Source organism: Pollachius pollachius (assembly GCF_949987615.1).
Source record: "Pollachius pollachius genome assembly, chromosome: 11".
NCBI lineage: Eukaryota > Metazoa > Chordata > Actinopteri > Gadiformes > Gadidae > Pollachius > Pollachius pollachius.
Window position 1 is genome coordinate 7,011,067 of NC_136944.1, and position 72,089 is coordinate 7,083,155.

General features: G+C 44.9%; 2 protein-coding genes across 5 annotated transcripts; one reads left to right on the forward strand and one right to left on the reverse strand.

The window, feature by feature from the left end:
• Window positions 1-1,447: 1,447 nt before the first annotated feature.
• On the reverse strand, window positions 1,448-14,466 carry aldh16a1 (aldehyde dehydrogenase 16 family, member A1). The gene is made up of 17 exons (XM_079746558.1): window positions 14,125-14,466; window positions 11,795-11,894; window positions 11,008-11,134; window positions 10,629-10,786; window positions 10,024-10,101; window positions 9,577-9,764; window positions 9,202-9,360; window positions 8,341-8,499; window positions 7,694-7,850; window positions 7,116-7,191; window positions 6,603-6,708; window positions 5,717-5,835; window positions 5,399-5,569; window positions 3,780-3,984; window positions 3,482-3,667; window positions 2,895-3,020; window positions 1,448-1,948 (listed from the first exon to the last, which is right to left on the reverse strand). The coding sequence occupies exons 1-17, from the start codon at window positions 14,209-14,211 to the stop codon at window positions 1,778-1,780; spliced, it is 2,373 nt and encodes a 790-aa protein (XP_079602684.1). The 5' UTR covers window positions 14,212-14,466; the 3' UTR covers window positions 1,448-1,777.
• Window positions 14,467-14,554: 88 nt separating this feature from the next.
• Window positions 14,555-33,809, forward strand: LOC307083002 (histone acetyltransferase KAT7-like). 4 transcript variants are annotated; one of them, XM_079746774.1, is made up of 16 exons: window positions 14,555-14,725; window positions 15,988-16,123; window positions 17,044-17,274; window positions 18,110-18,400; window positions 20,884-20,966; window positions 21,501-21,590; window positions 21,918-22,028; window positions 22,186-22,284; window positions 24,750-24,860; window positions 25,434-25,628; window positions 26,384-26,473; window positions 27,858-27,998; window positions 28,259-28,352; window positions 28,672-28,818; window positions 29,721-29,827; window positions 30,405-33,809. In XM_079746774.1, exons 1-16 carry the CDS (start codon window positions 14,711-14,713, stop codon window positions 30,501-30,503), a joined length of 2,040 nt encoding a protein of 679 aa, XP_079602900.1. In that variant the 5' UTR covers window positions 14,555-14,710; the 3' UTR covers window positions 30,504-33,809. The 4 variants fall into 4 exon arrangements, with proteins under 4 accessions (XP_079602900.1, XP_079602901.1, XP_079602902.1 ...); XM_079746775.1 differs by having other exon boundaries at window positions 21,504-21,590; XM_079746776.1 differs by lacking the exon at window positions 21,918-22,028.
• Window positions 33,810-72,089: the final 38,280 nt, after the last annotated feature.

Genomic DNA, 72,089 nt, shown 5'->3' on the forward strand with positions numbered 1-72,089 from the left:
TATGGTGAGACACTTCCCCTAGTTATTTTGAGCTTGGTCACCAAAGTGAGAATAGCGTCTGGGAGTCTTGTGTTTAGGTGTAAATGCAGAGTCATGGTCTGCTGACGATTTTTGCTTTGTCATGGCTGTGACTCTGCACTTTTGTGGCACAAAGGCCATCCTGTTGGATCTTGTCGGTGTGACTGTGTGCGTGTCGAGGTAAAGAGTAAGAACAAATATAAGTCAAAGTACAGTATCTTACAAAACAAAGGCAACTAGTCTAATTTCATATCTTAATCCGCTCTTTATTAGCTATTATTATTATTATTAAAAGAATGTGACGCAGCACATTTTATAACATTTGATCTTTAATAACAAACATTTTATAAAGGCATGGCTTTCACACATTTTGAAACTCTTTAAGTGCTTTCCGGGAATGTTACTGCCATCAAATTATGAATGTAGTTCGCTGGCTGAAGATTACAGTATCACATTGTTCAGTGCCAAGAATTATTACCTGGAAAGAAATCAACGCTTATATAAGCTGAAATACAAGGCAGAAATGGCTGGAATATACAGGTTTAAATCAGATTTTTTAGATGGATTCATACTTTCTCTCGTACTGCGAATACTACCAAAGCAAGTACTTTCACTGGAAATTATACAGTAGAAGTCCTGCTTGAATACAAGAGGTAGAACGTTAACCACCAAGATTGTAGCAAAGCCTTTTCACATATTAAAATTATATTATTCTATCAAACACTATCAGAGGTAACACTTTGGGTTGCACTGAAAACGTTAACGAAAGACGACTTATGCATTTCTGTGATATATCATAATGCATATGCAAATATGTATATTTTTATCATTTTCTACATTTGACAGAACATGAGAAATGGAACTGATGTACCAAATGCTAGAGGAACGATCCCACTGTATTTTTAGAAACATCGTCGAACACCACCTCACGTCTTTGATTTCCCTCTCTGGAAGCACTTGCCATCTGATCGGGACAAAAGCAGAAGGGGTGTTGGAATTGGACTATTTTACAAAGACAATGACAGTGGATTGCTATGGCTTCAGGACAGAGCCCGTTATGAAACCTCCAAAATCCTGCTCCCTCACCTGAACCCTTCCTTCCTTCGCTCCTTCCTTCCTACTGGGATCTCCCCCTGGCCTAACCTTTCCTACCTGGCGGCCACACTATTCTCCTCCCCCAAATGTTCCTACTGCTACTCCTGGAGGTCCACCCTAGGTGGTGGTGTTTCTGGAGGTCCACCCTAGGTGGTGGTGTTGCTGGAGGTCCACCCTAGGTGGTGGTGTTGCTGGAGGTCCACCCTAGGTGGTGGTGTTGCTGGAGGTCCAACCCTTGGTGGTGGTGTTTCTTTGAGGTCCAACCCTAGGTGGTGGTGTTGCTGGAGGTCCAACCCTTGGTGGTGGTGTTTCTGGAGGTCCACCCTAGGTGGTGGTGTTGCTGGAGGTCCGACCCTTGGTGGTGGTGTTTCTTTGAGGTCCAACCCTAGGTGGTGGTGTTGCTGGAGGTCCAACCTTGGTGGTGGTGTTGCTGGAGGTCCACCCTTGGTGGTGTTGGTGGGAATCCGAATTAGGTGATGGTGTTGGTGGGGGTTTCAGCCGAGGTGGTGGTGGTGATGGTGATGAAGATGATTATGATCCAGCCTAGTTGGTGGTGGTGATGGTGATGAAGATGATTATGATCCAGCCTAGTTGGTGGTGGTGGTGGTGGTGGTGGTGGTGATAAAGAAGATGACGGTGGTCCAGCCAGGGTGGGTGGTGGAGCCTAGGCGGTGGGGATCCAAACGCTCCTCCACTGGGAGGACTGGTTCCAGGTCTCCTCCAGGAAGGAGGTGCTGGTGGGGGCCCAGCAGGCCTCCTCCTCCGCGGGCCCCCCGCTGTGAAGCCACAGGGTCTTGAAGGGCCCGGTGCAGGTGTGCTGCAGGTACTGGCAGCCCTACGGAACCAGAGAGGAACCAGAGAGGAACCAGAGAGGGGACAGAGAGGAACCAGAGAGGAGACAGAGAGGAACCAGAGAGAAACCAGACAGGGGACAGAGAGGAACCAGAGAGGAACCAGAGAGGGGACAGAGAGGAACCAGAGAGGAACCAGAGAGGAACCAGAGAGGAACCAGAGAGGAACCAGAGAGGGGACAGAGAGGAACCAGAGAGGAACCAGAGAGGGGACAGAGAGGAACCAGAGCGGAACCAGAGAGGAACCAGAGAGGGGACAGAGAGGAACCAGAGAGGAACCAGAGAGGGGACAGAGAGGAACCAGAGAGGGGACAGAGAGGGGACAGAGAGGAACCAGATAGGAACCAGAGAGGGGACAGAGAGGAACCAGAGAGGAACCAGAGAGGAACCAGAGAGGAACCAGAGAGGAACCAGAGAGGGGACAGAGAGGCGACAGAGAGGAACCAGAGAGGAACCAGAGAGGGGACAGAGAGGAACCAGAGAGGAACCAGAGAGGAACCAGAGAGGGGACAGAGAGGAACCAGAGAGGAACCAGAGAGGAACCAGAGAGGGGACAGAGAGGAACCAGAGAGGAACCAGAGAGGAAGCAGAGAGGAACCAGAGAGGAACCAGAGAGGAACCAGAGAGCGGACAGAGAGGAAGCAGAGAGGAACCAGAGAGGGGACAGAGAGGAACCAGAGAGGGGACAGAGAGTTCAGGACTGAAACATGTTCTTATCAATGCTAATAAGACATCTGAATTGAACAAAAGATGCGTACCCTTCGCTGAATAGAAGCTAATATAATATAAACAACCGTCTATCAATCCTAGTCTGTGACTTGAAATTACATTTAATAAAATCCATTAGGTCAGTTATGGGAACATGAATCCATCACGAATAATAAGGCTGTGATGTATCATGCTTGTATCAAACCAAGCTTCAGTCTGTACCTCAGGGCTGCCCCAGTACCAGATGGCCTTGATGACATTGTGATTGGCCAGAGCCGCAGTCAGCTGATCGCGGGCTCCGGGAATGATGTTGACCAGGCCTGCTGGTAGGTCGGAGGCCTGCAGCACCTGAGGGCGACGGGGAGGAAGAACTGGTGAACACAGACTGAAGGAGAGGAGGAGAGCAGGAAATGGAGAGGGGAAGAGAGAGCGTGAAACGTACCAAACATAGCCGAACCAGGAACGCTACGACTTAGTTTTGAATCTGCACATTTTTTTAACTCAACAGTAGTTTGTAACCAGTGCTGATAAGTGCAATAGACGTTTCAAAGATACACTAAATCCAACCTACTGCAACCAGTAGGTTCCAACAGTATATAATACTAACATACATTATACACCATTAGTACTGACCTCACAATTCATTATATACTGTTAGTACTGACCTCACCATACATGACATACTGTAGCTTGCTATTTTGCTACAGCCTCACAAGGAAACACAAATAGTTTTTGCCCTTCCGTTGTGCTCATAGTCATAACCATTAACCTATTCCCAACGCCCCAAAATCATTTTCTTAAATATCTACCTCGATGAAAGTCAAGGCTGGGACTGGGTACCGCTGACTGGGCACCATGACAACGGCGTTGCCCATGGCGACGGCCGCCCCGAGCAGCGTCACCAGGGAGAGGAGGGGCTTGTTGTCAGGGAGGACGACCCCGACCACACCCAGCGCTTGGGGAAGGGAGAGGGCGGAGCCTGCCTGGGGGACAGCCTGGAAGGAGAACATCAACAAACGTGTTTACAACTAAATAAAAACAAACGCAAAGAACAGTTTGTTGTAAAAGGCTCCTTTTCAGAGATCAACACGATGACGTGAGTCTTACCGGAGCACCACCCTGGGTTTGGCTGCAGCGTGCAGCCCAATCAGTGAGCCGGTCCACACTTAGCTCCACCTCCAGGTCTGCCTTGTCCAATGAGAGGCCGGTCTGGGCTCTGATGGCTGCGGCCAGCTCCGGCCTCTTTGCCTCTAGCTCCTTTGCCAGGGAGTAGAGGGACTGAGCGCGTGCAGAAGGCCCCTTCTTCATCCAGCTATATGATGGGGAGAGAGGGGGGAAACATACAGACCGGTTACAAGGCAACGCCACAGCAGATCCCTCGAACCAGAGGGCATAACAGACAACCGAAAGGCAACCGTCAAGATGGCAAGGTTTGCTTTGCCGTTAAATCCCCCCAAAAATGTTTTAGATATCATTACATGGGGTTCTTTCCCTTTGATAAAAAGCAGACAGGTATGGATCTAAGACAGATATTTCTTTAGGTTGGATTTGAGTCGTAATATTATGATTTGTATGCACGTTGATTTTCTTCAGTGGTTACATCATGCTTTTATATCAGACGCGTATTGGCTATAATAGCCTATAATGGTCATTGTTGTCATTCATTGTTAGGAATAACATAAGGGTCGAGTGATGTTTCCCCATTAGTGAGAACAGTTTTTTTTCTGTAATCAGTGTATAAGTTTATGTGACGCAACCTGACAAATCTTGCCAAATACCATCCCCTCCCATTAAGATTTTTATCATTAATTTAAAGAAAGCGGTCATTTAAGTATTTTAGTAACTCAGTTAACTAAAGCAAGGCTTCTACCCTTTCTTAGAATTACAAAGGGGCCAATTCAATCATTTATTTATGCAGTCAAATTATAGTCTTCCAGTCTGTGATATTAGAACGACACCAAAAACATAAGCTATGTTACACAAATAAGCAAAATAATGACAAACAAACCCATTCATCTCTGGAGATAGCAATTCATCATCAGCCTGAATCAGACAGGATGCAGTTCAATGCTGTTTATACACTGATTACACTGCTTTAGTCACTGATGTGACCTCAGAGGTTTATGGCAACAAAAAACTGTTTATTGCCCCCTTGCTCCTTGCACAGACAACACTCAGACAGATGCTATGTTTCCATACTTTCACGGCCATCTCCTGAACGTCAATCAAATATCTAATATAAACAGATTACTTTCAAATGACTTTCTATTAGGGTACGGTTCATATAATATCTAATGTGGTTAATGTTGCAATAGTATGTTTGTTTATGAGGGCATTGGACGGACAACAGCCGTACCTTTGCCTCCTGGTTAAAGTGTGTGTTGTGTAATTGACTCGACGTCTGCCAGTTGGCTTCTGTCCACCTTGTAGAACCTGTGTTTACGAGGGCTAATAAGAGTGGGCCGATTGTCTATCGCATTGTGCAGTAAAACCACTTGATCCCGAGTGTAGACAGCGAGTCTGTTGGCATGAAGCATGTGTTTATGGAGGGGGGGTCGGATGTGATAAAAAAAAATACTTTGCGCTAGTTGCAAGTTTGGGCTGTTTCTCATGTTTAGATCCTCAAGGAAAAATAACACTCACTGGACCGCGCGTGTGTGTGTGTGTGTGTGTGTGTGTGTGTGTGTGTCTGTGTGAGTGTGTGTGTTTACATATTTGAGTCTCACCCAGGCTGTACTTTGCCGGCGGCCTCCACCGCGTTGCGGACGTCCTTCCTGCCTCCGTCCGGGCAGTAGGCCAGCACGCTGGCGCCATCTGGTGTCTGCACCGCAACACTGCCTCCAGACTCGGACTTGCACGACTTGCCCGCGACAAACTGCCGGTAGAACTTCGGGGCACTAAGGGAGGAGAAATGAATGAATCCATGAATAAAAGAAAGGAAGAGAGAAAGAAAACAGTTATGGATTCAGCAGATAATCTAACTGAGGAGACTATACAGGGGAAGTAACACACACACACACACACACACACACACACACACACACCTCTCCGTGGGAATGATGGCGGGCGACGCAGCAGATCCAAACTTTTCGTAGTCCAGGGCCGGAGTGGCGCGGGAGAGAGAGGGGGAGAAGGGGGAGGGCTGGAGGAACTGGTACAGACCCTAGACGAGGGGGCAGGAGGAGAAATGTAACGGACAATGTGAAACGACATGAAGAACGCAACTCATTTTCGTAATGCACCGTATTTTCAGGTAGAAAAGGTCAGTTTGTGGAACCAGAGAATAATGTTAATCTTATTTAATCTTCGTTTTATTAATTTTATAATCTAAAATCTAGTGGAAAACCATCTTAAATCTTTGTGAACGGGGTGTTTCACTTTCTTCTGCTTTACATTAGTTTCTCAGAGTGATTATGTTGCTAGAGGCAAGGATCTAGCCTGGCTGTTGCCAGACCAAGCTCTATCGTAAACTGCACGTTGGTCTGGGGAGGCTGCTGTCATTTTCTTCAGCACAAGAGGCGTGATCAACGGGCCTAGTTCAAACGACTCTGCACGCAATTGGATAGTCCTTCAACCAATCAGACCAATGATCAAAAAGTCTTCCCTGTCGTCATTGTGTTAAAAAACAGCCAATAGCGCGCCAGGGGGAAAAGCCGCCTTGGTGATTGGCTCCAGTAAAAGCAGATCGGAAACAGAAAGAAATGCATTGCTCGTCTCGAGTGCCTGCTGCAGAGCGAGTTCTAATCGCAGGCAGAACGGGCTGGAGGCACCCGGTCTGCAAGGATCTGTAGTCGCGTGGCTATCAACAGCAAACGCAAACTGGAAAGTAGTGTCTGTAAAATCTTCATCCACTTGCGCAAATGAGCTTCTCTTTTCTGTACCGCTCTGCTGTGTACTATTGTTGCGCAGTTCACCCCATCCCCTTCTCACCTGCTGGCCCCCGTCCGTACAGGTGCCGCTGTCCTTGTGTCCACTGGAGGGCAGCGACGGGTCACACACAGAGTGGGAGTTGACCCACACCGAGCCCACGGAGAGGCTGGGGTCAGGACAGAGAGGGAGACAGATGAAGACACAGACAGAGAGACAGACACAGATCCAGAGACAGAGACAGAGACAGGGAGGTCTCTCTTTCCAATGTTTGATCAGTACTAAATCATTGCGAAAGCTACCCTGGAAAACACATCTTGTCATCTGATCGTTATTGTTCATCTGCTTTTTTACCTGCAGCGTTTCTATTTCTGTCATTTGCTTCCCTGAAACCTGAATTTGTCTCACAGGATTAACACCAGGACAGCATGAAGTTACTTGTTTTACACCCAGAAAGCGTCATCTCATCTTGTCATAGATCTTATCCATCTATATCTTATGACACGCTGTGCCTCAGACAGACAGGCACTAAGGATAGGCAGATGGAGAGAGAGAAGTGAGAGCCTGTGGGAGCACCTCTTGGCAGCCTCCAGAGCCAGGGTGAGGTCTTCTGTCCAGATGGAGGCTGCATGGCCGTGAGGACTGTGGTTCGCTGGAGAAACAGAGGAAACCACAGAGAACGTTTCAGGAAACACCCTGTTTCAGCTAGTCCCGCCCACTGTCAAAAAGCAAAGGAGGCTTCTAGCGCACTACTGGTTGACATTAGGGACAATATTGTTCAGTACTCTCTACAAATCAGATATCAGGGGGTACAGCCAGATCACATCTGACAAATTATACCACCAGGTGTGACTGTGATTAGCCGTTACAAGCCGTTTTGAAAATCTGCCTCTTCTGACATCACAAGTGGGCGTGTCCACCTAGATGTGCGCTGGATAGATCGGTCTACCAGCCCACCCAGTGGACTGTAGCAAACGTCGCTCATCTATCCGTCATACATCATAGGTGGACACGCCCACTGGTGATGTCAGAAGAGGCCGGTTTTTAAAACGGCTTGTAGCGGCCAATCACACTCATATGTCACCTCTAAGCCCTCCACTCTGAGCTCAACATGATCCCTGCTCCTGAAAAGGTGTTCTTCACCGCGGCGTTACCCAGGGTCACTCCTTCCGCGTGGCTCCTGAAGGCCATGAGGGGCAGCAGGGGCCAGGGCGGGGGGCTGGTCAGGCAGGGCGAGGAGGGGGCCACCCCACACAGCACGGTGGCCGGGTACTGGAGGCCCGAGGCCGGGGGCCCGCACGACTGGATCAGCTGCACAGGGGGCCCACCATCAACGGTCAACAAATGTGCATTCATTTAACGCTGCGTCATGCATCAATCCGCCGACCTCTTCTTCCACACAGTTCTGACACCATCGTTAAGTCGGCCCTGCAGCTCATTTTCTAAAGAAGCCATGGTTACTGGGGCTAGCTATTAAAAATGACGTTAATCATGCAGTTTATATATGTTATGACCTTACCAATTACATTGTCTTATTAAAAAAAGATATAAAACTGCAGTAATCCAGCAGACCACTAGGGGTGGGTAGCATCAGTTAATATTATGGCAAAGCAGCATTACATTAGGATTATGGGACCCCACTAAAACAACGCTATAAATAAGTCTATAGTTGTGCGTGTGCAGGATAAAGTGGAAATCAATCTCAGGAGAAGCTGCCCAATGCCAAAATAGTGTATCGTTGGTTGAAAGCCAGTTTCTACTTATTATTTCACTGCTATAAACGTGCAGCGGGCGGACTGACCGTGGCCCCCTGCTGCTCGGCCCCCTGTACTGCGGCCTCCACCAGGGCGCGTTCGGCCTCGCCGGCCAGGGACACACACTTCAGCCCGGCCAGCCGCAGCCTCAGACGGGCCAGCACGCCGTCCAGCACGCTCTCCTGCACGCACAGCACCCACTGGACCTGGGAGCACGGAGAAACACCCGGGGAGACAATCAGAAAACTAACGAATGCATGGGGAGCTTGTGTCGTGTTTATTGTACGGAGAGAGCATGAGACTCTTATGATGAGGATCATCACTCATGCAGGCTCTCTGCACTGGCTTGCCTGTCGCTTTGAGCCACGGTTTCATGAGGTTTGGAGGCCCAACATGGCTATGCAAGGCGTTTATCTCCAGGTACTGAAATGTGTTTGAGTTCTGGAACGCGACGCAAATGGGAAAACACTGCAAGGATTTATTTTCCTACGTCTGCAGTGCAGTGCCCTGAATAGGCCAAACAAATACAAGACGCACAAAATGATTTAAAATGCTGTGTAAATGGTATTCACACCACCATATCAAATTGTAATTCAATGGTCGGCTTAGCTCAAGAAGCAGAGCGGGTTGCTAGTTCGGTCCCCGGCTCCTCCTAGCGGAGAGTGGAGGTCGACACGCAAGTGTGAATGTGTGTATGAATGGTTGTAAGTCGCTGTGGATAAAAGCGTCTGCTAAATGCCCTAAATGTAAATGTAAAGTCCAACCCACATTCTATGAATAATAATGCTTGGTTATGCACTCATCTATAAATAATTCCAATCGATTACTAAACTGATATAACATATCTGCAGTGTTGGCATCAGGTGCGTAAACGGGTGCTTGTCATGTTACCCCCTGGGGGTTCCCACCTCCTTCCTCTTCTTGAACGCGGCCTCGATCGCCCCGTCCACCGCGCTGTCGATGTCGGCCGACTCGAACACGATGAAGGGGCAGGTGGCGCCGACGGCGGGCGAGACGGAGACCGCCACGCCCAGGCCTGCCGTGGCCTTACAGAGCGCCGCTCCGTCCTGGGGACAGAGGAGGGTCCGAGGAGGAGACCGGCGGAGATAACTGAATAACTAACTCTTAAAGGGTCAGCAGGCACCGAACAAGCACCGATCACATTGCACGTTTCTGGTCTCCTGCCAGTGCCAAAATTATAAACTGCAATTTTGCCAGTTGCCTGAGTTATCACTCTGGACAAGCACGCACACACACACACACACACACACAGGCACACGCACCTGCTTGTTGCCGCAGTAGGTCACAGAGTTGACGGTAGGGTTTTGGGCCACAATGGCCCCCAGGGACACAGGGTCCCCAGGCAAAATGTTCAAGACCCCGGCAGGAAGTCCCGCCTCTGTAAAAAGCTGGGCCAATAGGAGAGCTGAAGGGGCGGTGATACGGCCAGGCACAACAATCACAGAGTTTCCTGAAAAGCAACAGAGGTTAATTGTGTAGCAACTACTGTATTCTCATTGTTTTATATAAAGCAGGCGCCACGGAATATCAATGGGATTTACATTCTGTTCACACAAAGGATCGCAAATCATTATTCATGATGTCCCACACATGTTAATGGGGCACTGTGATAATAACCAGGGAAATTAAAAGATACGAGTAAGAAGTAGTTTGTCTGTTAATTATAAAATATTAACTAGCTAGCGTGTGCACACGCGTGTGTGTTTTACCCATGGCTAGCGCTGGCAGGACTTTGAGCATCAGGGAATAGAGGGGGCAGTCATCTGAGGCCACCACTTCCACCACACCTAGACGAAACACAATGTTTACACATAAAAAAAAAAATGAACACAACAGACACAGAACCCGGGCTTGTCCACAACAACCTGCGAGCAAGCACACAAACACAACTTTCTAAGCATGCACTTGTTTGTTCCAAGCAGATATACAAGATAAGAGGATAAGACAAATAGATCTTCCTCTTTCCGGTACAGATCCCCTCCATCACTCTCACAACACCCACAAATAAACATGAAGCTACTGAAGCGGTAAATGGACTGCATTTATATAGCACTTTTATCCAACGCACTTTACAATATTGCTTGACATTCACCCATTCATGCACACATTCCCACACCGACCACCCAAGGCGACAGCCAGCTCGCCAGGACCAGTTAGGGTGAGGCGTCTCGCTAGGGACACCTCGACACCCCGCTAGAAGGAGGAGCCGGGGAGCGAACTAGCAACCTTGCGATTACCAGCCAACCCGCTCTCCCTCCTGAGCTACTTCCGCCCCGGCGGCTGGCGTTCACACAGCCCCTGCCCCGTCCCTCACCGCGCGGGCTCCAGTGGGACAGGCGTACGTCGCGGAGCTGGGCCCAGCCGGAGTAGTACTGGGCCAGCCGCACCAGGGAGGCCGGGGGGCAGGAGGCCCTGGACAGGTCGCTCAGCTCCGCCACACACGGGCCGTGCTGACCCAGGGCGCCCGCCCATCTGGGGAACGCGGGAACGGACGCGCACACAGACAGACAGACACAGACACACAGAGACACAGACATCATTCATTGTTACATTGCCCCAGAACTAGTCCCCAGAACTACACGGTACGAAGGCGACTATTGACATTGCGCAGAGAAATGGTTCCCCGGTGGTTCTGGTGAATGGTTAAAGGGTGTCGCCCCGGGGCCCTGGTGCCAGGGGACCGCGGTGTTTACTTTAGCAGCACTTTGGCCCTCCGGGCGCAGGACAGCTCGCTCCAGGACCGCAGGCCGCTGGCCGAGGAACTCAGGGCCTCTGAGACGTCCTCCTTCCCAGCACACACCACACTGATCACACGTTCACCTGTGCACACCACGTACGCACGCACGCACACAAACACGCACACGCACACACACACACACACACACACACACACACACCAAGTTAATGTAAATACAGGCAGTTGAAAAGAAAGTAGAGAGAGATCTTTGCAAATATAAGAAACAAATGAAAATAATAGATGTAACTTTAGGTGACAAGATTAATGTATATAGATCTGTAAAAGATGTACAACTTTTAGAAAGCAGCAATAATATGAGTTATCTGCGGGGGGAACTAGACATTCTGGTTTCCTGCTTAGCAACCTCACACATTTAGCACTGTAGCTTGCAACAAGTGAGCCGTTTGGAAGGTAAATATAGTGTATTCAGTGTTCTGCACTGTTTACCTGCTGGCTGATAACCCTAATGATATGTTCTGAAATGTAGTGTTTTGCCCCTCAAGGCAGTGAGTAGTTTGAATTACTAAGAGGCAAGCTATTGGGAGACTTGAATATGTGTTGTCGCATGTCAAGGAGAAACATGATGCAAACTAAACAAGGTCAATGTACAGAACAACTTTACCTTGCCCCAAGATTGGTAATAAAGTAATATGTTTTTGTTATAACCGTTTATATCAACATTTGTTTGAAAGTCCCAGCAAGTCTTAAAAAGCCAAAGCTAAAAACAATAGCTTCCTGCTGACCTTTAGCGTCCGTCAGGTTGGTTAGCAGTCTTCCAGCCGGGTTCAGGAACTTGCCGTTGATGAAGAGGCCGAGGGTGCAGGAGTGGCTGTCCAGCCAGGCCTGTGAGTTGGAACAGGTGAAGGGGTGACAGTGAACAACCAGCATGGGACGAGTGCCGTCACTTCACAGGCGGGAGCACAGAACAAAATACTTAATAATTAATAATCAGATAATGCTTCAGACTGCCCTGCGGTAATGATCATAGTGTTTAAAAGAAATATCATGGGAGGCATACTCTCAGTCAGGGGCGTAGGAATGAGTTTAACATTGGGGGGGACACATATCGGAAACCTGACAGATCCGGTATAATTTTTAGGTGGGACAAATACGCCTGACTCCGATATTGGAGGGGACACGTCCCCTCCGTCCCCCCCGGTTCCTACGCCCTTACTCTCAGTTAATTATTATAATTAACAACAATAATACTACAATCCACGATTACCCATAAAATTATCAAATACTAATAATATTAAAGAGCTTCGTGAGCTGAGAGCTACATCAAATCTAGATTAAAAATGCATTTATGTATACGCAACTACAAAGAGGTCCTGACGATAATAATTCATCATGCAATATACTAGTAATACTATGCGCAGCATTCATGGAGCCAGAGGTAAGCCATTTGAGGACTATATTCAGATAACGGCTAACTCTGTTTTGTAAGTATCTGGAGAAGCTCAGACTTCTTAAACCTATTTCATCATTTCATCCTACAGCATTTGATAGTAGTTTGAATGTCTCAGTCTCATTTTATACTTCTGACATCAGTTATTAGATAGTTATTTATACAAAGTATGCAGTTCTGCTGCTTTAGCTCAACAAATCATAACTCTGGATGGCCACTGAGGAAGGGCTGTCGATGCTTTACGGTTTAATTTAAACCTGACTTCTATTACTTTGTTCTTGGCAGGATACTTTCCCAGCCTGATCGAGTGGCCGCAGGGAGAGAGGAATTGCTCACGTTCCCCCGGCCCCCGCTTTCAGCGATCAATATGAAAGTGAACGCAGTGTAACACTGCGCGGAGGTACTTCCATCACGTGACTCGGCAAAAATAGAACGATCAACCGTTTTAAAGGCGTGCTTTGGGTAACTGAAGATGATTAACTAGCATCAATGATTCCTGGCCATGGGCTTTACCTGTACCTGTGGCCCCACAGGCGCAGAGGGGCAGACACAAGTGTCTCATGGCCCATTCTTTCCAACCACAGGCCTGCCTTACAGAAGCACTGAAGCAACTTTGAATAGAATATAATCTCAAAACCAATCAGGAGCTGCCATGGATGCATCATTACAAACATTACCAATCCTTCACTTCACCAGTCAAAAGAAGAGAGGGTGTCAATGTGCAATCAATGAACTGCCGTACTTTCCTCAGGACGGGAATAGCCCATCAGGAAATCAATGTCAGGTGCTTATCATTTTCACATAAAACCATACGGTCTGCTGCCAGACTGCTGCACCAATAGGCCCATCCACAGCCCTGCTCAACAGCTCTCAAACGCATGGAGAAGCTGGACCAAGAGGCATAGAGACACACCAACAAAGAAACATTGTTGTACACATATGTTTGAAAAGAAGATGCATTTAAATAAAAAAAATGTCACATGTAAACAAGCCTTATATGCATAAATAAACCTCATTCTGGGGCAATGGGGATATTACATGATAAAGCTGGATGTCCCTCCAACACCTCAACCAGGCCCATCCAAGCATGGAGCAGGCCAGCCCTGCTTACTCCAGAGGAACCCAGAAGGGATAGGCAGATTGTGATGGTGCTTCAAATATACGTAACAATGAAGCTGGGATTGCCACTATATCCTCTTCATTTTTTAAATGCTGGAAATTAACCTTGGTTGTAGATGAATGGAAGAGAAACCTAGGCCTATAATATGTCCCTCAGCATGCAAAGCCGAACATAAGGTGATCTGTACTGACGAGGCTTGTGTTTGCACGGGGGCACCCAATTATCCAACTGCAGAAGTGAACTTTGAATTGAGGCTACAACTTGTGTTGGACTTCAACCGAAGCATGTCTGAATCGACAGTGGGCGGCGGTCACATGACTATCTTGTGAGTTCAAGTGTACTTAGTGACTTCACATGTAAATCATGAACATGCATCTCCTCGACCTATGACATCCTCAACCTAAGTAAAACCCATGTCAGAAAAACATTCGTATAGCTATAAATTGAATATATATACGGTCGATAAATATAAAAAACGTAATACTTCTTTGGCATTTCTGTCCATTACAATATATAGTTTAAAAGTACAATTACAAGTACTCAACCTGTGCAGTGGCGGAGCTGGAAGAAGTTGGCCCGTACTCCATGCTTTGAAAGATATCGTGAACTGTCTTGGAGGTGGTGCCAGCCATAATAGTGTCTCAAATCAGAGGATCGACTGTCATACAAGCGACAATACAACAGAGACAAGTTGGGAAAATGTCTGTGGTCTTAAGTTCAAGTGCAGCGTGCAGCTATCTACGGGACAGTTCCACCTTTGCTGGCTGAACTCGATTTAAAGAGGTCTCCTGCAAGCAATAGCGAACAGACAGTGTCAGTGTTCCTCACAAACGTGTTCTGGTCGGGTCTTGGGTGTACTTCACATGCTAGTCCTTAGCGCAGTGCTGCTAACCGTGAACCCACGGATGCGGTTTCCACACGGACGCTTTTCCTCGCCGGACACACACAACCTCCGCGCATGCGCTCTGTACCGAAACCAAGTGCGGAGAATGTGTTGCTCTTTTCCCGACACGGGTTAGATAATGTTTTAAGTCCTATGGTCAGCGCGGTTATTATTCATTGCTTGGGGGTAAAGTGACGTGCGTCGGATTTAAAGGATCTTCCCGAACGCGTGACACCCCGTTGTTAAAGATGCCCAGGAGGAAGGTAAGTCAAAGGATTGTGTGAGGCTACATATAAAACACAAACTGTGCAGACCCAGGAACACGGAGGCGATCAATGCTCAGATAGGAGGGCGCAGAGGAAGGAAACGTGCACATATTTAAGCCACCATTAGAGCAGGATACGACATTGCAATAGATTGAACATTTACGTTGCTAGTGTTGGATCCCTGGACCAGACACTACAGGACTCTGTGCGTTTGGTTAGCCTGTCCTAACCAGACGCGAACCCCACGGACCGTTAGGCGTTAGAGTTTTATCGTGGCCGTATCGAACCCCGCTCCAGACAGCAGCCATTGACTTATTATCGTACGAAGTGAGTCAGCAAACTATAACGTTGCTTCGTGTGTCTGGACACGCTGCAGACGTCTGAAGCAGCAGCACCACGAGTGGGACGTCGGCCAACTCGTTTTATTTAGTGGATGAACTCGGTAGAGATCGCAGAAATATCCAATAAATGCGTGTGTATCACACGGAGGCCCATTGCATGCCACGTTAAAACGAAATAAACCCGTTGTTGTTGTTGTTTTTTGTCGAGAAGCACAAGTACCAAAACATCCGTCTGATTGGACAGCGCGGAAATTAGCTTTGAGCCAATTGGCTTTACGTTCTTAACCGCGCCCTCTCTGTTGTGATTGGGCGTGGTTATATTAGGAGCCTGTCTCTAATGTCGTTTACGAGTTAAATGTTTTTGTTAATGGGTTTTCCAATATAAGTGGTGTTTTTGATCGTTTGAGACGGTTACTACTTGGTCCTGTGAAAAGTAAGAACCTAGTCTTTCTCATTAAAGGGACCCCGGATATTCTAGGTCATATGGTTGGGTGGGTGTGTACCGAGCTGTGCCCCTCCGATCTGCCCAGCCCCCAACGCAACCCCACTCCTGCGTTTGGGACTCGGACTAATCCATGGCCCTTCAGCTTTGTACGCAGCCTTCATATAATCAAAGCTGTTTTTAAGAAAACATTTGCAGAAGAGTTGGCATATTTAACTAGGGCAAATGGCTAATGCTTAGGATACATTGTTTGTTGCACAGTAAGCCTTTACATGGGGGCAATAGGAATGCTCCTCCCCCAGGATGGGATCCCTACTGAATTATCCATCGGTAAATATTGATTAAAACTACTTTCACCACATGTGGTAAAAAACATTGTTTTCTATTTGCAAAAAGCTTCACCATATTTCGTAGCCTCGAGGCCTCGTTGTTGTAACGGCCTCGTCCTAAACTGTTCAAACTGGTTTGATCTCCAGCGGGTGGCCGGGAGTAGCTCCGACGGGACCGAGGACTCGGACGAGCCGGCAGAGAGTCCCGAGAAGGACCAGGCGTACCGGCGGAGGAACACGCGACTCACCCGGTCGTCACTGAGGCTCAGTCAAACTTCACAAGGTGCCGTCAACAACACTCGTATCATGCACGCTCAGCTGAGCGCTCTGTTCTGTTCTTCGGCCTCGGTCACCGCTCTCTGCCCTGTTTGATCGCTCCTTAATCTGAACCTGTGTGTCGTAGCTCAACTCCCATGGGAATCTACCCCAGCTCCTGCTTTGAAACACAAACCGCATTGCTTAACAGATACAGTACAAAAACAATGACCTTTAATGAAACGGTCCACTGACAAACGAGTTAAAGGGACGTGCCTATTTGTTGTCGTCTGTAGTGCCTCAGGCAGTGGGTGTTGGAGGAGGGGGATTTGAGCCCCTCTATTGTATATAGTCAGCCATAAAGCCTGAATGGAATCAGACAGCCTCCCCCTGGCCCCCTCTCATATGACCTCTTTAGGCTCGGCCTGTCACACAGGATTTACAGCAGGGGAGGGAAACACTGACGGTTTCTCCTCGCTCTGGTTGCCTGTGTGGAGGCCATTGAAGGCTCCTTTCACTGGGATTTTGTTTTAAATTTAGCGAGAAAACGGGTGTAGTCACAAATTAGTTACGACAGCCCATAATGATCGGGGGGCTGTCCTGCATCGAAATTGAATCTCTCGTCCACGGAGGTCAGGCAAAAGTATGTATGTGTATGTGTATGCTATGCTAGGTCTTATGTGCCGTTGCTTTCGCTTGTAGGCCTTGTCATCGCCAAGGCAAGATGTGGCCTTTCAATTTGGGCTTTATCTTGGTGTCTTTGGTAACATGTCGATATGTATTTGTGAGTTTACATTATAGTTTTAGTACCCTGACTTGATCCTTTGCCCTTCTCAAATTGTCCTTTTACTCTCTTTAATGTCATTGAATCAGTGCAGTGCTTACGCTCTCAGAGTTTTTATATAATCCATCTTGTGTCTACTCTATTCTGTATTTATTTTATTCTAGACAACTCCAGCCCAGTACGGAGCAGCCCCTCTAAAACACTAGGATCAGAGGAGGCAGTTAATTTGGCAGCAGCAGCCGCAGCCGCAGCAGCAGCGGCAGCAACTGCAGCAGATTTGGTCTTCACTTCTGGACGCAGAGTCACACGCAGCCAGCAGGGGGCGACAAACGCCACGGCTAAAAAATACCCGCTACGCCAAGGCAGGTCCTCCGGCTCTGACACCGAACTCAATGGTAAAAGCGATAAATAAAAATGGTCCCCCGAATAAGCTTAGCTGCTCCCTTTTCCCTTTTAAATCGAATGTTTTTTCAGGACGGTTAGTATAACATTTTAAGAGTTGTTTGAAAATGCCTTTATCCACATTGTCAATGCACACATTTAATTTGTTGACCAATTAATAGACAAAGCTCTGTAAATAGTTCTTTAGAAAAATGACATTCATTGCTATTTACATATTGTTTGCCTGTCTTATGGTATAATATGTTGATTACTTGGAGACTGCATTGAGAGGTGACATTCAGCACATTGTAGAGCAGCAGGGTGTGTTTCAGGCCCTGTTGATCTATTGGCTCTATATATTACACCTCCTGCCGGGGTTCTGAATGATCGTTCCAATTAAATTAGATTCTCCACAACGAGGGGATGTAATTGGCTTTTCTCTGCCTGCAGTCAATTTCTGTCCACTACGTGTAATTATTTAACTAACTAGCGGGCGGGGTAGGGGACATTAGCAGTGCTTCTCATCATAATCAAGTAAAAGACATATTTAGGGGAGTAATTGTTGCATACATACTACTGGTGTATTGAGTTTAGACTGCGAAGGCGTTTAAGACGTTGACAGTCATAGCAGCCATTCATTTTGAACGCAGCGACCCCAGGTTAGAATCCTGCCTGGGGTGGTCATTTGCTGCATGTCCTGCCCTCTATCTCCCATACCTTCCTCTCTATCGCACTCTATAATAAAGCATCGAAATGCAAAAATCGGTCTTAAAAAATTGAATAAAATCTGTCAATTCCAATGTATTCCAACGCACCGCCTAACGTGAACCCTGCATCCTGATTGGTCAGATTTGAAGGCCTGCGACACCCCGCCCCGGACCCCCACGGGCAACGGCCCCTACTCGGAGTCGGACCCCGAGGTCTCCAGCCCCGGCGACGGCCCGGTCGCCGGCGGCAACGAGGGCGTGGCCCCCCCGCCCGCAGTGGTGGTCTCCCAGGAGGAGGACGAGCGGTTGGCCAAGGAGCTGTCGCTGAAGGAGGCCGCCGCCCACGACCTCTCCCACCGGCCCAAGCGCCGGCGCTTCCACGAGAGCTACAACTTCAACATGAAGTGCCCGACGCCGGGCTGCAACTCGCTGGGTGAGGCCCGCGGCCGCTGGGGGGAGGGGGGGGCCTTGTGGAGCGCTGCGGTTGGCTGGAAAGAGGGGGGGTGTGGTCAGACAGCGCATTTAGAAAATTTGATTGGTACTAGGGCGGCTCGATTATGGAAGAAATCATAATCACGATTATTTTGGTCAATATTGAAATCATGATTATTCAAACGATTATTTTTGAGTTTGAAAACATGTTGTATTTATTCAGCATGTCTCTCCCGAAAAGCACTTTGTAACTGAGAACTTTGAAATTTCGCCTTAAAAATTTAGACAAAATGGTCACAAAGAAATTGTTCAAATCTAAAATAATGTACAGATATGTATCCAGCTGTTCGATTATACTAGTTTTGTGATCGTTTTACGCTAAAATCGAAATTGCGATCAAAATTCGATTAATCGCCCAGCCCTAATTGGTAATTGGTATTGTGTTTTCTGAATGAACGCAAGCAAAAATGACTTTTATTTTTCTTGTTTTACATTTCCTATTTAATTCGGGGTTCTATAAGATCCATAGGCACCAAATTGTATTTGATATTATTATTATTTTTTCCTGACAAATTCTCAGACAAAGAAAATGAGATTGTCCAAAGTTGTATAAATTGGCATACTTGTAGAACTTGTAGAACGAGTAAGGGATGCTAAGGATTGGATCAGATTCGCCCACTAGTGGAGCTATAGCCAGATGGATGTCTTAGATGGCTAAAAAGTTCATCTAAAGCGCGGCTTTAGGCAATGCTGCCTGTTGTTTAAATTTAATTGACCGATATATCGGTTGGCCGATTATATCGCCCGATATTGGCCTATCAAAGATATATTGATATCAGTGTAAAGGGTGCCGATATTACTTTAAATTAAATCAATTGGGCTGGGCGATATACACGCTGAGAAGGCATTAGCTCAAAATTCCAAAATTCCACAGGCATTAGCTCAAAATTCTAGTACCTGCATTAACGCAGGTACTGGCCTTTTAAGATGGGCGTGAAACACGCCTGCTAGACATCCACTTTCAATGAGAGACGTGCGGCTCGGAACAGCAGTCCTTTGTTGCCGGGTGGCATCTAGCAATTACAGGAGCCGATCACCTGACTCCAAAACGATTGTGCACAAGACGCGCCGTCATTACGTTCAGTCACTGAGGCGATCAATGCTAGTCCTGCAGTTTACACAATTCCTCTTTTAAATTGGCCCCACTCCCAATTAAGGTAGGCTACACTTAACCATAAACATATAGCCAGTGTCATGGATCTAAGTGATAGGATCATAACCGGCATGTATCTCACTGAGAGTGGGCTCCACTCTCCATATAAGAGTAGTCCTACACTTGCCTTTAATCACCCGTTCCTATTAAAACAATTGAAATATCTACAACCTCATAGGATGCTGCCCACAAATTCTTTCTGCTTTATGTGTAACAAACTTGCAGCTCCGACGCTTTTAACGGAAGTTGGGCCAGAGTGATTTCCAAAAAGAATAAGCGGCCTAACCCAAACACTACGTAGCCGAACAATGGCTGCCAAAGTACAAAAGTGTCCTCATAGTTCAATGTGAAGCAAAACTTAAGCTGCACCTCCGGGCTGAGCTTGTGATAAACAACATTAAACTGCTTACTTAATATTTATACTTTAAAATGGAAATGTAATTTAACATTGCATGCAGGATTCTCTGGTTATGGACAATTTAAAGCAGGTTTAAATTGTTTCAGATGTGAGATTTGAATGGGATGCAGTTCAAGGTTTTATCCACAATAATACAATAGCGTTTGCCTCAGCACGTAAAAAAGCCCATCCTCAAGAATCATGAAGGTTGGAGAGTAGGCATTTGGCAATCATCGTTAATAGCTGAACAACAGAAGAATTATGACCAAGAGAGGGAATAAGACTTAGGGAAAGTTAATGCAGATTTGCATGCTCTTATGCATAAGTCAGAGTTTTTTGTTCACAGAGACTATACTCTGAAACAATCCAAGTTTTGTCTTGTCAAGGAAAATCCACAGTGAAGACTATAGGTCAGACATTGTCTCTATTGAAAATACAGTGGGTGTCCTGGGTGACCGTGGAAGAGACATAAACACTGCACTTTTCATCATTGTATAGAATGATTTTCTACTTTGATACATACACAACGTTTCAGAGCAGCAAATGAAAGCTTCCCTGTGGCAGAATAATGACTCATGTACGATCCGCAACAACCGACCTGAACAGTCGGCCCCCATTCTGCCTGTCAGTTATATCGAGGGAAGCTTGTTCTGATTCCAGACCAGCGAAGACCTGCATCACTGCTCAAGCATCCACCTTGCATAGCGAGGGTAAAACGCACAAGGAGCAATTAACCGGATGCCTTGTCTGGAATCAGTGTGAAACGCACCTGAGGATGCCTGGGAAATGCATTATGGGGGCTTCTGTCCCTCCTCCCGCGAAACCCTTTCCTTCATTCATATGCCATCTTGTCCTGTCTCTCACTGTCCTATAGGCCATCTGACGGGGAGACATGAGAGACATTTCTCCATATCCGGCTGTCCCCTCTACCACAACCTCTCCTCTGATGAGTGCAAGGTACCCACTCCCAAACCTCCTCAACAACCTTCAGGTTAAATGTATTGACGGAGGGGGGCCGACTTGTAGCACAACATAGTACGTGGTAGACTTGTAAAGTGCAAGCAAAGTTACAAATAATGAGGAAAGTTGTAATTGTGTGTATAGAAATAAGATAATAATAACACTGGTAATGCTATGAATATGTTACCGGGTGTTAAATAGTTTAATAGGTTTTTTTATCGTGTGTTAGTTATTTGTGTTACAGGTTGTTAGTGTTACACAATGGTAGCGGGTTTATCCAATAAGTGGTAGTGTACCCGCGCACCATTGGCATGTATGTGCGCTTGTCTCTGTGTGCGTGTGTGAACGAGAATGACAGGGAGAAAGAGTGCTATGCGGAGATGAATGAATGAAACGATATTTATATTTAAAAATCCAAAAAACAAAACAAAAACAGGATCAATTTGTGGCGCTCGGTGTTGATTCTGTGGCGCTGCGCCACACATTGGTCTATGTACGGTAAACACTGTTCCCATTGATGCGTGATGTTAGCAGGGCAAGGTGACGTCGCGTGACAAGCAGGTGGAGGAGAGGACCCTGTCCCACCGGCAGGACGAGAACCGACACTCCACACGCAACCAGGTGAGCACGGCGCACACACACTCACTCACTCACTCACTCACTCACTCACTCACTCACTCACTCACTCACTCATTCACACACACACACACACACACACACACTCACTCACTCACTCACTCACTCACTCACTCACTCACTCACTCACTCACTCACTCACTCACTCACTCACTCACTCACTCACTCACTCACCCACTCACTCACCCTCTCACGTTTACGTGTTGCACGAGATACAAACCCACACGACTACTCAACGCTCTTCCTCTGCGTTCCGTCCGTGCTCACGTTGTCGCCCACCCTGCTGTGCCCCTGTGCCCCTTACGCCCGCAGCATGAGCCCACCACGCCCCAGACCCCCCCTAACGGACGCCTCGCAGCGCCCCGGCTAGGCTCCAGGCTAGGGGGCAGGACCAGCAGAGGCCGCTGCAAGAAGGGTGGGAGGGTAGGGTCACTCACTGCGGCATCACGCCACCCCGAACACGCAGACACGCCCGCACACACGCCCGCAGCCGCTTCCACTGGAGCAGACAGAGCACGGCGGTCGACTTTAACGAAATAGACCGCTCATAGAGGTGTGTGTGTGTGTGTGTCACTCCCAGGCCCCTTCAGAACGCCAGCTGCGCTACAAAGAGAAGGTGACAGATCTGAGGAGGAAGAGGAACTACGGCCTCAACAAGGAGCAGAAGGAGAAGGACATGGTGAGTGGTCCCGTTTGGGTTCCTCGTGGTCCCGTTTGGGTTCCTCGTGGTCCCGTTTGGGTTCCTCGTGGTCCCGTTTCGGTTCCTCGTGGTCCCGTTTCGGTTCCTCGTGGTCCCGTTTGGGTTCCTCGTGGTCCCGTTTGGGTTCCTCGTGGCCCCGTTTGGTTCCTCGTGGTCCCGTTTGGGTTCCTCTTGGTCCCGTTTCGGTTCCTCGTGGTCCCGTTTCGGTTCCTCGTGGCCCCGTTTCGGTTCGTCGTGGCCCGTTTGGGTTCCTCGTGGCCCCGTTTCGGTTCCTCGTGGTCCCGTTTCGGTTCCTCGTGGTCCCTTTTCGGTTCCTCGTGGCCCGTTTGGGTTCCTCGTGGCCCCGTTTCGGTTCCTCGTGGCCCCGTTTCGGTTCCTCGTGGCCCCGTTTGGGTTCCTCGTGGCCCCGTTTCGGTTCCTCGTGGCCCCGTTTCGGTTCCTCGTGGTCCCGTTTGGGTTCCTTGTGGTCACATGGTGCAGAGGAGGAGGCTTCAGTATCTGTTGGTCGTATCTCAGAAAGGAAAAAGAGCCCTGATGAGGTATCCTCTCCTTATGTGACGTATAACTCAATACAACACAATCACTGCCTGTAATGTGATACATTTGAATGAATGTAATTCAGCCCATAACACAATTATGAATCTGTTGCCCTAATTGCATTGCGTCCATGTAAATGGTAATCTTTATTACCTTTTAGGCCTTTGTTAGCTTCTGGCTGGATAATCTTAATAAAATTCACCGTAATAAAAGAGTAATGTAATCATCTTGAAGCATCCAGGGTCATTTGTGCAATCGGTGTACGGTTCTGTGGGATTTTAAGGGTGCTATTTTCTTTTTTCAGCTGTTCATTTTGTGTTTCTTCCGATTGAGTGTTGTGTGCCTTCATCACCCATATATCTGTGTGGCCTCGTTAAAGTGTGCGGTAGAAACAAACTGCCTACCTAATTTTTCTTGCCTAGTCCTTTTTTGCAATGCTGCGCGCTTTGAAATACTTTTGACAATGCGAGTTGAGCTCTTTTGTATTTCAGCATTGATTTAAACGACAATCAGCTAAAATGTATTTTAGCCGCCCTGTGGTGCATGCTGGGGCTTTATTGTACTTTGCGGTACTAATTGAGGACGTATTTCATCAGAGGTATAGGAGCCTCGTGCTGCAGAGACCTGTGGTTGTCAACATGTTATAACTGAAACAACAGAGGTCCCTTTACCCAACACATTAAACCAGTTGTTCAGCTCAGATCAACAATGAAATAGGAAACTAACAACATGCTAAAATAACAAAAAAAGACAATTTAGAAATGGTTGTCTTTGTGGTTGCGGTTGTGTTGTGTTCTTGGTTGTGTTTGTGTTATTGGTTGTGTGTATGTCTTTGGTTGTGTTCTTGATTGTGTGTGTGTGTGTGTTTGGCGGTGTGTGTGTCATTGATTGTGTGTGTGTGTTTTTGGTTGTGTTTGTGGTTGTGCGTGTGTGTTTGGTTGTGTGTGTCTTTGGTTGTGTGTGTATTTTTGGTTGTGTGTGTGTCTTTGATTGTGTTTGTGTTCTCGGCTTTGTTTGTATTATTTGTTGTGTCTGTGTTATTGGTTGTGTTTGTGTCTTTGTGTGTGTGTGTGTTTAGTTGTGTTTGTGTCATTGATTGTGTTTGTGTTCTTGGCTGTGTTTGTGTTATTGGTTGTGTTTGTGTTCTTGGCTGTGTTTGTGTTATTGGTTGTGTTTGTGTCTTTGGCTGTCTTTGTGTTCTTGGCTGTGTTTGTGTTATTGTTTGTGTTTGTGTTCTTGGCTGTGTTTGTTTTATTGGTTGTGTTTGTGTCTTTGGCTGTCTTTGTGTTCTTGGCTGTGTGTGCGTCTTTGGTTGTGTTTGTGTTGTTGGTTTTGTGTGTGCCTTTGGTTGTGTTCTTGGTTGTGTGTGTGTCTTTGGTTGTGTTTGTGTTATTGGTTGTGTGTGTGTATTTGTGTGTGTGTGTAGTTGTGTGTGTCTTATTGGTTGTGTGTGTGTATGTGTGTTTAGTTGTGTGTGTCTTGTTGGTTGTGTGTGTGTGTGTTTAGTTGTGTGTGTCTTATTGGTTGTGTGTGTCATTGGTTGTGTATGTGTCTTTGGTTGTGTGTGTCTTATTGTTTGTGTGTGTGTTTGTGGTTGTGTGTGTGTCTTATTGGTTGTATGTGTGTCTTATTGGTTGTGTGTGTGTCTTATTGGTTGTGCGTGTGTGATTGGTTGTGTGTGTGTCTGTGGTTGTGTGTGTGTCTGTGGTTGTGTGTGTCATTGGCTGTGTGTGTGTCTGTGGCTGTGTGTGTGTCTGTGGCTGTGTGTGTGTCTGTGGCTGTGTGTGTGTCTGTGGTTGTGTGTGTGTCTGTGGCTGTGTGTGTGTCTGTGGCTGTGTGTGTGTCTGTTTTTGTGTGTGTCTGTGTGTGTGTCTGTGGCTGTGTTCTCACTGTGCCCTCCTCCCCAGGAGCCTCGACAGAGCCGCGGGGCGGGTCGAGAGCCCCTCCTGGAGAACATCACCAGCGACTACGACCTGGAGCTGTTCAGGAAGGCCCAGGCGCGGGCCTCCAGCAGCCTGGTACGACCCCCCCCCCCCCGGCTCATCGTCGCCGCCGTTCCGTCCTGCTCTCCCGTCTTTGACCCAACCCTTCTCCTCTTGCTCTCGCCTTCACCTGTCTCCCCTCCTTAAAGGGGACATATTATACCACCAGGTGTGAGGGTGATTAGCCCTACAAGCCGTTTCGAAAATCGGCCCCATATGACATCACTAGTGGGCGTGTCCCTCACCCTATCCAGCACAGATCTAGGTGGACACGCCCACTAGTGATGTCATAACGGGCCGATTTTCGAAACGGCATTGCAAGGGTAATCACGCTCACACCCTCACCTCCTCCCCCTACCACCTCCTCCCCCTCACACCACCTCCTCCCCCTCACCCCACCTCCTCCCCCTCACCCCACCTCCTCCCCCTCCCCTACCACCTCCTCCACCTTAACCCCTTTCTCCTCCACCTTACCCTCACCTCCTCCCCCTTAACGCCACCTGTCTTCTTCCTGCCATCTCCCCCTTTACCCCACCTCCTCCTCCACCTCAACCCCACCTCCTCCTCCACCTCAACCCCTCCTCCTCCTCCGCCCCCCTCCATGTGCAGGAGAAGCTGCGGCTGGCGGGCCACGCGTCGTCGGAGGGCGGCAACATGATCAAGAGCATCGTGTTCGGCCGCTACGAGCTGGACACGTGGTACCACTCGCCCTACCCCGAGGAGTACGCGCGGCTCGGCAAGCTCTACATGTGCGAGTTCTGCCTCAAGTACATGAAGAGCCAGACCATCCTCCGGCGCCACATGGTGAGACCCCAGGCGTCTGGGCCCGGCCACCAGCCCCCCAAGCCCCTAGCATCTGACCGCAGCCCCCCGTGACCCAGCCCCCAGACTTCTGAATGTAACGTTCTGCTGTACTGAGGAGTGGAGGGTCGCATCGCAAAGGGAGGCCAGTAATGAGCACTCAGACCTCTGAACGCTGCTGTAGTTTGTTGTAGCGAGGAGTGGAGGGTCGCATCGCGAAGGGAGGCCAGTAATGAGCACTCAGACCTCTGAACGCTGCTGTAGTTTGTTGTAGCGAGGAGGGGAGGGTCGCATCGCGAAGGGAGGCCAGTAATGAGCACTCAGACCTCTGAACGCTGCTGTAGTTTGTTGTAGCGAGGAGGGGAGGGTCGTTTCGAGACGGAGATCGTCCAAGAGCCCGCAGGCTGCTGAACACTGTGGTAGTTTGTTGTAGCGAGGAGTGGAGGGTCGCATCGCTAAGGAGGCCAGCAAATAGCCCCAAGAAGTAAGACTGCCACCGTAGTTTGTTGTAGTGAAGAGTGGAGTTCAACCATCTAATCAGTTATTTGGGTTGTTTTTGAGGCATTGTGTCTAATGGAAGAATGCAGAAGCTGCTTCCTTATGGTAGTTTTAATTTGATTTTCAAACAGTTAAGGGGTCAAGGCTTAGTTTCAGACTCTTGAGTAAGGACTACCTTTACATGCCCAACACAATGGGCTTAATATCTAACCCATCAAACCCCCATCACTGTGCTCTTCTGTTTCCTTTGTCTCCTCAAGGCCAAGTGTGTTTGGAAGCATCCTCCAGGAGATGAGATCTACAGGAAGACAAACATCTCTGTCTTTGAGGTGGATGGCAAAAAGAATAAGGTGAGGCTTGGTCTCCATCAAAACATTGTCCATTTCTAAAAACATGGTAAACTCCCTCCATATAAACAATAAACAGTCAACTACCACCATTACAATGAAATACAGTAAACTACCACCACAACAACCAAACAAGGTAAACTACCACCATTGCAACCAACAATGGTGAACTACCTCCAACCAAACACAGTAAACGATCACCATAACAAGCAAACACCAGGTAAACTACTACCATTACAACCAAACAAGGTTAACTACCACAGAAAAAATGCTACCAAAGTGGCACTGAATTCAGAAGGGGAAAACCACAAGGTCCCAACAAATCTAGAGCACCTTTCTTCCTGGCTGTAAGCTCTCCACAGAGCACACACACACAAATCATTTTCTTATTTCCTACCACATTATTGCAATCGTTACCCTTTCCAATCCCCCAACCAGGGCTATTCCATTCTTTGCAGTTTGAACACCTATATTCTTTAAATGCCTCGAGCGGTCACTAATGTGTGCTATAAACAAGATTAAACCCACCTGTTTCGGCTTGGAGGAATGCTTTCTACCTTCTTGCCATGTGTTACAAAAGCACAGAATTCATCCACACAGAGGCCTTCATTTTACCACTGCTGTTGAAGCCAGATAATAGAGGAGGCTCCACAAGGTGTTTGAGTTATATCCTCTTAGGGGTGCACCCCCTAGTAGTAAGACATAGGAAATGGCTTATTTCCTTCCTTCCAAATTCATGATAAATGATTGAGTAATTAAACCTTGAATAGGTAAACACAGAGAAAGTATAGCTGAAAAATAATCTTGTTGTGACTGTTTTAGCTCTGTAATGATTCAGTTATTATTGTTCCCACGAAAGCAGGCCACCAATACCAACAAACGCCACCTCTATTACCCATCGATTCAATTTAAAATGTTGGTTATCCGAGGATTATGTTGGTAGCGTTGGAAATTGATTTCTGTGCTATCTAGAAAATAAAGTCTCACACAGGCTGTGAATCAAAACACAGGCTGTGGATGTTTACTTCACGTTCAGTAATAATATCAGTGATCCAAGTCTATCAGTGTTAACTGAAAACTGAAAGGCTGAATGGATGGTGTTAAAGAGAGGCGACTACTGGCCCCACGGGTGGATCGGACCGCTTGTTCTGCCTTTCGGTCTACGCTTAAGAGCACTCCAGTGCAGCCTTTTTGCGCTTAAAGGAAAATCTCCCTGTGAAAGTGAATTTGGTCAAACGAGTTCATACCGACCGACAAATCGGCCGACTGACCAGAACTTAACCACCCTGTATAATACTGATTTACTCGGGTTCACCCTACCTCAAGAAAGGGGTTACCAAGCAACGCTGTTTTAAGTCATCTTCATTGGCACGTCATTGTTCTCCAGATCTACTGTCAGAACCTGTGTCTGCTGGCCAAGCTGTTCCTGGACCACAAGACGCTCTACTACGACGTGGAGCCCTTCCTCTTCTATGTCATGACCGAGGCAGACAACACCGGCTGCCACCTCGTGGGCTACTTCTCCAAGGTACAGCCTCGTGTGTGTGTGTGTGTGTGTGTGTGTGTGTGCGTGTGCCTGCGTCTGTGTGGTTGTGTGTGTGTCTCTGTGTGCTTGCGTCTGTGTGGTTGTCTCTGTGTGTGTGTGTGTGTGTGTGTGTGTGTGTGTCTGTGTGGGTGCCTCTGTGTGTGTGTGTGTGTGTGTGTGTGTGTGTCTGTGTGCGTCTCCCTACATCTGGTTGGTTGCTCCGTTGGTCTGATTGTGACTGGACGTGATGTGTTTGTGTGCAGGAGAAGAACTCCTTCCTGAACTACAACGTGTCCTGCATCCTGACCATGCCCCAGTACATGAGGCAGGGCTACGGCAAGATGCTCATCGACTTCAGTGAGTCCCCTGTGTGTGTGTGTGTGTGTGTGTGTGTGCGCACGTTTGCCTTGTGTGCACACATGTGTGTGTGCGCGCGCGTGTGTGTGTGTGTGTGCGCGCATGCGCCGGCGCGTGTGCACTTGTGTGTGTGTGTGCGAGCATGTGACATTCGTCTCAGTACATATCATAACATGATGGACCTCCCATGTAATGGGGTTTGTAACCCGGGCAGTGCTTGTCGTTGTGGTAGTGCGGTTCGGTGCATGGGGTTTACTGGTGTGTGATTAAAAAAAAAAAAGAAACAAACCATCCATCCCAACGGTGTGCCCTCCCCCAGGCTACCTGCTGTCCAAGGTGGAGGACAAGGTGGGCTCCCCCGAGAGACCCCTGTCCGACCTGGGCCTCATCAGCTACCGCAGCTACTGGAAGGAGGTGCTGCTACGCTACCTCCACCACTTCCAGGGCAAGGAGATCTCCATCAAAGGTCAGGTCCCGCCCCCCCCCCCCCCGCCCCCCCCACCCAGGATGAGGGTTAGCCGAGGTCAGGGGCCATCCTATTGTTACGTGTTTTAAGCACAAGAGCTACCCCCACATAGCCACAAGGGGAGCAGGACCAACATACAAGCTGTAATAACTACTCCAGCCACAGATGGCAGCACCTTTAGACAGGTGAGGAGGGCGGAGCCAATACGTCACATAGGCCACGCCTACTTCACATAGGCCGCGGGTCGCTCCACGCACGTGTTCAATACAATTCCCCTCCCTTTGCTTCATAGTTACCATACCGAAATACTTTAACAAATAAAGTGGGTTAAAAGCGATCCGGTTTCGACTACTTTCTTCAAGAACACGGCACTATAACCAGGGCTTCTTTGCTGACCCCGCCTTGCCCCTTAGGTTGGGGTGCATCATTCCTTCTGCTCTCTCTCGCTGCATAGCCACCCCCCCCCCCCCCACACCCCTCTTACTCGCTTATTGTGTGTTGTACATCCCGGCGCTTAAAAATAGTTCTATAAAATTGTGTAGCGTGTTATCCTAGCTGTCTTTGTTGTGTACGGGGAATGGGTTAACCCAAGGGCGTAGGAACCGGGGGGGACGGGCGCATTTGTCCCACCTAAAACTTATACCGGGGGGAGAAAAATATTTTATTTTATTTTGAAAGCGCAACACAGCGTCTTGTCACCGCTTCTTATTCTAAAAAACTGGATGATTGAGCAATTAAAGGATTGATTTGATATTTATCAGTTCATTACTGCCATTCAAAAAGTTTATAAATGGTTTACGCCGTGCTTCGGCGTCTTGGTTCTGGTGCCGCTTCCCGTCCGGTCCGGCGTGTCTTCCCGTCGGGCTCTGGCGCTGACGGAGGTCAAACGGTGTGCTCAACAGAGATCAGCCAGGAGACGGCGGTGAACCCGGTGGACATCGTCAGCACCCTGCAGTCCCTCCAGATGCTGAAGTACTGGAAGGGGAAACACCTTGTGCTGAAAAGACAGGTAACACCACGCAGACACACGCACGCATGCACACGCACGACACACACAATTCTGTGGTCCACACAGTCCACCGAGGCATATTGTGTCCAGAACGTTTCCGAAAGTCATTTGAGATCCTCTTTCACGGATCGAAACGGCCTGGTCAGGTTACATTTACAGTTAGATCCCCCAGAGAGGGTCCATTCATCCATACATGTCCCACTCTTTAGTTCATATTGATAAAGACACGTCTGGCTAAAATGTCACGGCTCTGACAGGGTGAGTGACCCTAGGCAGCGTCTGAAACTAGTGTGTTCAGTCTTGGAATCAACACTGCCGACAGGCGACAAGCAGTCGCATGAGAGAGAAACGGGACTATAAAATGAAGTTCTCTCCTTAGATTTAAAATAAGTACTACCTTTCAGTTTGAGTTGCTGTTTTATGTGCGAGCCCTTCGATTCCTGCCCGGGGTCCTTTGCTGCATGCCCTCCCCTCTCTCTCCCATACCTTCTTGTCTAACTCATTCCACAATAAAAAGCATAAAACCTGCAAAAGAAAAAACGAAATAAACAGGTTTAAACTGGTTTCCCTCCTTCAGGACCTCATCGACGATTGGAAAGCCAAGGAGACAAAGAGAGGCAACAGCAAGACCATCGACCCCACCGCCTTAAAATGGACGCCACCCAAAGGGAGCTAGAACCATTTCTATTACTGACACTTCACACCTCCCACACACCCCCCTCACCCTCAAGCTTTCCATTCACACACACACACACACACACACACACACACACACACACACACACACACACACACGCACACATACCTGAGCATGCACTGACCCACAATCTTCCCCCCACACACACAAACACTCCCCCAAACGAACCACCGTCCCCCAGGTCAGCAGCACTCTGTTCCTCGTCACAGAGTTCAGCAGCACTCTTGAGTTCCTGATCGGTTGGCGGTTGAAGTGGACGTTTACTTTAAGATGTGCCGCGCCTGTAGGGCGTTGTCACGGTTCCGAGGATTCCACACGTTGTTTGGTGTAGGCGACGTGTCTCTCGATGTAGTTTGATGTAAAATACGAGTAGACACTGATAGACCACATGGGGTTGAACTAAGAGGTAACACGTTTCAATGTTTAAATTTTAATTATAACTGCTCTGTTCTGTTTTTGCGTTGACAGGACGTCTAACCTGGCCATGGTTAAAAAATGGTTGTATTGTAGTAATCGTCGTAATCACAGGAGAAATAATGTGTTTTTCTCGGTTCTAATTCTATTATTATATATAATATGACATATATAGATATAAATATATATAAATGACTAAGGTGTAAACTCAACAGGACCTACGTGCTATGCGAGTGTGTACAAATTGATTTCAATGCTAATGTTCGACAAATCAAATTGTACCGTAAGAAAAGAAGTCTGATCACCTGTTCTATGCAGCCTGTATGCTGGAGCTGAACGTTTGCACATTTTAAAAAGTCCAATGCTTCCAGTAACTCTAACTACATTTTTTTAATTTGAAAAATCCCCCCCCCCCCCAAAAAAAAGAAAATAACAGTAGTTAGTACCCTTTATGTGGCCTCACCTTTTTTTAGTCTTTTGGCGGACTCTGGTTCTGACGCAGGTCTAAAAGTAGCGCATGCGTCGGACCAGACACCAATCCTTCACCGCGGCCACTCACCCGTCACGGCCAAAATAATTGGGGCGTTGGTCAGCGAAGCGGCTAGCTCTCAGACACTCCCCGGTTAACACAGAGCAGCAGGCCCGGCTTGTAATCCAATCTCTCACAGACAGCCCCTCCTGTTCACTCATTCCCCCTGCGCAGCACGCCACAGCTCTCTCCATCGGGTTGTCAAAACACTGAGCGCACAACAGCACACGATGACACACACAACAACACACAGGGTGACACGCGCAACAACACACAGGTTGACGCGGGTTGGCTGACTCATGCAGAGTTCTGCTACTGCAGACGGTAGCCAGCCGCCTGATTCAACAGGACAGGACTCAACACCTGAGCGCGCACGCACGCACACACACACACACACACACAGCCATCAGAGTGTTTGTGTATATGAAGGACCACTGACTTACATCGTGTTACCTGTCAGCACCGGGCTGTGACCTCTGACAGCCATTGGGCTCTGCCGCCTTCGCCCGCCGGCTGCTCGCTGTCTGCATGGTTAGACGACCAATGTCGATCATGGTAATGGTTGCTTTGAGTTAGCCCTTCCATTTTACACTATGTACTCTAAAACGAGGCAAACATAGATAAACAGCCACGAACCAAATTTGACACACTCACACACTTCCCGAAATTTTGGTCTACCACCGGAGGAACATGTAATGTTTTGAAGGTGTTGTGTTACATTTGTGCGTTTGTAAAAACATATACATATCCAGCCTAGATGATGGCACATTTGAAGCTTCACTTCAGTGGATGGTGTTCAATAGCAGAGCATCCCAACTGCTAAGCAGTTGTCTCTGATGTCCCAACAACCTCCGCATAGGAACGTTCTTCGTATGCTTAATGGTTCTCATGCCTAGTCCCCTTGTGATTGGTCAGTTCTCGGTGGTGCAACGGGAAGTTGAAGCCGCCATTGGCTGGGGGGCGTGACCTCAATGAGGGGAGAAGCCCGCCTTTTTATTTTTCTGAATTTATTTTGCCACTTGCACTGTCCATTCCAAGAGCATCTGTTCAGCCTTCGACCCAGCAAGAGAGGGGTTAAAAATGTTTAAACAGGGTTTATTTTTAGGATTTTTCACAGAATCGAATGCCTGATGCCATTTTATGCTTTCTTCCTTTTGTGTCATGTGGCAAATTGTTGATTTCATTCTTTGCCTACCTCTGTGATTTGACTACTGTGTGTGTTGCCAGAATTGCCCTGTCATGATTTGTTATCCTTTTAAACTCTGTTTTGGTTCCCTGGGTAATTCTTAATACATATGGGTTTTGTAGATGCAAGAAGATATTCGCTTTTTATTTGAATTATTTATAGTTTTAAGAGAATGTCATGGTACTGTTTAGAGGGTTTGACACTATTGGATGAATTGAAGACAGACCTTCTTTATTAAAGATATATGGGTGGTGGGTTGGGGGGGTGAAGTGTTCTAGTCGCGTGTGTATTTCTAAGGATGACTTGTCTCTGCGAAGTTGCAATCCAGGGGTGTCATAAAGCGAAGGCCTTTTACACACTTTTATAGATTACACTTTAATTTCCCTTTAGAGTTGTGTTCAAACAATGCATGAATGTGTAGTAGAAAGGGAAGATGGAATCAGCCCTGTGTGTGTGTATATATGGCATGGTTGGCAGGTCGGCTCACCAACCCCACCCGATTAGTCTCCAAACCACACCGTTGTAGAGGTAGCTTGTCAAAACGTTGGCTGGAATTAACTTCCGAAAAACCCATTTTCTATGTATTATTTTTTAAAGTTTGTTTTTTATTATGGCTTTTATTGAGTTATTGCCCTATTTAACTGTCATTGCTTTCATTTTCCATCGGTTGCTGACATGTTGATTGCCGGTTGGAGGTGTGTATGCGCTCTGTATGTGAAGGTATGAGTTGGGGCTTTGCATCTGATTCTGGAGGTGTTTGGGAACTGAGCCCCAACTTTTCAAATTGTGTGTCTTTTATTTGGTAGTTTGCCTTTAGTGTCGAATGATTTGTCCTTCCTTCCTTTCTTCACATTTATGGTTTTTCCTGTAGAGTTTTGGTTTTGTATGTTTTTTGTAAGTACTCTTCTGAGGAAATGTGACCTATACTCTTAATGAATGACTATTACCATTGGTACACTTTATATTCATAATTTGAAATGCCATATATTTCAAATGATTTTGCTATATGTCCATCTTGAGTTATTTTTAGGTTTACCCCAAAACAATGTCAATGAAAAAATTACCAATTTTGCCACATAAAATGTCCCCTGTCGAAATATTGTTTTGGCAATCAATTGCATTTCAAATGAGATGGTTCTAACACTGATGCCTACAACTAAATCACTTTTGAGTTATAAAGGGATTTTAAAGTCCTTGTTTGTGTGTTATTTGTAATTGGGTGTATTTGTCAAACAAAATGTTTTTTTAGCTCTAAAAGAACGGATGACGTGATTTCAGAATTTTGAGCTCTCTGTAGCCGTATGAATGATGAGATCTCTGACGACGTATGAATGCCGAGTCTCTGCATCTGCTGCCTCTGTGCGTTCCTCTTTGCCTTATCTCCTGTTCCTCACTTCATGTTCTGTTTTTTGACACCTTTGGAAGCTATAGAATCTCAGCAGTCCCACAGTCCAGCCTATAATGAATGGCCCCTCACATCAATAGTGGTGTTCTATATATATATATATATATATATATATATATATATATATATACAGTGGGGCAAAAAAGTATTTAGTCAGCCACCAATTGTGCAAGTTCTCCCACTTAAAAAGACGAGAGAGGCCTGTAATTTTCATCATAGGTAAACCTCAGCTATGAGAGACAAAATGAAAAAAAAAATCCAGAAAATCACATTGTCTGATTTTTTTAAGAATTTATTTGCAAATTATGGTGGAAAATAAGTATTTGGTCACCTACAAACCAGCAAGATTTCTGGCTGTCACAGACCTGTAACTTCTTCTTTAAGAGGCTCCTCTGTCCTCCACTTGTTACCTGTATTAATGGCACCTGTTTGAACTCCTTATCAGTATAAAAGACACCTGTCCACAACATAAAACAGTCACACTCCAAACTCCACTATGACCAAGACCAAAGAGCTGTCAAAGGACACCAGAAACACAATTGTAGACCTGCACCAGGCTGGTAAGTCTGAATCTGCAATAGGTAAACAGCTTGGTGTGAAGAAATCAACTGTGGGAGCAATTATTAGGAAATGGAATACATACAAGACCACTGATAATCTCCCTCGATCTGGGGCTCCACGCAAGATCTCACCCTGTGGTGTCAAAATGATCACAAGAACGGTGAACAAAAACACACGGGGGGACCTAGTGAATGACCTCCAGAGAGCTGGGACCAAAGTAACAAAGGCTACCATCACTAACACACTACGCTGCCAGGGACTCAAATCCTGCAGTGCCAGACGTGTCCCCCTGCTAAAGCCAGTGCATGTCCGGGCCCGTTTGAAGTTTGCTAGAGAGCATTTGGATGATCCAGAACAGGATTGGGAGAATGTCATATAGTCAGATGAAACCAAAATATAACTTTTTGGTAAAAATTCAACTCGTCGTGTTTGGAGGAGAGTTGCATCCAAAGAACACCATACCTACAGTGAAGCATGGGGGTGGAAACATCATGCTTTGGGGCTGTTTTTCTGCCAAGGGACCAGGACGTCTGATCCGTATGACGGAAAGAATGAATGGGGCCATGTATCGTGAGAGTGAAAACCTCCTTCCATCAGCAAGGGCACTGAAGATGAAACGTGGCTGGGTCTTTCAGCATGACAATGACCCCAAACACACCGCCCAGGCAACGAAGGAGTGGCTTCGTAAGAAGCATTTCAAGGTCTTGGAGTGGACTAGCCAGTCTCCAGATCTCAACCCCATAGAAAATCTTTGGAGGGAGTTGAAAGTCTGTGTTGCGGTGTTATACATACAGTATATATATGGGGGGGGGGGGGGCTTTTGTACTTGCCTTCAACTGAACTTCCTCCTCACTTCAATAAATGTAGAAAAGGTTAAGAGAATGGTAACTGGTGCGGCTGTTGTTTTGCAAATGTCTCTTCTCTATGGCTGTGTCTTACCTCTAAATCGTCAAAGCCTTTGAAATTGTACACATTTTAAGTAAATTCAAATGTTGAAATATTCTTCAAGAATGTTATATGGTGATGCATACATTTCTTAATTGTTTATGGTAATATGTTAAGGGTTGCTGGTTAAACGTAAACTTCTCTATTCAAACGATTTGGGGATTGATGTTCCTGTCTGTTTCCTTTGTCCCAGCATTTGATTTGAGGGAAATTGAACTGCTAACAATTGTTATGTTTATAAAGGGATTTGGTCTTTCTATCTGTTTGAAATTTGGACATCAAACACAGGTCTATTAAAATGTAATGCCATTTCTGTGGCAGACTCTCAGATTGTCCACTAGGGTCCTCCTAAACCAATCCCTGACAATCGACGTGGACATGTGTGCATCGTAATAGAGGCGCTCAGTTTGAACAAAATAATGTTTTATTGAAGAAGACGCGACATTCCCTCTTGTTACAGTTTTTCAAGCATGGCACCCTCTGCCCAAAATAGGTTTAACGTAGGTACTCATGGCACGATACAACTCCTCCACCCCCACCCCGGACTCGCTGGGCTTCAAGTAGGCGATAAATACACACACACACACACACACAGCAAACGTAACGGGTGTCCAGTAAGCGTTGAACTGACATGTGTGTCGGGTGTCAGCTTCTCTATGGTTATTGTTGGGCTACTGCGTTTGGAGCGGGTGGTCTCGTTGCCTCCTCCCCCACCAGGACAGCGGGACTGACGATGAGTGGCGATGTGATAGGTGAGGACAGCAATTATCAAATGGGAAAGTTATTGTTTTAATTTTACTCCTCCGAAATGGGGTTAGCTAGTAGAACTTGGGCTGCAAATCCTCCTCCAGATCTAGAAACACAAACGATAAACACACGACACGGTGTGTTTTATGTCGGACAAAGTAGAGGGCTTTTTCACTTTCTTTTTACACACACACACAGACACACACCGCTTTTAGGCATAAATATTAATCTGAACAGTATTACATTTGAATTACGGGAAAGAAGATGCGTTGTAAATAGCATTGACCTTTTAAAACCCAGCCTCCAGCAAGGAAGCAAAGATAAAGTAGCTCTTGTGCTTTCATTTAGTGCCTGCACCCCCATTCCAATGCAATATGCAGCCGTACAAAGGTGCCGTGGGGCCCCTCAATCCAGAGGTCGACTTACCTCCACGTAAGCTTCTTCTGCCCATTAAGCCCACAAACATCTCTCCTTTATTCCCTGCTCATGCACAAAGAAAGACACACAGGTGAACAATGGACACAACCATTTACATTAGCAGGCGCTTTGATCCATAAGTAACCCTGCATATCAGAAATACCCAACTCTACTTAACAATTGACAGTTTTCTTCAGCGGAATTATTGGAAGGATTCTTTAAAATATGTCTGTTCACACACATCCCACCACGTATTATCCTATTCATTGAATCCCGTTTAAATATTTATCGTTTATTGATCTATAACGACGCCTTCCTGTGTACATAGGCCTGCGCAGTTGGACAGCAAGAGAGCAGTTCTTGGAGTCCTAATGGTGTATTGACTCGTTTATATTTGTTCTCTGAACGGAAGCTGATGAATTAAATAGATTCTGAAGCAGATGACGACAGGTTGTTTTCTTCTTACACGTGTGAGTTTATCGTGTAGAGCGAACTTACGTTTCCTGCCCAGTTTCGAAAGTTGAGTCACGTCAGCTGAAATTAAACATTTTGAAATAGAATTACAAGCGTGACATTTAAATCGAGAGACATATTATCGATATCTGATCAGGATGATAATATATATCGTTCACACACCTGTGCTGCGACCCATCAACCCGTGGAACTGCTGAGCTCTGGAGCGCTTCATGAGGTCCGCCAACCGCATGGTTAGGGCTCCTTCTGGCGGGAACCCCTGCGGAGCAGAACACGTGACTTTAAGAACTCGCGCTGATCGTCAATCAGCACCGATTAACTTAATGAAGCGATGCCCCGTCGCATTCTAGTGGGGACACGTTTAGATATACAAAACCTGTTTGCAACATTTGAAAACCTAAGAAAGCCCTTTCCACAATTACTAATAGGAACATTGTTGTTGTTGTTTTTTTTCCAACAAAAAACTTATTTTTTTAAATGCTGCTGGAAACTTTACATGTTTCCTGTCATGCAGAGGGTAGTCGACTAAGAAATAAGTGCAAACAGCGGTACACGTGACCTCATTGATTATTAGAGAGGTAATGGACGATTAGCAATTAAGTCTTTTACAGTATCCCCCTTAAAGAGACCGGCTACCAATCAGGAATGGCTTGGTTTTCATTGCTTGTTTATTCAACGTGTCAAGTTGAACTGAAAGCAACAGTGGCGCTGTCCACGGTCCTGAACCAGCTCACAACGGGTTCTGAACGGGTTTAGAACAAGCTCCTGAATCGGCTAAGAACAGGTCCTGAACGGGTTCAGAACAGGTTCTGAACGGGTTCAGAACAGGTTCTGAACAGAACAGGGTCCTGAACGGGCGCAATGAAATCGGAAAGCACTTACATAGAGTTGCTGATGAAGTTTACCTGATTTCTGATAGGAAAATCAATAATAAACTTTCAGTGAGTCAAATGAGAAGCCCCCAAATGTGGCGTGAGCCTACCTGCCAGTTGTCCGTGCTCCAGATCTCACCGTCCACCTCGCTGGACAGAGGCGACCCAAGGACCACGGTGTACACCTGGGCGAACACTGCCACTAAAAGCAACACGATGAACTTAAGCATCTCCATATTCGCAGCAAAGAGCCGAGGACTCGCAGTCGACTGAAGAAAAGTTCAACACGGACTGTGGGACGCTGCGTTATGCGCCGATTCACACCTCTCCTCTCCTCGCTGTAGAGCTGCCTTTTAGTCGTTGAGTGACTGCTTTGTTGCTGACTGGTTGGCTACTTTTATGAAGCTGCTTGCTCCACCCATGAACTGTCTGCCTTCTGCCTTCTGCCCCCCGATAGATCACCTCCGATATTGTTTTATTCCTCTGACGCAGAGGTGTTCCGGTGAGTGTATCAAACACCATCTGACCATTTCCCCACCCCTGATTGATAGATATTTAGTTAATCAGGTTCCATGTCTTTGTGTGCTTTATTTATAACTTGATTATAATGTGTCATTGTTAATGTCTGAGTAAATAAAAGGTGCAAATGTTCCAAATGACCTGGGTAAAGAAAGAGATGAATGCGGCTCTCTCTCCAGAACTTTATTGGGCGTGAACCGTGTTTAATGACGTTGTCCAGCTCATGTCGCCTTCAAAGCGTCATCAGGTCTTAAAGCATTGTGAGCGGGATCGGTGGGAGAGGGCCAGGTACCAGACCACCTTTCTAGCTAGCATAACTAGGAGAATAAGAGGGACCTGTGGTTTTGTGGTAAGACTTCCCCTCAGATAATTAATAACAAGGTAAACCGAGAAAAAAAAAAAAGAACAATAATGGATCACTTGATACAAAACTGCCCGGATTTCTCCAAGAAAATTGCATTCCATCTGAATTAAGGGTTTAGGAACCCCTTAACTTCAATCAAACAACCCTATCCAAAGGGGGAAGGGTTGAACCAACCCCTTTGAGCTTGGGTATTAGAAGCAATCACTGTCCTTTGACAATCACCGTCTCTTGAACTTCGGAAACATCATAACGTGTTATGATGGTGCACCTAACTATTCATTATACGTTACAACCAAGGGTGTAGGAACCGGGGGGGACGGAGGGGACGTGTCCCCTCCAATAATGGAGACAGGCGCATTTGTCCCACCTAAAAATTATACCGGGGGGAGAAAAATATTTTATTTTATTTTGAAAGCGCAACACAGCGTCTTGTCACCGCTTCTTATTCTAAAAAACTGGATTATTGAGCGTGCAATTAAAGAATTGATTTGAGTTCATTAGTGCCATTCAAAATGTGTTTTCCTTTACATTTACCAACGTATCTTTTTAGTAGAATAAAATATATTTGTGAATTTTTTCAGTGTAGTTAATTTATGACATATTTCTGTTCAAACCATTAACGGATCTGTCAGGTTTCCGTTATGTGTCCCCCCCAATGTTAAACTCATTCCTACGCCCCTGGTTACAACATTAAGAATTGACATGGGTACTCGAATTCTACGCCAATACTGAATAGTCAACAAGCAGCAGATCCTTCTTGTGTGTGTGTGTGTGTGTGTGTGTGTGTGTGTATGTGTGTGTGTGTGTGTGTGTGTGTGTGTGTGTGTGTGTGTGTGTGTGTGTGTGCGTGTGTGTTTGTGTGTGTGTGTGTGTGTGTGTCAGTGTGCATGTTGGTGTGTGTGTGTGTATGTATGTGTGTGTGTGTGTGTGTATGTATGTGTGTGTGTGTTTGTGTGTGTGTCAGTGTGCATGTTGGAGTGTGGGTGTATGTATGTATGTGTGTGTGTGTTTGTGCACGTGTATTTACAATGTTAAGCTCCAAAGGGTAAAATCGAAAATACATACATAGACAGATGAGGGCAGCTTATTTTATATGGATAAATGTGTGACTAATATGTGAATATATGCATTAGGGCTACATTAGGTCTACGGACGTAGGTCTATATATTAACTTTAAAATAATAACTATAGGGAATAGAGAGAAGGAGCGATGGATTACTGGCTTTTGGAACTCCAACCCTGGAACAGACCAAAATAAACTATCCTCCTCACTTTCCTCCTAGATTTAATTTTCATTATGGATTTTAGACCCAGTCTTCTAAACCATACTTTCCTGAGCCGTCCCCTCTCTATATCTATGGAAGTCATTTTGCATTTCTCTCTCTCCAGATTAATTTAACATTACTATTACATACTGTATGAGAGAGAGAGAGAGAGAGAGAGAGAGAGAGAGAGAGAGAGAGAGAGAGAGAGAGAGAGAGAGAACCACTGTACAGACATTACTCGCCAAGATCCAATAATGACTGCTGTAGTGTTGTTCTTCATTAAAGCATGTAAAGTGTCCTTGCTCTACATCAATGTATCAAACGATGATATCATGTCTGAACTCAAACACTGCACTGGGATTATCTGATGGGGAAATGCTTTGAACAGGCAAGTTCACAACAAGTCTACTCTACTGTTCATTAGAAAAAACGGAAGGCTCATTTTCATAACTATGAAATTATAGTTAGCGAACCAGATGGCACACAGGTCAACAGGATGATTTGTGTGGTTCCCAAGTCTGAACCAATTTGAGTTCAAAGCAATTAATTGTTCGATGCAATGGGTAAAGTACCCATTATATACTTTTATTATATTTTTTTATTTATTATATATATTTTTTATACTCTTGATATGGACACACACACACACACACACAGACACACACACACACAGACAAATGAATGACTGCACGCACACACCCACACAAACACGCACACACACACACAAAAAAATTGATTCAAGTATACACAAACCGACACACACACACACAAATGAATGAATGCACACACACACATACACACACACAAACAGACACACAAACTAATGAACCCCAGAACGCTCTCTCTCGTGTACAGAGCCGTAAATATATTTAGTACCACTCTGGTGCCAGGAGGGCTGTTCTTCGCCCAGCAAATATGCAAACCATCACTCCTGCAACGGCACCTGGTGATCCCACAGGGGCAGGCAGAAGGCCCTGTGGCCTGGGCATCTCCTCAAGCCATTCAGCTCCTTGCTCATGTTCATCTCTTTTCCAAGAATGACCTGGCCAAGAAGGCAGCACTATGATAAAAATAAACGTACAATTCTCATAAACCGCATTCAGCATTAAAATATACACAATTAAGAAATGAGTACGGTTAAAATAAACGAAGTAAACCACGACAAATACAAATGAATTAATCTGGTCTACTGTGAGACTCATTCAGGGAACTGAATAAAACAGAAACGACTGTGACCAAGAGGAGTCCAACTCGCCCATCCCACCACACCAAGTCCCTCTTTCTGTTTCCCTTTGTTTGTCAACATGAGCACGATAATGCACCCTAGATCCCCGTCTCAAAGGACTAAACAACTTAAGCCTGTGTGTGTATGCCACTCCTCTTCCTCATGCTTTTCTGCCTGAGGCTAAGGATGTCCAGACACCTTGCTGTGTCACCACGGTACTTCTCACTGGTCTCACCGTGACACGACGCCTGCACGAACAGGACCCTACCGTATAATGAAACGACACAACAGTATAACACGTGTGCTATACTGTGTGTCTCTCTCTCTCGCTCTCTCTCTCTCGATCTTCTCTCTCTCTCTCTCTCTCTCTCTCTCTCTCTCTCTCTCTCTCTCTCCACCTCTTAATTGGATCCCTCCATCGTTTGCTGCTGAGACCTGTGGCTGATGCTTCGAGCTGATCGTTGTTCCTCGAAGGCACAACACGGGGCACCCTCCAGACGAATGCCCCCCTGGCCATCGCCGCTCACCGCGGTTGCTATGGATACCATTCAGTCAGTTGTGCGTCGTCTTCATGCAGTGCGTGGATGCTGCCGGGGGGGGGGGGCAGAGGTAAAACTGTGTACGTATTTATATTCACGAGTGGGGATGGAGATCACTTTTAAGTGTGTCATTAAGATTATTGGTTTACAGGTATTTTATTCACACCATAGGAGAGAGAGCGGGGGGGGGAAGAGGAGGGGAACTCCAAATGAGATCCAAGTGTGTCGCACACACACACACACTCACACACACACAAACACACACTTTGAACCATATTACAGACATCACAACATTTGTTTGGTCAAATGAGGTCCGGGGCCCCGTAGTTGTGGCAGGGTGGGGCTGGTAAAGGATGCAACATATTACGTTTACACGTTTGCACAAGCTAAGCCAATACTCACTATGGCAAACACACAGACAGTATATCTCTCAAAACCACACAAAGGTCAAAAATCGAACTTCATGTTTATGAAGTTTGTACTTACATTTCTATAACTATGCAGGCACAAAATGTCAGTCTTTCAGTTCAAATGTTGCCTGTTTGGGCTGATGAGAACACCCACCTGCCCTTCTCAATGACTCATTACTGGTTTAATTACACTGGTGATGACGGCTGACTGATTGCGGTGATCAGGTGAAAGAGGGACATCCGAGGTCAGACAGAAGTCCCCTGGGTGCCGTAAACACCCTAGGGCCTCATCATTTCTGAATGAGGAGCCAGGAGGGACTGTTGATTGGTGGGATTGCATTGTGTCAGCTAAATAAACACATTCAGCGTTGGGACGGGCCACAGGCCATCAGACGTAAGGTAAGAGGGATGGTGCTTTAATGATCACCAGCGTGACGCTCGGAAACTATCAACTGCTTCAACACACAAAGCACAGGGCTGAGCACAGGGTCCATTTGAGTCTTTCTTAATTGATTGCTTGATCGTCAAAGGGGCTTTTTGTCTGTATTGATGATATTAAAGTTGACATATTATACCATCAGGTGTGAGTGTGATTACCCGTTACAAGCTGTTTGAAAATCAGCCTCTTCTGAAATCACAAGTGGGCGTGTCCACCTAGATGTATGACGGATAGATGAGCAACGTTTGCTACAGTCCACTGGGTAGGCTGGTAGACTGATCTATCCAGCACACATCTAGGTGGACAGGCCCACTTGTGATGTCCACAAATGTACATATTGTAAGTCGCTTTGGATAAAAGCTAGGCTGCTAAATGCCCTAAATGTAAATGTAAAACATGTACTAAAAACGTTTTCAATCTTTGGGATGTCCAGGAAGGGCTGATTTTGTTCCTCGGTAACGTAGGTACCGAGGGGTAAATCTGTCTGTCACCTCGCTATGCAACTATAAACTGTTTTCCTGTGTGAGCGCTCGGAGGTGATCAGGACTTGTGAGGGTATTGTGAGGGAGCAGTGCTGATTGGAGCTGGCTCATTATCACTGTCAGGATCAGCAGGGGGTCTGATCCGGCAGTGGCACCATCTGAAACCCAGTCACACATGCCACCGTGACACCAACATCCGGTCTCTCTGATCTCTAAGCAAGAGGACGACGTTATCAAGAGGGTATCAAAAGCTAAAAGAGCTAAAGACAAACAATCATGTTTTATGTGTGTGTGTGTGTGTGTGTTTACCAGTGAATGTGTGCGCGTGTGTGTATGTGTGTCTGTGTGTGTGTTCACCAGTGAATGTGTGCGCACGTGTGTGTATGTGTGTCTGTGTGTGTGTGTGGGTGAGTGGGTGTGCCAGCGTGGATATGCCTGTGTGTGTGTGTGTGTGTGTGTGTGTGTGTGTGGGGGGGGGGGGGGCTTTACCTTATCATAGTGTCTACACAAGGTTGACGGATAGGCAGTGTTTGGAGGACCTTGGCCCTCGCCCATTCACTGGAACTGTCATGTTGTACCACAGTGCCCTCTCTTGGAGATTTTTGACATGCTCATATATAGGACAATTTAAAATTACAACTAAATTATATTTGGTTCAATCATTTCAGTTCAACATTTCCGCATCTCCTTAAACTGAACTAGAAACTTAAATAAACTAGAAACGTAAATAAACACAGACACAGCACAATCTGTGTAACGTGAATCCTGATGACGATAAGTCTTTTAATATGCTTAGAGCCGTAGCACACTCTGGTGGTTATTGGTCCGTATTGCTCCCAGTAAGCGTTGCGCGCAGAGCAGCGGCGAGTTCCCGCATCAGAAACATACAAAGACAAATACGTTTCAGTTATTTATGAATTAGTTGTTATGCTAATGGTTTCATTTTGTTTTATTTTTCATTTCGTTTGATAATATGCAAGCACTGTGAGCTTAATAGCTAGAGAAATGCTAAAGTTCGTTTATTCGAATAATAAACACCAAACAATAACGCCTCGTGCCCGTTGCATCCGTCCGTGGACTGATCCCCATTGACTTTGAATGGGGACGGACGCGCAATGAATTGTGGATCCGTGCGCTCCGTTGGAGCCTTCTGCGCCGTCAAAAAGTTTTCAACTTTTTCGGCAGCGACGGATCCGTCATCCAATGAGATCGCGTATGCAAATGTAAGCACTGTGACGCTACGCGGGCTCTGACGACCCTGGAAAGCTCCCCCATCCGTCAGCCACGCCTTCTGACGTCCTTTGACTGACGGTGCAGTGGGCACGAGGCCTAAGTGTGTTTCCATCTCCCATTTTGCGCATTTACTCTCGTTCGCATTTCTCAAAAACCACCTCAAGCGAGCGGATAAACTTTTTTGCGAATTTTGGTGTTTCCATCACTGATTCGATACTTCAAAATTCGCATAAAATTAGGGGGATGGAAACGCAGCTAGTGAGGAATAATTTGTTTTAACAATTTAATTATTATGGTGGCTTACTCTCCCACGATTTTTTTTGATTATTAACATGAAACTTTAGACGTTTTATTAATTTGTAAAGCTTCTTGAAGGTTAAAAATATATACTTTTATGAAATGTCGATGAATTGTTCTTTCCAGAGCTGAGGCTTTCCTATTGGTTGTGCCCAACCGCAGTGACCTGACCTCCTAATTAGTGTTATTTGGCCCAACTGCCTGTCCTCCCAGCTAAAGATTTCCACGCGACGCTACCCTCATGTCTTCATTACCGCTTATTGGGCATTCTGAAACTGCAATGTGTTTCTGTCATTCGAAGTGTAGTTTCTTTCCTTGTGAAGTCCAAGTCAATTGAATTCATGGCAGCCCACACCAGTTTCCACGTCGTCACTTCGTGACGAACATTTACACTCGACGTATCCCAGAAGAAGCCGTGGACACGCGGCGTCGAGCGTACAGCGGCGCTGTCTCCAGGCTGTTCGGGCAGAGGTGGAGGGCTCCTGACCCTCCGGTCTCCAGGCTGTCCGGGCAGAGGTGGAGGGCTCCTGACCCTCCGGTCTCCAGGCTGTCCAGGCAGAGGTGGAGGGCTCCTGACCCTCCGGTCTCCAGTCTGACGGGTAGATGTCGAGGGTTCCCGGCCCTCTGTTCTCCAGGCCGGGCCTCGGCAGCCAACGAAGAGCTCAGGTCAACGTGTTATCCGACGACCGTCCGACACTTCACGTCAAAGATGAGTAACATAACTGCATTTTGTACACTTTACATCAATTCGCAGTCCTTTATTGTTTCCAAAACATTTCGTCTCGCTGCAGCCATTTTCAGATTCTCTGTGAATAGGTCTTAGTGAGTTAGGAGTCCTCGACGACTTTTAAGCTATCCTAGAGCTAGGTGCTACTTTAGGCCTAAAATACTTTTTTAATGTCAATTGCTCTTAGTAAAATAAAATAGGAGGAGCCCTAATTTTAAGACTGACAGGCCCGTTATTTTTAGAAGTTACTCCTAAATTCGCCTCTAATGACCTACTTTTAGCCCTAAGATTATTTTTGAAAACGGACCCTGAAATATAAATTAGGTGTTATTCAAATGTCCTAATACCTTCAAAGGATAGGATGAAAATACTCTAAAAGTAAAACATAAAAGAAATATTATTTTTTAATGTAAATGGACTGCATTTATAAAAAGCACTTTTCTAACCATTGGTCACCCAAAGCGAATAGTGAAGAACTATTTACAATAAAAAAAAAAAAATCTTGGTCTCTTAAATTTACAAAAACAGGCCATATTATGGGAACTATGTACAGGCGTTTTTTGGCTAATTCTCCACTACTTTAATTTAGAGGCCTTGATGGTACTGCCAGTGACAGTTCCTGTCTGGCTGCAGACACAGGCCCACATTACAGTCCTCGCACTGCCAGGCAGTGCTCCTCTGGCAGAGTTTGCAGCGCCGTCGCCCCAAGCTGGCTCTCTGGAACAGATAGATGTTTATAACTCGTCTTCTGAGGGCCATTTCTCAGGTCAACTCCAACGAGGTGTGCAGAAAGCTCCTCCTGGAAGCGTTGACGGGTCATTGGTCTCTCCTGCTGCAGGCTGGCACACTCCTTGTGTATGATGAAGGAGTTGGTCACAGCAATGTCTACAAGATGCTGGAAAACAGTGGTGGGCCATCTCCTTGTTTTCCGGTGAACTGAATTTGTACCAATCATCTGGTCTGAGGTGTCCACTCCCCCCATGTACCTGTTGTACTCCGTTACCGTGGTGGGTCTGGGGATGGAGATCAGTTGGTGTGGCCCATCACCTGTCTTCTTACACCGCTGCACTGTGCCCCCGCTGTAAACTGGGTGGATGCTGGAGCTAGGGCTGGGCGATATGGCCTAAAAAAAAATCCCATATTTCTTTCACAAAAAATCGGATTTCCGATTTAAATCGATTTACCGCCCAAATCATATGCAGAGGACAAATAATTAGTTGTTCCAATTAGTTGTTTAGGGCATCTCTTAGCCCCTGGGCTGTTATTTCACCTGTGTGTTCCTCTGGAAAGTATGCCGTTTGAAGGCAGACACTTCGCAGAGTCCAATCGTTGTTGATAAAGTGCTCAGTAAGACTCAAGTATGGTTGCATCATCCGACTTGACCATAAATCTGTGGTGGCAGAATAAAAGGACACCTCTTCCATCTCCTTTGCGATCCGTTGTCTCGCACTATTATATAGTTGGGGCAAGGCAACGTCGGAGAAAATATTCGGCTTGGTAGCACATACTTGGGGTCCAAACTTTCAGCATCTTGATGAAGACTGGTTTTTGCACCGTATAAATTGGGACCATATCCTTTGCTATATACATAGCGATCGCATCCGTTATGGCTTTCCAGCGGGGCGAATTCTTTTTATATGGGATGCAGTTGGCAAAGGTTTGTGTGACGGTGGTCTGTATTTTAGTATCTGTGCGTGTGGTGCTTGTGGTGCCGCGGTCTCTTTCATTCCGCTGCGCTCAACATTTCTCCCATTCGGCGGGATGTTTTTGCCTGAGGTGCTGCAGTAAATTCGTCGTACTGCTGCCTTTGCTAGCAACAGACTTCGAACAGACTTTGCAGCAGGGGGTTGTCTTGTCAAAATCTGACCTTGTGAACGTGAACCAATTCGAAATAACGGATGACACTGTGCCTTTCTTACTGTGCGTTCACAACAAATGCGACGGGGCGACAAGATCCCATACAAAGTGAACGTAGAGACGTGTATCGGGTGAATATTTCGCTAGAGAAAACCGGCGACAAGTTTTGATTTGTCGCACCACACTTTCGCCCTGCACAGACGAGAGCGTTCACGAGGATTTGTGGCGCGACAAGTTTGCTTGAGTTGAAATATTTCAACTTTGACGCGAAATTAGCGTTCAACAGCGTGGCCACTGAGTGACATGTGTAAAGTAAGCCAATCAGCGTTCAACCGGCCAACTCAGTGCAGTGCAGTCCGGGGTGAACCGCAGCATGGAGGACAAAGTGATAGTTGACGTTTGTGACTCCCGGAGCTCTATATATAATATAATATAATTGTATATATAATATCACGGCCAAAAGCTCTGTGCGCCTCCGGATTGCCGTAGCGCGGGGAGCTCATAGGGATTGGGCTTCTCGGGGTTTGTTTACCGGCGTTGCTATGGTTTCCGGTCTTGTGTGTTTCAATGGTTTATTAGGTAGGCCTATCTAATAAATCTCTGTCTAATCAATACTTCATTCTCTGCCTCTTCCGTGGTCATTACAATATTATGAATAGACTGCGTCGGGTTCTCCGACGTCTCTCCCTCTACCGCAAAAGGTAAAGACATGCAATGCCCCCCCCCCCCCCCCATTGCAATTTCTGCACGCTAATAAAGGTTCTAAACAAAAACCTATTGTGCCCCCATTTTCTTTTCTGTGCTCCTAAATTTTTTAATTTAGGGCACGAGTGCTCCTGAAAAAAAAAGTTAGCGTAGAGCCCTGACTAGGGGTACCTGACCCAGTAACCTGAAAACTACCTTTTATATATCTTATGTTATATATCTTATACCATACTGTTTTTCATCCATTATTAACAGTTTGATCTAGAGATAGATCAGTCATTGACACAAAAATATCCCCAAACAGTACATTACCTTTCTTCGCAAGAAGTTGCTCCTTCTTCAATCTCAAATCCAACTGTAAACCTCGATGGTGGTCTTATCACTTGGGAGGGTCGTCTTACTGACATAATGATTGGAAATGCTGTTCACCGCTATTTATTCCATGGACCTATTGGTTTATTCACTGTTTATCCGCTCTATTTCTCTGCTCTGTTGTGTCCGTGTCTTCCGGCTTTTTCGCGGGAGTAAAATTACCGTAATAACACCATATTGGCTGTAAAGTGCAACCTCTCAGCTTTCAGAAACCGTCAATTTTTCAGATGGTGCAAACCCTGACGTTACTACAGTAATCCAAAGTTTGCATGCGCAAACGTGTCGCCGGCGACACGTTCGGAGCTAAAGGTTTAATGCGCTTAATGTCTTTATTATGTGGTCCTCCTGGGCCCTGGGTATCAGTCCTCCTCCTCCCCCTGAGAAACAACTCAGTCAGCCGCTGAACACACTACACACTGTACACGCTACCACACAGCAGTTTAAAGCTTTTGCTGCCATATGAAATAATAATAGTCACGTGACGCCACATTACAACATATAGTTCTAATCAGGGAGTCGAGCCTCGCCGTCAGTGCCCGCGATGTACTCGGTGCTCGAGGTGGCCTCGGTGTCTGCGATGGCGACCGAGGCAAGGAAAGTTTTTGTCATATCAACGATCAAAACATGTCACAGAAAGGTTATCCTTCTATGAGAAGTCCCGCCCTCGCTCTTGCCAGTAACACGTTGACGCAACGCAAGGGAGTTACGGACCCCTTACGTCCTTCAACGTAGTCGTGAACCTTTATGGTTCTGCGTCGGGTTTAAGTTAAGTTAACAAATAGCTGGTCTTTGTTTGTGCATGCTATTACTTTCCATTGGTCTACTATCAGAAGCAGTAGCGGTTCCTGGCCGAGCTCACCAGGGAGGCAAACATGAACGCGCATTCATGAACGCGCGTTTCTAAAGCAGTAGTTTTAGTTATATAAACTAAAATGATTAGAGCACTATACAACTGTATTAGTAATACAGAAACATGAGTAATACAGTATTAATCATGTTTCTCACCAAAAACTAAATTTTTAATTTTTTAAATAAAATGTATTTATTTATTTTTATTTAGTTTCTTTATGTTACATTTGAACGCATCATGATAACCTAACAGTCGTTTTACTGAGCCAACCTCAACACATCATCACGCAGCAAATCTGAAACTTTATTTACTTTTTAAGATAAGTAACTTGTATGCTGCTGATTACAACACCGATTTCACAATTGGATTACTATTTTTAACTGACGGGACTAGCGACAATGTCTGTGTGTGCGATTACCGCTCATAGTTTGAGTGGATGATTAAGACGGGCCCGTCTGTGGTGCGACAGGAGAAGGATGAGACAGACTTTTCAACTCTCAGACAGTCGAAGGTACTCCACATGGTCTTTATTTGATGCACAATGCTAATGTGCTTGGCCATTGAGGTTGTGTTCCTCCCTTTACAATAAATTATTTTCGCCCTTTTCGCCTGTTCAGCCATCCTCGCGAGCAAAGTTAACTGCCAGACTTCACATGTTTTACTTGTAATACCTGTTTGCTTACAAATCCATTCAAAAACATTGGTGGACACGCTGCAGTGATTGGATTGATTTGATTTAACCCCTTAAGCTCCAGCCTATTTTTTAGGTTTCTGCTCGAAAATGACATACCCAAAATGAATAGGGAATATCTCTGCATCTACAAGGTCTATTTAAATAATTGTGGTGTCATTATAAAGGGAAAACTGGTGAAATGTGTAAGTATCAGTATTTATGTCACTGGCTCAGAGTAAATTAAATTGGCACATAAGCATAAATGACAGATTTCATTTCCGCCTAAAAGAAACCACTTTTTCTATGAATATCTCTTTGAAATGATGCTGATGAAGCTAAAATTCTAAATCAAATCATAGCACAAGGTGTGACCATTATCTCTGCAAAGTTTTATCATCATAAAATGAAGCACAGCAAAATTACAGAGGTTTTAGTAAAGACTATTTAGGCGGACTCTCCAAAATGGTCATTTTGGCAGACTTTGGCACCATCTGTGCCATTTGAAGTTGTTGATGTACTGAACTATATATTTCCCTTTTATGTCATTATCTGTGATCATCACATACATTTTCAACAGTTGATTTTTAATTTTGTTTTGCATAACCAACCTAACCTGTGTAAATTTTCAAAGAAAACCATAAAAAGCAACTGAAGTTTGAATCAAAATGAAACATATTTATTTATCAACAATGATAAAAAACAAACACACTCACAACTATTTACACTGACTGTAAAGTCCAAATCAAAACAATATATCAACAATAATAAACAAACTGTAAAACAAAAAAGATCACACAACTATTTACACTGGCTGTAAAGTCCAAACTAAAAACAGCCCCTCCTAAGTCTCCTTTTCCTCTCTACTGGTTGTCATGCCAGAGCTTGAAACAGTTTTTTTTTGCACTGAGACACAGTGGCACCTGACATTTTCTGCAATACACGGCAGTCTTCACCCTCGGGATCCCAGCATTGAGGAACCTCTTGCAATGCTTGCGAATTTGCTTGTCATCACTTGCATAGTAGATGGGCATGCATGTGGTGGGTGTAGAGGCAGGCGGTGGAGTAGCTGCTGAGCCTTCAGCAAACACCAACATCTCTTTTAGCAGCTGCTCTCTGAAGATCTTTTGGGTGTCCGGCTTTGTCTGGGTAGGGTTCCGCAACATCAGCAGCTCCTTGTGTAGCAGAAAGCTGTTCACCACTGCGATGTCCACAAAATGATAAAAAAAAGTTTTATACCATTTCATGGTCTTGTGGCTGACGCTGTAGTAGCCTATCAGTGCATCTGATAGGTCCACACCTCCCATGCTGTGGTTGTAGTCCACTACAGCGTCGGGGACGGGTACAGACTTCACCTGCCACACACCGGCCTCCTTCACCCTCCTCCTGACCGTCTGACCAGTGAAGGCCTCATGCACCGACGAGCACATGGTCACTTCGCGTGTATTCATCCATTTTACGAAGAGGAGGTTGCTGCGCCGTATCCAACGCAGATCTCCCCTCTCAGCTTTCTTAGGAAGGTCATTTGCCGGATGGTTCCACAACAGCCGGTGAACTTCTTCGCCAAATCCTGGACCAGGGCAGGGCTTGTGTAAAAATTGTCCATATACACAGTGTAGCCCCCATCAAGCGCAGCAAAAGGCAATAGGTCCATGACTGCTGTGTAACTCAGACCATGACCTGTGGTGGACACACTCTTGCCTGTGTAAACAAAAAAGTTCCATGTATATGCTATTGAAGAATCTGCCAGAACAAAAAGCTTATACCCCCACTTTGTGGGCTTGTCCTTCATATATTGCCTCATGCTTATTCTGGCTTAAGAAGCAACCATGCGCTCGTCGATGGAAAGGTTTTGACGTGGATGGAAGCGTGTCTGGCCTCCACCAGCTCACAGTAGAGAGGCTTTATTTTGAATAGACGGTGTGGCAACCCGGGCCCAGGAATGTCTCGGTCTAACGGGAAACACCACACGTCACGACTGGTTTACAGCCCAGGAGGGCATTTATTCAGGGAAAATGAAGTGGTTCTCGTGGAACAGGGCCCAACGGGGGAAAACGAAAATGATACTCCTACTCCGTGAGTCAGGGAAAAAAGGGGGGCAATGTTCTATCCTCTCGGGGGGGGGGGGGGGGGTCGATGGGGCCGGCGTTCCGGTGCACGGCAGCTGGTCCTTGGACGGGGTGCGTTCCGCTGGGAGCCTGTCGGGCCGTCTCGGTTCACCTTCCGGATCCTCGTGCGTCCGCAGTTCTGGGTTTACTCCGCTTTCACCCAGCTCCAACTCTGTTTTTGGGACAGGTGACAATGTCTTTTAAGGATTACCTCTCCCTCCTTCTTCCCCGCCGCAGGTGTTCCCTGTTTCGCTGATTATTGGGGTGGAAGGGGTGTGCTCTGGCTCCGCCTGCTGGGTATGGGCGGTACACGCCCTCTACAACCTCTCCCCTGGGCCGTCCAGCCCGGGGGGTTGGGGTCGGGTTGCCACACTCCTCCACCGCTGGTTTACGCCTCGGTTCATCTTCGACTGTCCATAGGCATGCCTCTCGGCGGGACAGAACGTCGGCGTTGGCATGTTCCCTAACCGGTCTGTGGTCCACCTGGAACCTGTAGTCCTGGAGTGCCAGGAACCACCTCGTCACCCATGCGTTGGTATCCTTTGCCCCGGCCATCCACTTCAGTGGTGCGTGGTCAGTCACAAGCGTGAACTCCCGACCCAGGAGGTGATACCTCAACTTGTCCAGGGCCCATTTGATGGCCAGGGCCTCCTTCTCCACGGTGGAGTAGTTCCTCTCGTTGGGTAGGAGCTTCCGGCTGAGGTACGTCACTGGATGTTCTTCTCCCGCCCGAACCTGGGAGAGTACCGCTCCCAGCCCCACTTCGGATGCATCGGTATGTACTGTTAGGGGTAGAGAGAAGTCAGGGGTTATCAGCATGGGCTCGGAGCAGAGGGCCCTTCTGAGGGTTGCGAAGGCTCCCTCTGCTGCCTCCGTCCACCTTACCCGGTCCGGCAGGGCCTTCCGGGTCAGATCGTTCAGGGGGCTAGCCAGAGTGGCGAAGCCGGGGATAAACCTCTGGTAGTATCCTACCAGACCCAGGAATGATTTCACCTGCTTCTTGGTGGTGGGCCGGGGCCAGTCCCGGATGGCGGCGACTTTGTTCTCCTGGGGTCAGACCTTCCCCCGTCCCACCTGGTATCCCAGGTACGACGTCTCCTCCAGCCCCAGGTGGCACTTGGTGGGGTTGGCTGTGAGCCCGGCCCTCCTCAGCTCCGCCAGGACCGCCCGCAGCTGTCGGAGGTGTATATCCCAGCTTGCGCTGTGAATAATGATGTCGTCAATATAGGCGTCTGCGTACGCCTGATGTGGCCGAAGGATCTGGTCCATCATCCTCTGGAATGTGGCCGGGGCGCCATGGACACCAAAAGGGAGGACCGTGTATTGGTACAGTCCTCCCGGGGTCGCAAACGCCGTTTTCTCCCTAGCGGCCCTGGTGAGGGGCACCTGCCAGTACCCCTTGGTGAGGTCCAGGGTGGTGAGGTAGCGGGCCGGCCCGAGCCGCTCTATCAACTCATCTACCCTGGGCATGGAGTAGGTGTCAAAGTCTGACACCTCGTTAAGTTTCCGGAAGTCGCAGAAGCGGAATGTGCCAAACGATATGGACAACAGAGGTGGAAAAAAACAGCTGGAAGAGTGCAAGGGGAGACCATGACTGTCGTGTCGAATGTAGGGCCAGGGATCCTAGCCGGCATGAATCGAACAGGGGCAGGTTTTTTGTCCTTCTCCTGTCTGTTATGCCTCCACTCTTCTTCTTCCTCTTCGTCTCTCACTGCTGGTGTTGTAGACCCACCTCGACCACGGTTGCCTGACCCACCGCGACCACGCTTGCTTGATGTTTTCTGTGGGGGTTTCTCATTGTGTCTCGGCTGCCTCTCTTCGGGTGAGTCTGAATCAGAGGAGTAGAGCGGAGGAAGGGGAGCAGAAGCTGGACGAGGAGGGCACCCTCGCTGCATCGGAGTGGTGTCTGTCTGGGATGTTGATGGTTGTAAAACCAATAGCGGAAGGAAACAAATATATCTATTCAGTGGCCTTGTTTTGAAAGTGCAATACATGTAATCACAAAAACAATAGACGGGTGATAATAATAATCTTGGAAGTAGACATAACATAAACACATACATTATATTTTTTTCACACACACACACACACACACACACACATACTGGTTGCTGTGGTTCTCTTGAAATTTAAATCTCATCTATCCACCAGCAGCTAAAAGATTTGCCATTAAAATGACATGTCACTGTCATCTAGTGAATGGGTACCTTGAAAGGCGCTTTAAATAAAATGTAGTATTATTTTATATATCATATTATTTCTTAGCACTGAATGCTGTTTAACTTTTAAATAGTAATTTTGTAATTGTCTGCTGCTTTTATGGAACCTTGAGAAGGTTGTTCCTTTTATGTACCTTCATGTCCTGGAATTACAGTAATAATCTTTGAATCAGTTAATAAATAACACAATTTTTATTTATTTTCTTTAACAAGAGTGTAAAAAATCCTTAACATTGAACTTGCGTTATATTGAACTCCACATATTGAACTCCACATAAACAAATCTGAATTATTTGAACATGAACATGAACTATGAACTATGACAGGCCTATTCAACTAGCGGCCCATGGGCCGAATACGGCCCCTCTTAATTTTACAAGAACTGTTATAAGTTTAGTTTTGAGCTATAGGTAAATTATGTTATATACAAAAGTCACATATAGTAGCATTTGTTGAAAATTCTAGGCAAACTGCTAGGGCTGCCCCCTAATAGTTGAACTTTAATCAATGTTTTCATTGGTCCGTTGGTCGTAGGATTAAAAAAACAAAACAAAGCTTTTAATTTGAAATGACGGACACAGGAAGTGCCACTACTCGTCACTTGTAAACCTCAGTGTGAAACACACCTGGTCTCTGTGGTTATTAGACAGTTAATTATTATGAAGGGCTGGAAATATAGTGTGGATTATTTCAGAGGATAAAGGACCCATAGAAGGTGACATCATGCAACTCTGCAGGTAAACATGTCAACATCTAAAACACGCAAGTAATGTTAGCCTAGCATTAGCATGACGATAGCGTCTTTTTCCGACTCTGGTAAAGACAAATCTAAAGTGATTAAAATGATATATAGTTATAAAGGTAAGAAGTTAGGCCATACGTGACTTTTACACCATTAAACTAGTTGGAAACATCAGGCTACATGATCATTTATAACAGCAGGCTTGTTAAAACAATATGATATTAGCAAAAAATATATAATTAAATTAATATCAGAAAAGTATGACGATAAGTCGACTAATGACCTTAACTGGTCAACCAGGAAAATCTTTGGTCATTGACAGGCCTAAAAACTATAAATGTCACATTTGTCTGGCTGCCAGATTTCTGCATACCTTTTAGGCCAAAGATATACTTGCTTCTAACAACAGTGATGTGTACATAAGATGATGACACCATGTACTAAATTGAACTGTACTTAGTATTCTGTCAATATTTAATTATTTATTAATGTGTGCTGATTAAGCATATAAAAAATAAAGGAATGAATTGATTTAGTTTTACCTTTGGAGCTGGATGCCACACTCTGGGTCGCACACAGTTTGTTTCTCCCTGGAGAAGCAAGAAATTATTTTGTTAGAATAGCTAGTACAATATCCAAAGCACCTATGGAGAAGTTTACTTTTCACACAAAAAAAATACAATTTGCTGAACTTCAGCTTGAACTTCAGGGTTCAATGTTAAGGATTTTTTTCACGGTCGGGCAAATTGGTCAGAAATCTACTTGCCTGAAGTTTGGATTTACTTGCCCTATGCAACCGTTTTAATGTGAAGTGCCATTTTAAAATGTCCTTGCTAGTCAGTGTGCCGTAACAATTGTTGTAAATATGAACTTTATAATGACACAATATCAAAATGTATATCTCTAAGAACTGTACATTTACTTACAAATTCAGTGTGTTCACTAAACCTGATTTCTGGAACACCCAGACCATTACTACCATTTAAGACAAAAACAAAAACCTTACCTTTGTAACTCTTGGCCTCACCCTGGGTCAATTCCATATTTTTTCTTTTCCCTAAAATAAATATATAAAAAGAAGGTTTAAGAAGATCAGAAGTTATAACAGCTTTGCATTTTGTCTGCTTTCTCCCCGTCAGAACACATGCAGCACAGTAGTACTGCCTACAATATAGCAAATTATGACTTTCCCGCACATTACCTGAGGAGCTGGTGGGCTCTTCAGGCATCTTCATTTCTTGATTTTCTGGTGAAATGAATACAAAAATGGCCTTCAGCATCAATTGACGTTAAGTGATCAATGCACTACTTTGGTAGTCGCAATAGTGATTAGATGTGTCTGGTCTAAGTTTTATGAGTATGTTCTTGTTTCCTGTATGTGTACATAATTATAGTACACGACTACCTTTAAATGCGGCTCCATGGACTTGACCCTGATGGCCACATTTAGCTCATTGTTAGGTCAATTTATTGTGCCATATGCATGAACTCAGACAAAATTATCATAAAATGAAATTTGAAAAGCACGCATGCATAAGGGTCCCAGAGGTTAAAACATTAAAGTTAAAGTCAACTTTAAAATGAATATTATTATTAAATGATTTGAAATAGTTTTTTGAAAGCAATAGTGTTTGTTGTGAATTTCTGTTTCGGAAAAGAGCTGTCCCTTGCATACCTTATGGTTTACCAGGCCATTTTAAGTTGGGGAGAAGTTGAACAAACATAAACCCATGATAACTTCAGTGTTAAAGCAAAGGGAACTTGAACATGGTTCTTAATCCACAAAATACCACAAATGTACACTGGAAGATATTCAAGACATACCTCCGTCGTCACCTCCGTCGTCAACTTCGCCGCCTCCGTCGTCACCTCCGCAGCCTCCGTCGTCGTCGCCTTCGCAGCCTCCGTCGTCGTCGCCTTCGTCGTCTCCATCGCCTTCATCATCTCCATCTTCCAGCTCTGGGTCCAATTCAGCTAAAGAAAAGCACGATTGATGCAAAAATAAAAATCATTGTTGTTTCAAGTTTGTACACCTCACATTATTAAGAGTGTTGATACCACCACTTACCTTCAACCTCAATCTCGTCAAGAGACATTCCCTGGAATTTTGCAAGAGTTCCTTTTTCCATTGCAAGTAGAAGCTTTGTGATTTTTGCCATTTCTATAGTTGCCTCCGGAAGACGATAAAAGTCTCTGTGGACCCGAATGTCGTGGCCCAAGAAATTGGCAAGTTGGTTCAGCTCATTATTTTTGAGATTGAGAATTTGGGACAATGTTGCAATGTGCTTGCGAAGTTGCGTAGACCTCAGATTATCAGGATTCTTTGCACCACACGCGTGTGCAAAAATTCGTATGCAGTCCTGTCCCCTGTAGTAGCTCGTGGGTGGGCACTGTGGACGTCCAAAGAGGAAGGGGTTATCCTTATGGACGTTACATGCGTCTCTTTTGTGTGATAGAAGTGTTGTTGCACTGACAACTTCCGGGTTTAATAGAACAGCAACTTTCCTCCCTCTTTTGCCCATAATTTCAACCCTGCTGAAGTGCTGGGCTAGCTTTTGTTCAAACGGTGACAAGCTAGCAGCTATGTCACTATGGAGCTCAGTCTGGTCTCTTTTTTTGAAGGACTCAAGTGTCATTTTTGAGACTTCTCCTGCACGGCGTCTATTAAAGACGATTATCTGAGTGAGTGTCACCCTAGCAAGTTCAGCATACGCCTGTGGAGAATCATGGTCTTTTAGGTTTTCAATGGCGTCTGCTGATTTGTCCTCCAGGTACTTGTGCAAGAGCTGCACATCCTCTGTGAATGGTATGGTGGATGGTTTGTTAAATTTTGCCTTGCTCAAAGTAGCCAGTGCAGTGTGGGAGACCTGTGTTGCCCACTGTTTTGTGCAGAGTTGTGTGAATCGTTCTGCTGCTTTAATCAAATCTTCATCCTCTGCTGCGATGGCCCTGCAGAGAATAATGTCACCGATCTTTTTGAGCGAGTGTCCCAATTTCAGGGCAAGGCTTGGTGTGCAATAGGAGTGTTTCTCTTCATCATATCCTGCAACTGCTCTGACAGCTCCAATGATCTTGTAAAAATGATTTGGCTTTACAGCTTCTTCAAAGCTAAATATAGAATATTTCTTTCTTAAGGTCAACAACAGTCTGCCCATTTCTCGGACCTTGGCTCTGATATACTCAAACTTTGTTGAATCACTCCCATGCTTGTTGAAGAGAGACTGGCCCAGTTGCAGAATGAGGAAGTCATTTCGTACAACAGATGCAATCTCATCTTGCCTCATATTTCTAAGGATTTTCCACAGTCCAGCGCAAATTGCTTGGCAGAATGTTGTCTCCGAGATATCAGCCACAACTAAGACTCTATTCTTCCCAACAGCCTCACTCTCGGAGACCGTCTTTGATGGGCATCTACGCAAGTGGCGCCACAGCTCCTTACGACGAACATGAACATGCCCTTACAATATGCACAGTGCACACGCGTTTGGGTTGTCAGAGATTTTTGATCGTGATGGTCTTCTTCTTAATTTCAGTTGTCCTTCATGATTCCTCAAAACTTCCTGGTCTTTTGATTTCTTAGGAAACGAGAATGCTTCAGCAATATCAAGCTCTCCTTTTTCATGTTTTTTAAGATGACGGGATATTTTAGATTGAGGTGTTTTGCAAACATAGCAGTAATTTCTTGGAGTGCAAGGAGAGACTTCTGGCACCACTGCAGCCTCATTAGAAGAAGCCTCTTTTGTACTTGATAGAAGAGTCTGGGTATTGCTTGTTGTAGGATCATCATCACAACAGGGTTCACTATCAGGTATGTGGTCATCATCAATGTCGAATTTTACAGAGTTGGAAGAATCCTTGTCTTCCTGTTCCATGCAGGACATAGGTTGTGGCACTCTCTCTGTCCTTTCCTGAGAATAAAGTGATTTAACTGGCCCACCCTTGCGATGTGGTAGGTTTACCCACTGTGGATCCTCACTATCACTATTTCCATCACAACTTGATTCAGTGTCAATGTGAAAGATCACCGGAGGAAGTGCCGTGACTAGTTGCAGAGTCGGAAACATGCTCATCAACATCCTATGCAGCAAAAAAAAGAAGAAGCTTTGTTTAAAATAAACCCCCAAAATGTATTACTGTATAAATCACAATCCAACACGAAACATTTTAAAGTCAAATTTAAAATGGAATAGAAGACAATGAACATACCTGCAACGGATTCATCTTGATAAAGCAGGATTTGTTCCACGACCTTGAACACACTAAAAGCACATTTAAATGAAAAGTTAGCAAGTCTGGCTTTTATTTTAGTTTAACATAACTGCACCAAAGACAACAACAACAACTGTGTTGGTGTGGTGTAAATACGAACATTTGCATGTGTAACCAAGCCATCTTCGAGCGGAGACAGGTCCATTGCAAGCTTCACAATGGTCCAAAGCGTTGACAAATGCGCTGGTAAGTATATGGTGGCACTGAGGAAGCAATAATGTATATCAGTAAAAATAAAATTGAGAAAATTTGTAAATATGCAATATAAACATTTACCCACAGGCTGCACTGGATTAAGTATGATATGGATTTGCTCATACCCCACGTGTTAAACTTGACGTTAAATCTTCAAAATTGTATGTATTAATTTTTTTTTACATGATATGAAATTAGATAGGGATGCTCCGATTGCAAGCAATCCGATCGGGCGATATGGAGCCTAAATTTGTGATAAATGCTTTTAGATCCGCTGATCACACAAGCCGATTGATCAAGCCATTCCGCCAATCGATGACATATGACGCGCATGTTAAAACTAGGGCTATTAAAGTTAACATGATAATGCATTAACGACCAAGAGACACAGCATTCACACAAGAGGAAAAAACAGCACAGATGTAACTGTCTCCCCTTGCGTGATGCGAATACAGTGTTTTACGCCAATGCTTCAGCAAAGCATCTTTCACTCCCAGTCAGCCCCTCCCCCCTCCACTGTAAGCGCGCAAACACATGCACACTGGTGTATGGTGGACCCTGCCCTAATAACAATGCTATACACATACACTGTAGGCTATATTTATAATTGAATAACTTGATCGGAGCATCCCTAAAAGTAAATGTTCATACCTACAGAATAAGTCATCACTTGTAAAAAATTGGGTTGATACTTTTCAACCTATGGCTTATTAAACATAGTAGAAACACAAATCCTCATCCTCCAATTTTTCAGTTTCTAAGCTATGCAGCTGCAAGGAGGCATTCAAGAAGGGAATTCATGAAAAACGGGGTCCTCATAATTCAGGTCTGAGAAGTGCCAATCCGACACACAAATCTCAGTTTGAATGTTTAACAGGTTTGCTTCTGTCCTTACAACACACTGTCCCTATAATCCTGTCAGGACAGTGTGTGTGTGTGTGTGTGTGGACTCTTGAGCACCATCATAACTTCAAACTTACCAGTATTATGCCTGGATGTAAAATCATATTACAGGAATACTGTCAACTTACAGTGTCGTCTTTGGATGTTGCGGGAGTTGAACTAACCGTTGCCATCATATCAACCCCATCACAGACCTCCTGTGAATGAGTCAATGACAGAAACAGAGTTGACATTTGAACATGAACCAATTCATTTTCATTTCACAAACATTGTGTCACGACACCAACCATGTGTATGGCAGAAATGTTAGTTAATAGTCAGCAGAAAGAAGGAAGACAGGAGTAATGAGCCTGTCATATAGACTTTGAAGGACCAGAACCATTTATAACGTATTGAAGGTGATACAGCAAGTGACTGTGGTGGTGCAAATCACAACTTGCCTTTTCTGAGACTGGCTCACTTTTCGTCAAGTTTGGGTCAGATGGTTCTTCACAGGGTGCCTGAAATAGTACAGAGGAAATTTACTAGTCACTTGTCTGGCAGCGTTTTCACTTAGTAGTCATTAAGAAAAAGAAGATGGGAGTAATGAGTCATGTAGCATAAAATGTGTAGGTCTACAACCAATTTCTACAATCTCAACGTTTTCACAGTTATGCAGATGTACACATTCTCATGAATGATTAATTTAAGTGCACACTGTCCTTTATAAACTAAATAAAGAAATAAAACAACATTTACAATGACCCAGCTGACCTTCTACCTCACCTAATGCTGTGAACCGGTTCAAATATTTGTTAATTAAGCAATATCACACTCGTGCTCTTGCTCTTTGCCTGTGGCCTCATCTCTACAACCAAATCGCAGCTGGGCTGATATTCAGGACAATAAGAGGTCCACTAATGCCATTTATTGGTTAACAGTAATAAAAATAACATACTATGATTTGTTAATTTCATAAGAGACCCCGTGGACCTTAACTCACCACTGAGCGCCATGGCCAAGAGGAATCACCATAGTTAAATGTTATCTCCTCGCCTTGAAAGATTTCCTTGATGGAAAATAGACACAAGTGTGGCCTTCTTTTGACCATTATCCTCTTGACTTTGCAGTTGGGATGTATGTGATCATCATTCACTAGTCGTCCCAGTGTTCCGTCCTCTTTTGAAGCATCTATGCTGTGAGAAATAGAAAATTTTAGTACAAAAATAAAGGTTTGATTTGGTTATATTTCTCTGTTTTTTGTGCTTCTACTGTGGGTAAGTAGGCGGTAGTCTGCACATAGCCTAGTGTTTTATTTTTGAAAATTGACCGGATGCTTTGTGCCTTTCCTGTGTCTGACTTCCTGCCAGTTAAAAAAGGCTTGTCCATCTGTCATCTAGGAAAGCACACGATTTTATTTATTTTTTAAAAATAAACAAGAAACACACTGGTTTCAGATGAGAGTGGTTGCTGTCTAAACAGCAAGATTAATAAAGCCTGCCTGGTCGGGAGCAGGCTAGCTGCACAGAACAAATCTCCATAGTACCTTACGTGCCTTCGCTTTCATGAAACTGAAACACAGCTAAATTCATCCAGGATAACCAGAGAATCCCAGCTTAATCCCTTATCTTAGTTTTGTGAAATATCCCACTGGTAGTATTCGTCGGTTAGTTATTGGTGAACAGAGAGCAGAGGGATGACATCAGGAAGTCGCACATTCTATCTGCTCTATTAACATTCATATTATCCAGGAAAACCTAAGCATTTTGGACATGTAAACAGTTTGTAGTGCATAAAGTTGTTGATCAAAGTTTATAATTAAGTTCACTTGTCTGTAATTGCCTATCCCTGTATATCTAATTCAACACTGGGTGTAGGTTGATAGCTTTGAACCACCACTGAAGATAGTATGTAACAGGTCAGATTAATAAGACTTGATTGATAAATTTAATCCAGGGTTTCAGAAATTCAAATATGAAACCACAGACCAACCCATAAATTAAATAATCAAACAATTTAAATCTCTCTGTAAAGCACCTTTGGTCCAGCTTTGTTGTTATTGAATGTACCCTACAAAAAAAAACACAACTTCTCTTTGAACAAGTAAGACGTTGATGAACAAGCAGCAATCTTACCAATAGTGCTTCCCATTCCACATGAACTCAAATGCATATTTGCTGTTTTTGTCATCTGCACTGTCGCTCAGAGACAAAACTCCACGATACTCCACCACAAAACTTTTTGGTTCAATGTAGTCTTGTGTAAGCACACCTCTCCCTGAAGAAAATAAAGAAAACAGCAACATCAGCTCCTGTTAGATAACCAACTTCATTTATGGCTGTATTTTCAAAGAGATATTCAAGGAATAGTTCACTTTAAATGAAATTTCATTCATGCTGATGAGAAGTCTGGTATAGTTTTTTAATCCGTAAAACACTGAAGGGAAGAAAAAAGTTTGCAGTATTTTTCCAAACAGTGACCAGTTGTAAAACGTAATAAAACAACCCCTAATAACCTTTAAATGCTTCCAAACTGCTTGTGCACCTTCATCCAAGTCTCCTGAAGCTGCCACATGCAATGACTTGAAAAAATGTAATTAATGCCATGTTATTAATTTTAATACTCACTGTTGAAGGAGAGATAAAGTCTTGCAAACATGCACCGTCTGAACTGGTGTGTGGGGAACATGCAATGTTTGCTAGGCTTTAGCTCTCCTGTAATGGTGAGGATTTAGATTAATCACATGCCGTAAATTACATTTTTTACTAGAAGATTAAAAAACTACACTTCTCATCGACATGAGGGTGAGTAGATAATGAGAGGAAGACCGACAACAATTAAGTGCTGTGCAATACAAAAATAATTAAACAAAATGCAAACAAATGCAATCCAGAACTTAAATATAAAGATACATATAATTAAAAGTTATGACAATTACAGTCAGTTCATATAGTATAAGTCATACAATGAAAAGAGTTAGAGGAAGACAATGCTTGTAAAAAATATGGCATGTAGGTGGCAAGTTGGTATACACCAGTGGTGCCCAACCCTACTCCTGGAGGGCTACTGCTCATTTTCTTCTGGCGTTTTAACTACATACGTTTATACATTTTTCTCAAGCATAGATGGAAAAAACAAACCAGATGAATCGATAGACATTCACTGAAGAAATGAATTATGTTATGAGTAAGAAATTAGTATTCAGTTAACTCCAGAAATCAGATAATGATGAGTTTATTTGCGTGCATCTAAACCCCATAGTGAACTACAGCTACTGTAAGGTGACTACACTAGAAACAAACATAAATATACTGGATGAAAAACGTACCTTTATGTGTGTTAATAAATCTTCCTTCCAGGAAAGATTTGTCTTCTCCAATGGTAATGTGGTCAATAGCATCCTGATCAGGAGTTTTTCTCCTCCCTCTCCTTCTCTCTGTCATCTTTGCTGTAAAAATGCCCAGACAATAACATTACATTTCAAACTACCTGTCACATCACATGTAACCTATATTTCATGCCAAATCACGTTAGATATTCTGTCTCAACATTTAACAAGGGTTTCACTGAATGACCCGTAAACTGAAAAAACTGGTGTCACGTCTCTTCTTCAGTGTTGGATCCTCTGAGACCAGTGGTGAGCGCGTTACTTTTCGGCACATCAAATCGTCGGTAACGGCGTGGAAACAATTAGATTATCCGTCAATGAAAAAATAACGCCCTTAGCAACGCCGTTTTATTTTAACGCCGTTAGTCACATCACTGGTTGAGACGCACAGCACAGGTTATAAACAGGCTATAAACACAGCTGGCAATGCGCGCCGCGCCGCCGTCACACGCCGCCTCGGTGCTCACCGAGGCGGCGTGTGGTACTCGGTGAGCACCGAGGCCGCGGCCCCTTCACACGCCGTCTCGTTGAGCACCGAGTCGGCGTGTGTCAACACCACGTTGTCACTGTCAAAAATATCGGATAACGCTAACGTTACCGTCTAAACAACTAACTCTCGTCGACTACATCAACTCGGCGACTACATTAGCTCGGCGACGACATTAACTAACGTTACCATTAGCTGCAGCAGACCGAAGCCCTGAATGTGTCTATTTGTCACAGAAATGGCTTTGAGTATTTAAAACCTAAACTAAGGTTTTTAAAAGTGTTTCTTACCTGTTCATGAATTGCTTAATCCGCTTCACCTCGTTGCCGCAGTTTTATGAGATTTCCCGCGAAACGTATAGACTGATCGCTGCAGCCAATCACTGATCAGAACCTGCTTGATTGACATCACTGCAAGCGAATCACTGATCAGAACCATGACTGACGTCTGACTGCAGCCAATCACAGACAAGGGATTTTTAGCCAATGAATTACGCTCATTCAGTGTGTGGAATGGCGGGGAAATGTGTGTCGGCACGGAAAATAACCACACACTGGCGACGACACACACACACACACAAAAAAGTTGGGTTTGTGCTTATCGGGAATTTTTGAGAAAATTTGAGAGCAGCTTGATGACAGCCTCCTGAGTGCCGCTACACTGTTTGAATTATGAGGACACCAGAGGTGTGTTTTCCCCAAACCAGCCCGGTGGTGGTTTAGATGGACTCCCCTTTCCTGAGGTCCTAGAGCTATGGGGTTTGGATTGAAACATTGCAAAAAATTTAGAAAAAAATCTCAGGCCACTTTAGATCTCATACACACCCTGCACAACTCCCTACAACCTCTTACACACCAACCTGACCCTATTGTGGTTTAAGCGGACAGTTATCTATCTGACATGTATGTGGCTTAAAGGGTACAAGAAAACACTATTGGGACTTTAAAAGGCTAATGATGTTACTACTCATTAACATAAACACGCATACATGACAACACACAGCATTACTGGAACAGTCACTTTATTTTGAAAAAAGTGTTCTTTAAGTACTTTAAATACTAAAGTACAAACATTAAAACAGTGAAAATATGACACTAGCCAACAGCCCGTAACAAGTAAAGTGCCATGAATTTGAATGACTTAAATTAAGTCTCATTACAAAAAAACATTAAAAGTTACAGTATAATTAACCACAACAATTATACAACAGTATAATTAACCACAAAACAGCCAGATAAAGAAACAGTGATTCTAACCCCCAAACATCATATAAATAAAAGATCATGGACTAGACAAGAATTGATCTCCGAGCGTGAGAGAGAGCGCGAGAGAGAGCGCGGGGGGGTTATTTCGAAAAAAGTGCTCTTTAAGTACTTTCAATATTAAAGTACAAACATTGAAGATATGACACTAGCCAACAGCCCGTCACAAATAAAGTGCCATGAATTTGAATGACTTAAATTAAGTCTCATTACAAAAAAAACTTAAAAGTTACAGTATAATATATATTATACAGTATATAACGTTATAGCAAATTATATTATGTGCTGGACACTTAGACAGTTTAAGAGTTCAACAAACCTTAAATGGATACTCACCTGGGATGGGTCTTTTGTCTGAGGCAGGATTTATGCCAGACCCTTAAACAAACTTTAAGGACATACAATTAGAAACATACATTTTAACATTGCAGGTCTATTTAAGTAGTTTTTTTTTACTATTTAAAAGATGCTTGATTAATGTTAATTCACATCAAAGTGGAACACAAAGAATGATTCAGATAATCCTCAACCTCATGACACCAACACAGATGACTGTGTCAATGAGGCAAAATGAAATATCTTTAAGTAATCTGAACGATATGTCATACTCGGCAATCAATCTCCCACCGATAAAGTGAGCCATCAGTGTCCAATTAATCATGTCACATTTTTGCTCAATGTAAAAATAGTTGGTATAATAGCCAATGCTGTGGATAGAGCTACCTACTATATCCACCTACTGCCACTACTTTGAAACACACTGTACCAATTTACTAAATATCTCACCTGTGCATTGATAACCAATCCACTTGAAGGAGGCAATGGGTCCCAAACACTGAACACACTTGTCCAAGGATGACAAGGTAGTGCACACCAGGCGATGTTTTTGACACTGTTGGCAAAATTGTATGGTTAGATTTGTGCCAGAGATTGAGCCGCTAGATATTTCACATTGACATGTTTGTATCTACTAAGTCTGAAAATCATGAATTGTATAAAATTAACACACAAACAACTTGCATATCTAAGCTTTGTGAACCAGGTCAAAATGACAAAAATACAAAAAGCATACATCTTAGATATAAATGGCCTATACATGTCCAGTTGTGGAATGTGAGAAGACCTGAGATGGAATAAGTTGCCATTGTGGTGCGTATTTAAAAAAAAATATGGCTTATCCCATACATAAATGGTAATGTCAATGCCAGACCAACCACTTGTAACCAGAGAAAATACTCAGAAAGCAGGTCAGTGTGTACCTTCTATTTTCAGTCTTCTTGTGGCAGACACCTATATGTTTTCTACAAGATAGCGAGTCAACTAGCCAAAAAGGATCCCCATTATTCTGTTTACCTAAATTAAGCTACAGAAAATACAAATATTCTTTCAAACTAAAAAGTGGTCAAAACCTCACCACAAAGTCCAATACATGTTTCAACCTAATATACCTTTTCAACCTTGTGAAATGGAAGCACTGGACTCGTCTTAATCGGGTCGTTCACCACATCAAGAGTCTGGTTATTCTCAGTCACCATCTGTAGCAGCTAAACCACAGGATCAATCAATACAAAGATACTGGGAATGTACCACTAGAGGATATTTGGCCCTTCAGTAACAACTAAAAATATACTATGGTAGATGAAGAGGAAGGGGAAACGTTGATTTGAACCTAACTGTATACCTTTGTAAGATATTAAGTTGACGCAAAATGTTAATGAAAAGCATTCTTTAATGAAGACTTACCTCTTCAATATCTTCATTTAGGCTTGAGAAATATGTGGCCTCAGAACTCTTCTGAGGCACTTCCTCATCAAGACCCTATAAAAAAGGAAAAACAAAACCATCTTGAAGATAGGATGTTCCCTGTGTAACATCATGGGAAAGGCATCATGGCCATGTTTCCATTAATGTTTGGTGAGAAACAAATCCACTGTGGAACTGCTCTACATTCACTCTACAGGTCAAACGACTACAGTGTGTAGACAAAAACTATAATCTTCCAACTTATGGTTGACTTATGAGTTCAGTATTGATTACCCCATTGTTTATCTACTGCCAACCCACCTGCTAGAATGATCACACTCCACCTTAAGGCTTTTTCTCTAAGTGGCGTAATGTCGTTATAGTTCTTAGGTTTGCTGTTCTTCATTTTAAATGAGATCTTGTCTTGTATTCCACTTTGTAGTGACTTGGTCCCCATTTATCATGTGTAACTGAGCAACGTACCATATACTTTAAACTAACAAATGGATCAAATGTGAAGGTGATCCAAGTATTGATTGTGTGGTCATTCTGCACTCCACCCAACGGCAGGACCCTATAAACACTATGGTCCTCCCAAGTCACATCTGGGTGGGCTACATTGCTCAACACACATACACTCATAATATACTGAGCTGGATGCAGGACCCTGTAAACCCTATGGTCCTCCCAAGTTACATCTGGGCGGGCTACATTGCTCAACACACATACACTCATAATATACTGAGCTGGATGCAGGACCCTGTAAACCCTATGGTCCTCCCAAGTCACATCTGGGTGGGGTGCACTGCTGGACACACACACACAAACTCAATATTAAACTGACTTACGGTTTGAAAAGCGTCTGATACAAATTGTTCTTACATACAACTGTCCATATAAACCACAAAAAAGTGAGGTGACTATACACATACACAGCACCCATGTTGGTAGATTTAACGTTTTGTCACAAGAAACTTCATTAAAAGCAACACTTTGTGATTTGATTTACCTTTTCAACCATGGCGGGTGGACGAAGGACTTGGTTCATCGTTGAGTCTGCCATCAGTTTCTGGTCGCTCTCAATCAACTTCTGTAGCAGATAAAGCACAAAGGAAAGGGACAATCAATACAAAGGTACTCGGAATGTAGCAGTAGAGGATATTTGGCTCTTCAATAAAAATTAAAATAGACTACAGTAGAAGGAAGGAAAAAAGAGGAAAACGTTGATTTGAACCTCACTGTATACTTCTGTAAGATATTAAGTAAATACAACATGTTAAGGAAAAACATTCTTTAATGAAAACTTACCTCTTCAATATCTTCATTTAGGCTTAAGGAATATTCATACTCAAAACCCTTCTGAGGCACTTCCTCATCAAGACCCTATTAAAAAAGGAAAAACAAAACCATCTTGAAGACAGGATGTTCCCTGTGTAACGTCATCTGAAAGGCATCATGGCCGTGTTTCCATTCCATTTTCCTATGGCTTATCCCATGGTAATGTCAATGCCAGACCAACTGCTTGTAACCAGAGAAAATACTCAGAAAACAGGTCAGTGTGTACCTTCTATTATCAGTCTTCTCGTGGCAGACACCTATACACTGTGTGCACAATAATTAGGCAAGTGAGTATTTTGGCCACGTCATAATTTTTATGCATGTTTTCCAACATCAGGCTTTATAAACTTGAGCGCTTATTGTGTTTAAGCATACCAGGTGATGTGTATTTGCGTAATGAATGAGGGTGTGGCCTAAGGAGATCCACACTCTATATCAAGGTGTGCATAATTATTAGGCAGCTTCTCTTCCTCAGGTAAAATGGGCCAAAAAAGAGATTTAACAGACTCTGAAAAGTCAAAAATTGTAGAAAGTCTTTCAGAGGGATGCAGCACTCTTGAAATTGCTAAGATATTGGGCCGTGACCACAGAACCATCCAAGGGCGTAACTTTGGGTCTACCTTTGGGGGGGTTAAACTCGCGGCATATTTATTTAATCAATCATCTTCTTGTGTAAAAGGTAACATGCCAATTTGCCGTTCCTGTATTAGAAATACATTGCGATACCTTTACTGATTTTGGCTTCTTTTTGACTATTTATGCCATAATGACACAGTAGTAAAATTCAGTGTTTAAGCATTAGTCAGCAGTGGCAGCTTCCACTTAATTGATTTTGTGTGTGTCTATCTTATGAAAAAAACACGCAAGAACTTAAAGATTAATCAATTGCATCACTGTATTATTGACACCTACATCCAGCAAATTCACACAATTCAATACAAATGCACAATTCAATAAACATTGTCGGGCATCACCAGCTCAAACTATCAACATCTAAACAAAAGCAGGTAAATACAAAAGAAGTATAAAAGCATTTCACATAAAAGCACCAAACACCTGTTTGCGTCTTGGTGTAAAAGAAATGAACTGTGCACAAATTGACTTCTTAGTTAAGAGGTCCAATTTGTCCTGATGGATGTTGCACACTGCAACATGGTTCAGCCTCTGCTGTGACATACTTGTGCGTAACCAAGTTTTTAATCGTCGAAGAGCACTAAAGCTCCTCTCTGCCTCAGAGGACGAGACTGGTACCACAAGGAGTAATCTCATCAGAGTTTCGACTTCGGTAAATAATCCTCGCACCTCTGCTGGCAACTCTCTGATAATGTGTGTAGCCTCTCCACAGGAACGGTACATGTAATTGTGTTTGAACATCGGTAGCTGGATTTCCAGCAGCTGGGCATTAATTTCTGGGTAGTCATGAACCACCGGACCAATATTTCCAGAAAGCAAGGTGTTCTCCAGCTTTTGGAGGGTAAGAAGACCACCCTGCTGGAAACGTTCAGTGAACTGTGTGTGAATGGTGTCAAGTACCTTATAAAACTCAACTCTGTAATATTCTATAGGAGTTTTAGGACTGAATCCACTTGATTCTCCATAGCACTTGGGTGGTTGTCGAACTCTTGGCATTGTTATGGGTTCTAAGTCTACAGAATTCACAACTGTAGATGCCCTCTCAAAAAGGTGTTGGAAGGCCTCATCACTCCTCTTGCCATTGAGAGTAGACTGAACCTTACAAACAGCAGCCCGCATACCAGAAACAGTCTCTGTCCTTCTCTGAAGAGACCTGTTGAGACACTCTAGCTCTCCAATAACTGCTTGTGCCATCACAAGACCAACTACAGTGCTGCCTCTCATAAACTGCTGAAATAGACCATTTGCAGTGGTTGCAGTGGGAGAGTTAGTCCCTGCCATTTCCTCTAAGGCAGTGAGGATTGAGTCATACTGTGTTAAAACAGAATGGATGGCACCGTGTCTGACGGTCCACCTAGTAGCACAAAGTGGTTTCAGGGCACTTGAGGTTCCGTGGTCAGATATCGCTATCGTATGAAACATATGTTTGAATTTGCCAGACTGTCCACACAAAACTCCTAATTGATGAACCCAGTCAAGGGCATCTCGCACAACTATAGAAGCTGTGCATGCCTTCTGTGCTATCAAATTAACACAGTGTGCTCCACAGTGCACATACAAAGCAAGTGGTTGTTTCTTCCTAATGTGAGCCTGTGTTCCAGAATATTTGCCAGACATATTTGCTGCGCCATCATATGTCTGCCCACGCAGAGCTGACAATGGCAAATTTAGTCTGCAGATAACATCTAATACTACATTTGCAAGAGATTCTCCTGTGGTCTCATGCACTGAATACATCCCAATGAATTCCTCATGAGGATTTAAGTCATGATCCACATAACGAAGACATACAGATTCTTGTTCTTGACCTGATATGTCTTGTGTCCCATCAACAATCAAGGCAAACTGTGTGACTGGGAGGCATCTAATAGTGTCAGCTATTCCTCTTATAATGTCTTTGCTCATTATGCCTAGTACCTCGTTTTGAATGAGAGGACTTGTGTAATCCTGCTTGCGTGTCTCTAACCACTTCTGAAAAGCAGGGTCATCCTCTGCCTTTTCTTTCAGATGTTGGGATAGATTACCCTTCTCTTCCACATGACCTCGTAGCGGTAAACCTTGCCTAGCTAAGTATTTGATTGAGCCTACAATCTTCATCAATCCATACCTTGCTTCCTCCTGTTGTCTGGCAACAGCTGAAGAAAGCTGTGAAGCTATAGTGTTACCTTTTTGTGCATAGATGTTCATGGCATGGATATGCAACTGACTTTTTGCATGTTGTGAGAACTTCTGGATAGCTTTTTTCCAATTTCTAAAGCCTACACTCACAAAGGCAGGGTCACACTTGCTTGCATATGTTGGCTGATTCAAAAAAACCTTGGCACAGTGAAAACATATGACTCCTTGTAAAGTGGCACTGTAATGTAACCAAGGAAAAGTTTTGAACCATTTCTCTTGAAAAGACAACACACAGTTATCTCGCTTCTGCACTACTATAAGCTTAGGGTCAGGTTGTGCAGGCTTTGTGCAGGTGAGGATGTCTGAAACATCAAATCCCTGGGGCTCAATATCCTGTAACATATGACATGAAAACTTGTCACTCTCTGAAATAACAATCCTATTAAATGAATGTATTGATCAATAATGCTCTTCACAGCTAAATTATGTTCCCTTGTGTTCTCACCTGCTCATTTGCCTGACTGCTGCCCTCATCATGTGACCCTCTGTGGGGAAACCACAGCAACCAAATTACTTACTTTACACAAGATCTCTCATTCAAAACTAAATACTAGGCACAATGAGCAATGTCAAGATAAGTCAGCACTTTTTGAAAGGGCATCTACAGTTTTATTTAC

What these genes read in the sequence shown, in the direction of transcription:
- aldh16a1 (XM_079746558.1), bottom strand. Translation starts at nt 14,211, where the DNA reads ATGGCTGGCACCACCTCCAAGACAGTTCACGATATCTTTCAAAGCATG. An exon ending in CCTGCCAGCGCTAGCCATGG is followed by an intron (nt 9,765 to 10,023) that starts GTAAAACACACA and finishes GTTGCTTTTCAG; the next exon opens with GAAACTCTGTGATTGTTGTG. An exon ending in GCTCTGGAGGCTGCCAAGAG is followed by an intron (nt 6,709 to 7,115) that starts GTGCTCCCACAG and finishes TCCTGACCCCAG; the next exon opens with CCTCTCCGTGGGCTCGGTGT.
- LOC307083002 (XM_079746774.1), top strand. An exon ending in GCCGGGCTGCAACTCGCTGG is followed by an intron (nt 18,401 to 20,883) that starts GTGAGGCCCGCG and finishes ACTGTCCTATAG; the next exon opens with GCCATCTGACGGGGAGACAT. An exon ending in CAAGGAGATCTCCATCAAAG is followed by an intron (nt 28,819 to 29,720) that starts GTCAGGTCCCGC and finishes TGTGCTCAACAG; the next exon opens with AGATCAGCCAGGAGACGGCG.